A 72,089-nucleotide genomic window follows, 5' to 3' on the forward strand; every position below is an offset into this window, starting at 1 on the left:
AAACGTGAAAGGCAAATAGATAACCTTATACATCGCCTGGTAGCTTGATGATCGTTTTGAAAGTTAAAAAGAACAATATTCTGTATCTTCCGTCACAAATAATTTAGAGAATAAAATCTGGATAATGTATCGCTATAAAGTTAGAAAATGAATTTGATTTTCATTGCAGTTTATTTATTTTAGAATTCATTGGAGAAAAGAAAAATGAAGTACAATAGCACAAATGATATCATTTAAACGAACAGTTTTAACATTTTAAGATGAACGTATAAATCATTTTTTCATATTAATATATTCAGTAAAAAAAAGAGCGAATGACATCATAATTGTCTTTGTTTGAAAGTAACCCATATTTTTAATAAATTTTTGAGTGTCATTTAGGTAGCGATAATCTTAATATTTCATATTATAAAATTTGGTCAGGAAACTGAATTTTCGGAAACCAATAATGAATAGTTTTGACTTTCAAACAAATGCAGTATAAGCACTAGAATGTATATTCACTCCTATTAACAAAAATAATTCTTTTTTTTTTTTGTTAAAAATATAGTTGTTTTTTTTTTAAATAATATTTTGAAAATTGAAAAGAAAATATATTGTTTTTATCTTAACATCATGATGCTTTTACATTGGCATTTTTTTCTGTGATTTAGAATATTTGTTTTTAAAGCCGAATTAAAAAATATTATGATGCTAAAGTGGCTGAGGAGTTAGATTTCATTTTTTTTATATTATTCTACTTTCCGCATTAATTGTTATTATAAATTCTTTAATTTTATATTAAAATATTTTCATTTACAACCACTTTAAACTCAACAATCAATAAAAAGATACATTCGCTATCAGGTAATACTCAATGGTTGCTACTACGGGACGCATAGCTGTTAAAGTCATATTTTAACTTGTACATCTTATAGTTTCAATACGCACCAATGCTCAGCGCGCTTATCTAATGAAAAAGAAGAATTGGATGAATCTCAACGCATCCACGTTTAATATCGGTACATAAATCAAGAGTTTTGTATTTTCTAGTGGTATTATTAAATTTGTACTTTTACATATTATCATTTTAATGGTTGTTAACATCATTCACAATCTTATTCTTAAGTTTAATCAAAATAAGGCTTTGACTTTGTCTTGTTCATGCAAGGACATTGTGAAACTTTTTCACTTTAGAGCGATAATTCCAGGTCAAGAAACTATATTATCCATGACGGGTACTTCCAAAATTCAGAGAGCAAACCGTCATCTATCTCTCTTTATGTACAGGGTGGGCAAAAAGTTCTTAAAAACTTTTAAAATTCATAAAACACGAAAAAATATCCAAAATGAAAAACGATTTGCAAATTTATCATTGTCAGGTCTTGGGATTTTTTCAAGATGAGAAAAAAAAAAAAAAACAGCCAGCAAATGGCGCTGGTACGAACGACTTGAGACAGGCGATTAAAAATACTTAAGCTCCTGATCCAGTTCTCTGTTGCATGACTTGAAATAGAACAAGTATGCTGAGTGGGAAAGATAAAGCTTCGTTGGTGAATCTGTTTTGAATGAACCAGTAATCAGCACTCCGAAAATTTCGACTTCAAAAAAATGTGAAGATTAGAAAAGAGCCTTTAACAGTGGCAGGCCTCAAAAAGCTTGTTCAGTGATTTGAGGAAACTGGATTGCTGGAGGATCGTGTGAGGTATGGGCGACCAAGTCTAAGGTACACATGTTCGGCGCGCGTTGCAATCGAAATGGAAACTTGAGCGTCAAAACACGCCATTCCAGTCAAGGAATTCTGATATAGACGCTCGGCAAAGACAGAATCATTAGCAGACATTGCACGTTTTCATGGCCTCCAGTGTTTCCTGATCTAACAGCAGCAGACATTTGGCTTCCGGGAAATTTCAAATCCCGGGTGTATCGATCCCGTCCATCCAATCTGTCGGAACTGAAAGATGCAATCCGCCGAGAGATGTCTTGTGTACAGTCGGGCATGCTGCACTCTGCCGTTACTGGATTTGTGACACGGCTGCAATGTGTCCTCACCCGTATTGGTGGGCATGTGGAACACATATCGCTGTAATAAGTTATTTGATAACATTATTTTTGTTAATTGCTTGTCTTTTTTTCGTTCATTTATGTATGAAACGCCACCTATCGGCTGTTTATTATTATTATTATTTTATCTTCTTAAAGATCGCCTGACTTATCGATGCTAAACCTGCAAACCGCTTTTTATTTTGCTGCTAAAGTTTTTACGGACTTTTTGACCACCCTGTACTTATAATAAAGCTGAAAGTGTTGTGTTGCATCTCTACGCGCCAGACCATTTTTAAATTTTGGCACGGAAATGTGCAACTCGGAGAGACTTTTTTGCAATTTTAATTAATTAACATTATGCAAAACTGCGAGAAAGTGTCGTTTCTTCGCATTCACTTCCAAATATATAACAGCACAAAATTGATTATGCATCATATTTATGTTAAAAAAACAATAATTTCAACTATACTAACGTTTTAACCAAAAAATTATTGAAAAATAATTTTATCATAATTTTAATCTTATACTTCGCACAAAGTAAAAATGAAATGAAAGCTGTTCAAGCACGTTACGCGTGCATGGGAAAAAATGAATAATTATCAATGCGATGCCATCATATTGACATAAGATCAAATTAAAAAATACGTTAATCGTTACTGCCAATTAAAATAATTACATTTATAAATGAGTAGGTTTGAGTACGTGTCTGTATGAAATGAAAAAAAATATAAAATATGACATTTTCTGAAGAGTAAATGCAAGAAAAATTTGTCTATGTTATTTTAAAATACCTGCATTACTAATTGAATAATTCAGTTTTATTTAAATAGTATACATAATTTGATATATGCTGGATATCTACTCGAATGAGTGCTTAACACATAATTTTTAAAACTTAATTCATTGGCATATATATGTAATAAAAATGATCTAAATCAATTAAATAATTATATTTTACGTAATTTGAATCGATACATGTTCAGATGAAATAAGAATTTTGAATTTTTGTAATATATGCTCTGTCCAGTGTTTTAATAAAATATTCTTGAGACACTAATATTTTGTATTAAAAATAAAGGACCTCTCTTTTGCAATTGAAACTGATTCAGTTATCGAAATTTGAATCTCTTTATTCTATTAAAAAGCGCGGTTTTTTTTTCTTGCCCTCTCATCTACCCTGAAGAAAATACGCCAATCAGCAAAGATGATTTGAAGTTCCAAAATTCATTTTTTTCCATGTTCAGTCCATCGAATCATTGGTTTTTCGAACTAACTTTTCTAATTCTATTCTAGAGTGTTTCTAATTATTATCACATTACTTTGAATTAATAACTATTAGACATCTTTGGCCACCAGCTCATTCTTCTGAAATAATGGCTGCTCAAAAGTTTTTTTCTTGAGGGTTTCCGCGACACATCGTTCTTGTATTTCAAATTGCGATGGCGATGTTCTCTTCCTGTTTTAGAGGCCTTCAAATCATTCACTTTAATGAGATAAGTGTATTCCTAATTTTCTGTCCTCTCACCTGAGGTTTGAGTACTAAGTTGAAACGTACACCGCTCAGTTTTACCTAATATAATAGCGTTTAATTTTTTAATATTTTTTGATAAATCAAAATTTGATCATTAAAAATAAGAGGAAAAGTCTCGTTCAACATACCAAGATGTTTACATGCAAGAACATGTTTTGTTTGTTCATGTTTTATAAATTTCGTTATCTCTCACAGAATTACTCAACAAAAGATACACTGATTTAACAAAAAAACTTCTGTTAACAACAAATAACGATGATTCTGCAGATATATGAAATCGATGATATTTTTTATACACCGAATTATAATGCAGAGGAAAGCAACGGTCATTAAAAAAGATAACATTTAATCATTCATTATTTACCAGCTAAACCTCAACTGAAAGCAAAATAGAGTTCTGAAAGTTTAATAAAAAAAATGCTTTTGGAACATAGAGAACAAAAATTTTTCGGACCGTTTAGTTCAAATTTTTTCTTCTATTCTACTTATAGATGATAAACGTGCAGTACACGTATTAAAATAAATTTTACGCGGTTGATGGCTCACTTTTATTTTGATCTCCGTGACCTTAATCACTGATACAGCAATTAATAATACGCTGCTTAAACCTACGTCCAACACTCATGATTTTGAACACGCAGCCGACGCATGGCGCGCTTACAAGACAATTGGATTTGCATTTGAAAAGCAATGCAGCACATTTATTTTTGCGAGTTCGCAAATTGTACAGACTAACTCTATGGCAAAGGATACCGACGTGCTCTGATTGGTCGATTTCTTTCGCACATGCTGTAGCTGCTGCAACCCTGTTGCATTGTTTTGTTTTCTACGTACTTTTTTGCTTGCCATTTTTCAAAATGGAGAAATGAAATCTTCCAGAGAAATACAATTATAAAATAATTGAGATCGATGAGAATAGAGCTATTTTTCGTATTTCAGATCTTGTAAATAAAGAATCAGCACAGGTAGCAATTCTTCTGTGAAATATTATTAAAATAAGACTTGAAAATTAAGCTTTTATTTTACGGGAAATGATCGGACAATTTTTTTATTAAATTTTCACGTTAAAATCATTACCATAAAATATTTATATGCAAATATAGTATATTTATTAAGATATTTAGTTGACAGATAAGATATTAGTTGAAAAATAAAATAACACAAGGATATATTTATTTATTAATTTCGTATTCAAATTATAACCATAAGATGTCTATCTGCAAATGTGTTATATTTGTTAAGATATTTAGATTCATATAGTTATTAACAATCTAATTATTAATCTTGATATTTGTTATTAACTTAATATTCAGATTTATAAATATATAAACAGTTTATACATTTCTTTTGAATACTTATTTCTTGCATTTCCTTAACACATATTTTAGAAATTTATTCAAGAATATCAAAAAAGATCGAAAACAGTTTGGCACAGTTTTGCAAGATTTGAGCCAAATAAGCGATAACTACACTATTATGAGTGCGAAACATTGCCAAAAAGATGCCAAGGCTTAAACCAGTCAGAGCATGTCGGTATCCTTTGCCATAGAGTTAGTCTGTACAATTTGAGAACTCGCTTTATTTTTCGGTACATAAATAAAAAGTTTTATATTTTCCATAGGTATTTCAAATGCATGTTGATAATTTTTTTTTTCAAATCTTTCAATAACATATCTATGCATTTTACTAATTCACAACTTTGAAAACTGAACCAATTGTTTTTTTTTTTTTTCGCTGTGTACAATCACCGATCGTTTATCCTGGATTTTTTTATAAACTTTCTCGTAAGATTAGCACATATAATTTGAAATTTTAAAAAGAATTCTGTGCCCATGTAATTTTTGATATATTTGAAACGATAGGATGAGCTGGAGTGATGGTTTAGACACTCAGAAAAAAAAATTATTGATAATATTGGAAATCATCACTATTGGAGGAAATAAAAAGAAATTTTAAAATTAAAAAAAAAAGTACTTAACCATTTACTTTACTTTTATTACCATAATTTGGTCTTAGATGTTTCTACCTTTCTGCAAGACATTGCTGGGATCTAATTTATTGGGGCTATGAATATATTATTTTACACTATTTAAATTTCGGCTCTATATTTATATTCAATAATTCTTTACTAAATTAATTTTTCTCTCTTTCTCATTTTAAAAGGATATTTCGATTTTTTAAAGCTTTAATATTATCAAGCAGTCTTTGGTGACCAGTTGCTTCACCCATCACATTGCATTCGAAGCATTTTTGCAAAAAAATTATACAAAATGCATAATCATTCGAAAATGCAATTTTTTTTTTTATAGGATTGAAATTTCTGATTATAATTGTAATTTACAGAAAAAAGAATTACATTTTATTTTGTCTGGTATCGAAATAATGCGTAAAACATTGGAAGAGATACATTATTAACTATTACAAAACAATGTATAAAAAATGCTAAATTTACTGAAATTTTTAGTTGAAAATATTTGAATTTTGTGGTCTTCCCTTTTTTCTCAATCGAGCCCAAATATCATTTTAAAAAGGGGAGAGTCAAAATTTTCAATTTTTTGAACCACAAAGTTTATTTTGTATTAATTTTTTCCAATTACAAAAGCGAAAAAGAATAGAAACGACCATTATGATAATATCTATAATATAATGAAACGAAAGCTGAAATTAGAAAGCAAAGCAAAAAGAAAATATCTATGATCACAATGTTAAAAGATCGATATATAATACACTGACGTAAGAAAATATTTCATTTTGCAAAATTTATCAAATCAAGCATGTCATTTCATAAATGTAGCTTGTACTCGGAATATTATTTAAAAAAAATATTTACAACTTATTTCACTTGAGTATAACAAGTTGACAACTCCGACCTGCCTCGAGCAAGTCGGAATGACCAGGACTACCGGATGTAGGGTAAGGGTCATCACCGGCCTCGATTGGTGGCCCGTCATTGTTGTTGGGTATCTTTTACCACTTTATTTCTGCATTCGTATCTGAAGTGCCCCCCCCCCACCTTTGGCTGACTGATATTATCCAACTTCAGTTAATAAAAACCTGTTTTAATATATTTTTTAAAAATCATTTCTTTTATAATATTGTAGCAAAGAAAAACATTATTTAACACTATTTACAAAATGAAACATCAAAAGAAAATTATTTAAAAAAATCAAATATCATAATAAACGATAAATCATTTGTTGCAACAACAATTATTATAGGAAACGAAATTCCATTCTCTTTTATACTTATATCATATTTTTAGAATTTCCCAAAATGCACTGCGGTCAGCTGTTATGTTATGTTATGTTTTTATTCTAGCTGAATGCTAAAACTGATGATAGTTGTATTGAAGGTATATTTTTGTATTAAAATTTGTAAATCATTTATATATATGCTAAATGTGCAAATGTTCAAAGCACTCCCTCTAGCTACGAAATTTAATATATATTTTGTTTGTTCAATCAAATTTCCACGCCGCTGTTACGACCTAAACGAAATTTCATAAGCTGAAAACATAAATACAAGGTTATTACAATACAGCCACCGTTCATTCCCATATCGCTCATATTCTTGAACACGCAGTCATCGATTGAATAGCGCGCTTACATAAAAAAAAAATCTTCTGCTATTAATTTAAACATCAGAATCGACTTCATCTTCTGCCTATAAATTTGGGTTTTCGTGTTTTCTAGTGGTAGCTGAGACGTTTACTGTGGAAATAACAATTCACCAGTCTGTGAATGACGTGCAAGCCTCGTAAATGTTAACGTCATTCACAGTTTTAATTTTCGGTTACTCAGACTCGTGATTTATTTTGAAAAGTTGAATGAAACCGGGGAACTCTCATCTCTCGACACTATAGTAATATAAGATTAAAGCTCATAATTTGAAGGTTTAACTAATGAGTTTGCGCTTGTTTCGAGGAGAGACTTTCTAAAATAACGCGACGAATTGAAATGGCCATTCAGACACTCAGAAACAAGTCATTATTTTTATCAATAGAACATCAGGACAGAAAAGGATTGGAGATGTAAAGGCTTTTGTTTACTCCTCATACAACACATTCATCTCATTCTTTATTCTCGAACTAATATTTAATTCTCCCAAACGAACCACGCCATATTCGACACACACTTTATTAACACACACAGAACAGAGAGAAAAACATATACGTCTACAATTAAGTCACGTGCTTACATTCCGATCAGGTGGGATGGAGAAAAAGCTCGCAAACAGATGGAAAAATCCAAACGAAGAATCAGTCGTAAATGTGCAAAACATTAAAAAACACTCTCTAATGCTGAAATGACAAAGCAATCTTTTTTCGTTCATTATGGTCACTCTTTTTTATTCCCTCATCCCTTCATTATGTCCCACACAAAATTTCATATCTCTTTGAACAATAATATCGTTTGTAGACAGCTTTAAAATGAGATCGTTTATGCTCTGTTGTCATGCAGCATAATTTTATCTGCTATTTCAAGTATTGAATTTTGAGGGCTGGTAGCAAATGTGTGTATTCATTTAATGAATTTTTTTTTACTATGTGCTCTTATTTACGCAAATACGAAAATGGAATGATCACTCCCAAGAATGTTATCTCTTTTCATTTCTTGGACTTCAGAAACTTAATTTTAATGCAACTAGTTCAAATGAATGAACATATTTTTGTTATTTTAATAACTGATTCTTCAATATCCAATGAAGGATCCTTTAGATTCTTTATTACATTTATTCTTCTGCTCTGAACGTAGACATGCGAATATGAACTGAACAATCCCAGGAGTCATGTCTTTTTGGTGCGACTAGGAGTTTCGAAATATATTTGCAGTACACTCTCTCTCTCTCTACTACAAATAAATAAAGAGTTTATCATTATTTCTGCTAATAATAAAGAATATAGAGTGAGTTGGCGAAATACCGGATTAAGAGGCAATTTGGCATTTTCCCTCATCCATTTACGAAAATATCATTCTTCAAATCTATACTCTCCATCATCTTAAAATACAAAGAAAAAATATTGTTATTGAAACCTATTTAAGTACCATGCAATAATTCGCGAATGGATCGGTTCCTTAAAAATTTGTTAAAGCTTTTTTTAAAATTATATTTTATTATTTTAATGCAGTTGAAACTTTTTTTTTCATTGTTGCCACTAATATTCTATTCTGGGTTACTTTTGCATTTATGCAGATGAAGCTATGAAGATACTGAACGTTTTTCTATATTCATTCGAGGGATTTTTTTTCCTTTCTTTTTTGCTCTTTTCAAGAATGATCCTCAACAATTTTTAAAATCTATAAAACTGACAGTTGAGGTTTAGCCTTGAAGTAAGCAATGTTGAGAAATTATTTAATTGCTCCGACTACTGCTTTTCCTTGCCATGTATTAGTGCTTATAAAAGGAAATACCATTCTTAGATCTGGAGAATTGTCATCAAATTGTTGTTCTCTGAAAATGTTTTCTAAAGGAGGGAGGGGGGGGGGGCTTTTAACATGTTATGTAAAGAATCTGCTATATTTTTTCACATATAATAATCAATTAAATATTAGCTGGTTTGTCAAAGACGCTTAATCTTTATTCGCGGAGAGTATTTTGATCGCTATTGAAAATACTGTTTTATAAAATCGGAAAATTGAGATAGAATTATAAATGATACGATTAGTAGATTTTGATTTTTAAAAAATGCAGTTTGGATTTCCCAAACATCGCAGCATTACAATATTTTTTAAAATCAATTTCTTATGCAAATTTTCAAATCACTAAAACAATTCCACCATAAAAATATTAGCGTATTGAAAAAGAAATCAATACTACTATCTCAATTTTTGAAATAAATTAGAAATGCATAATTTTTTACACATAGCAACGAAATATCTCAGACATTTTTTTAACATCACCACTGAATGTGATTTTCATTCTAAATGAGTTGAAATGTTGAAACCATTCATATCAGATATTTGATTATTGCTATGCTCTCTATTTACAGATTTTTACTTTTATGAGCATTTCGCAAGTGTTATAATTGTGTGTGTCTGTTAGCACGTTTCAGACGTTTTGATTAGGAAGAAAGTGAAAAAAAAAATGTCATTCTGTACAAGGTTTATAAGAAGAAAATTTAAAAGATTATACATTCTATTTTATTAATTTTAACGAATAGTATTTTGGTTAGAGTTAAAATTAAAAAACGTGAGCGAAATTTGAGATTATTTTAGTCCATAGCTCAACAAAACCGACATTATTTAAATATTGCTAAGATTTAATAGTTTTTTTTCCCCTGATACTGATTATATAAGCTAATTCACTTTTGCAAAAATTTCAATTTCCCTTACTTTTAACACTTATTAATTTAATTAGCGATCATTGAATATCTATACTAATGATAAAAATGAAAGTGTGTCTGCCTGCGCACGCGCATGTGAGTGAGAGAGTTTTAATACTTTACAGAGCACACTATTAGCTGTGGATTTGCCGAGATCTGCTTTTACGTATTTTGGAATTAGAAAGATTTCACCATGCAACTATTTAAAAAAAAATTAATTTATGGTGATTTTTATTATTTAAAGATAACATTTTCACAGTTTTAAAACTCAAATATATATATTTTTTTTTTCATGGAATTACCGAACCTATACCTAAATAGCCATTCAAACCTAAACTATCTTTTCCGGTGCTTTATGATTTATTTCGAAATAAATCTTAGCAAAATGTAACTCATTTTGCATAATTCACAATTTTAAAAATATTCATAATTTTAAAATTGAAAAAAAATAACTATACTTTTACAAACGGTTATGCATTTCGTATCGGCAATTTAAATGCTTCGAATGCAATATGAAGGCTGAAGCAACAGGTCGCCAAGAACTGCTCTGAAACAAGCAAGTATAAAAAATATTGAAATTTGCTGGAAAATCAGAAAGAAAGAAAAATTATTTATTCAACAATTATTGAATATAAACATGGAGCCCAGACTGTCGAATTGAATATTAACATGTTCATCACTCCAATGAGTTAGATCTAAGAAGCCGTTTGCAAAAAGTGAAAGCCGTCAAAAACGTGACCGTGCTATTAAAAGTTGAGCATGCTGCAATATTAAGTACTTTTTGAAACTTAATATCGCTATTTATTTTCTTTTGGTGGTAATTTCCACTTTTATAAAAAAAAATGCTGCAGATAAACAGGAAATTTGACATGGAAACATGGAGAGAAAAACGTAATTTCAGAAGTTCAGGTTCATTTTTTCTTCTCCCATTAATTTACGTATTGGAGATTTGTGGCTTCGTATGCCTTTCAATTTGCATTGAGCACTTAATCTAGTGTTCATTTCTCCCTAACTATCTTATAAAGAACACCTTTTAACTGTAACCTTTTACGTTTCCCGTGAGACAAAATGACTTACTTCTGAGTGCCTACACCATCACTCAAGTTCGTCCTATTATTTCAAAAGAATCAAGCAAAACGCATGCACAGACACATTCTTAAAATCTCAATTTCTATGGGCTATTTATACGTGAATGTGTATTAGAAAATCCAGGATAAACGTAAGGTGATTTTACACGCCGAACCAAATCAATAGTTCGAGTTTTCGAAAAATTAAAAATTGTGAACCAGTGAAATTCATACGTTATTCAAAGATTTGTAAAAATTGTATTTTATCAACATGTAATTGAAATACTAATGAAAAACATAAAACTTTTTATTTATGTACCGAAAAATAAGTGGGCCGTACTGCTTTTCAAATGTAAATCCAGTTGTCTTGTAAGCGCGGTATGTGTTGGCTGCGTGTTCTAAATTGAAAGTGTAGATCGTAGGTATATGCAACATGTTATTAACTGCTGTATTAGAGATTAAATTTTCAAAATAAAAGTGAGCAATCAACCGCGTAAAATTTGTTTCAATGTGTGTTCTGCTCGTTTGTTATTTATAAGTTGAATAGAAGAAAAAATATGAACTAAACAAACCGAAAAGTTTTTCTCCTCTGTGTTCCGCTAAAAAATTATCTATGGTATAGTTAGTTACAAATTAATAAACAGTTATATATTTCTTCTAAAAATAAGAAAGATTGTTTTTGGCGCTCTATAGAATGAACTTTTAGGCCTGTATCTACCGAATTTGGTAAACACACACACACTCACACACATCACGAACTGGTAATAAAAGGATACCAGTTCGTATCTCCGTATGTATATATATATATATATATATATATGTAGATTAAAATTAGATTTTCTTAAAATTAAAAAATTTAAGAAAATCTCCTGATTCGGTTAACTGATAATTAAAAAAAAATGGAATTTATACCTTTAATGCATTATCGCTGATTGGTGTATATTCTTCAGGGTAGACTGGATGGTAAAAAAACGCGTGTTTTAACAGAATAGAGACATTCAAATTTCCATAATTCAGTCAACTTTCATTGCAAAAGACTGGAACTTTCTTTTTAATACAAAATATTAGTATCTCAAGAATATTTTATTAAATATGACTCACGTAACAGAGGATCTCGTATAAAAATTCTTAATTCATCAGAACATTTATTGATTAAAACTACATAAAATATAATTATTTGTATCATTTAGACCCTTTTTTAGATATATATACATCATTAAACAGTTTTAGAAATTAGCTGTTAGGCCCTGATTAGAGTAGATAGAATGTATGCATTATATTATTAATACTTTAAATAAAACTGAATTATTGAACTAGTAATATAGGTATTGTAAAATATTATAGAAAAATATTCCTTGCATTTACTCTTTAGAAAATATCACATTTTATATTTATTTCATTTCATGCAGACACCTGCTTACAAAAACTATTGTTTTATATATTTAATTTGTCCAATTTGAAACAACAGTTAACTTATTTTTTTAATTTGATCTTTTGTCAATGTGATGGCAATGCGTTGACAATTTTTAATTTTTTCCCATGCACGCGTAACTTGCTTATAAAGTGTTCATTTCATTTTTTCTTTGTGCGAAATATATGGTTGAAAAATATGATTAAATTATTTTTTAACAATCCATTAAAAAGTAATTTCATTTATATATTAAAACATTTAGCATTATTGAAAAGATTACATTTTTAAGCTGAATATGATGTAATAATCAATTTTGAACTGTTATATTATCGGACGTTATAGCGGGAAAAACGCCAAAATTTGCTTAATGCTTAATGAATTAAAATTATTATTAAAAATTCAATAAAGTCGCTCCAAATTGCACATTCCTGTCCTCCAAGTATTACAAGCGCCGATTTTGGTCCGACGGTCTGGCGTGTAAAGCAGCAACGCACAGACACTTTCAGCTTTATTATAAATATATATAAACACAGATAGACATTTTAGAAGTACCCACCATGGATAGATAGTTTCTTGACTTACAAGTATCGTTCTTAAGTGAAAAACTATTACAAAGTCCATTCAAGAACAAGGCAAAGTGCAAGCCATATTTTGATTAAACTTGCCAAGCTAAGCCCTGAAGTTATATTTTGGGAAGATTAAAAGTTATAAATGATGTTCACAAACATTATAATAATTCGTAATTTGGATATATGTAAAAATATTATATGCTTTGGATAATACCACTAGAAAACATAATATGCTTTGGAAATACCACTAGAAAATATAAAACTCTGGATTTATGTATGTACCGAAATTTAAAGCGAATTTGCTTATAGATCAAATATATTTTTTTCTAACAATTAGGAAAGCGCACCTTGCATGCATGCGTCTTGAAAAGTTAAGATGTTTAAATTGCCGTTTCATTTTAACAACCACAGGTCCCATTGAAGTAACCGTGGGGAATTAGCTGATAGCTGAAGTATCTCTTTTTATTTGTTGAATTTAATGCGATCGTAATTGAAATTATTCTAATATTAAAATAAGGAATTTAGATCATTTATTAATTCAGGAAGTAGGACAATAAAAATATAGAAAAAAAACTGATATCGAATTTCGCAACACCCGCAGTATTTTAATATTTTTTTATTCGGCTTCATAAGCAATTTTTCTAAACCACAGAAAAAATGGCAATGGAAACAACCATTATGTTTTAAAAAGAGCAACATAACCGTCCTCAATTGTCAGAATGCCATTGAAGGAGAAAGAGATTACATTTTTGGGAGACAGAAACGATATATTTCTCACATTTTGAGAGAATAAACGATCTAATGTTTAAACCACCTGGGTTCGAAAGTCAAAACTATTCATTATGCGTCACGAAAAATTCAGTTTTCTAACTCAAAATTTTGAAATATTAAAATGGTTGCTATTTAAGATATTCAAATTTTACTTAAAATAAGAGTTACTTTGAAGTAAAGCAAATTTATGACACGTTTTCCCTTCTTTTTTCCCAATATATCACTGCACGAAAATAATTTTTATACTTATCTTAAAATTTCATATCTGTTTTTTTAAAATATAACAACTGACTATATGTTACTCTATTTGTCATAAATTTTAAAATAAAATAAACATTAAAGGAAAAAAAATTTATGTAGGATCGTGTCCTCAATCGAAAGAAGACTACACGTTTATCTTTTCCATATTTTAATAAACGAACACAGGACTGCACTTACATTAAGCAAAAGAACAAAAGTATAGGGTTGGTTGCAGTTCAGGCGAACATAGTATGGCTGTTATCCTTCAACTTCGAAGCTCACACACTCTCGCACCAAGTGTCTTTCTTCTGCCGTTTGCCTCACTTATACTTCTAGTTGGAACACTACTGCCATCTGCCGGCGAGGTAGAGGGAGTAGCATAGGGGCTCATACTACATTTATTTTAAACTTTATCGCTTTAGCCACGTCGGGACATGTATGTCTCATTGATATTTTTAAATCACCCAAAGGGAGAAGTAAGTGGTGAATTTATTGAAGTGTTTGTCCAAAGGATTTTTTGTGATTACATTCATAATTTTTTCCCGATAGATGGCCCAAGGCGCCAACTAGTTGTTTGATTTTTCGAAAAAGAGCTAGGAAAGTTTAACAGTTAGGGTTCTGAGAGCTATTTTAGGCAAAGTTACATAATTGGAAACACGTGATGCTCTTTCTTTGTGTTGTTTATGTCTATTTTTTCCAAATCAAGTAGTTTATTTAAAGTAAGTGAATTTTCTTTGTAGATTTTGAAAGAAAAATAATATAACGGGACATATATATATATTCCAATGGTCTGTTTTTCTGGGACTTTATTGCCCCAGTGGTTATTGAAAGATATGTATGCCTTACACTTAAAGCTGTTTTTCAATAGTTTTAGGCATCGAAACATCATGAATCGACGGAAAGGATTGACAAATGAAGAAAGGATTAAATTGGGGAATCAACTAGATTTAAGTAATAAATCAGATGATTCTGATTAAGACAGGGAATATGTACCTAGTTTATCTGGAAGTGATTGTTGTGAAGAATTTGGGCAAAATCCAAGACCTTCTACGAAAGGTCTTGAATTGTCGGTGAAGCGAAAGCTATCACATATTGAACATTGTTCAAAATCATCGACTGACTTGGACTCTGACGATTTCTTATCCGGTAACGTGGAGTAGGTATCAAATTATAAATGCAAGGAAACAAATAAATGTCCCAAAAAAGTCATACAAATTATAGTGATAATGTTATTTGGAAAAAGTTTGCAACAAATTTTGAGCCACGACTTCTTGTAACGAAAGACCGTCCAACTGCAATACTGGCTAATATCAACGGATCCTCTCCTGAATTTCAATGTTTCGTACCTTTATTTCTAAGCAGTATTTTTATTTTTATTTCCCAGTGTATCAACCAGCGTCTGGAGATGCTGAGACGTGAAAACAAAATAGATATTCCTGACACAGACCTTTCAGAGATTATGATGGTGTTAGGATTCATGCTTGTAACGTCGCATTATCGTGTACCGGACTTTACAGATTACTGATCAAGCAATTCTTCATTTGAGAATGAAGCTATTAAAAATGCGATTTCCCGTAATAGATGTATGTTACCTTTTTTTCAGAAATGTACTTCAATGAAACAGAAAAATATGCGAATGCTCCAATGGCGTATTTTAGGAATGAGGTGGTTACTTGTTTGAAAAAAAAAATGTGTTTTCTTGCTCGGGAAGAAAGCGATTTCCAGAGTATTGATGAATGCATGGCTAAATCCAAAGTTCGTTCGAAGCTAAAACCGTATTTACCTCCAAAACCAATTAAATGAGGAATAAAAGTCTGAGAAAGATGTGATTTTGTTACGGGTTACACCTATGACTTCAATATATATTCCGCAAAAATATGGATAATACAGATTGTGTAAAGTGTTCTAAAGATAAAGAGTTGTTCTAAAACTTTCCTCAACAATACATAATCCAGATGTTACATTGATTTTTGATAGATATGTCTGGATTCTGACCGATCCAATAAGGGAGCAGCGTAACAAGCAATTCTTTTATTTACAGTCCTATATATGTACAAAAAAAAACAACTTACTCTCCTCTAGGTTAATATTATTTACAAAATTCACACAACAGTTTGATAGTTTAATCATGAAATAGTTCATTGATCAAATCGAAGAATAAACATACACAAAAAAAAAAAGAGTTGTTAGCTCATTCGGCTACTCCAGGGGCAGCTGCAAAAATCCACCGAACTTTCTCGGGTTTATTTTAACACAGAAAACCGAATCCTCATAAAATCAGGAACACCTTCTAACACCCACGGCTCTCAGACTCCTCCTTAAACGGCTCTCACTGCTCTTCTCTCTTCTCAAAACAAAACTCCTGCATTTTATTTCCGTCAAATCTCCGCCTCTGATTTTCTCATCCGTGCACTGGAGTTCCTTAACACCCAACAGCTGCTCAGCAATGCTTCCTCAATGGTCTCCACTCGATCGTGGGAACGTCTGTTAATGATTTATCTTTGCAGCTGATCTTTCCCAAGAACATGTTTATTATAATCAATTCACAGCTAATACCGGCTAAAGTTCATCTGACTTCGACAGTTGATGACAACAATTGCTGGTGATTGATCGTTTCTCGAAGATGTGGAGTCCCTTCATAATGGAAAAAAGTTTAACATCTGGATGTTTTGATATTCTACTTCCTTGAAGATATGATGGATATCTTTGAATCCAGATAAAGGACAACATATCCCATATGTTGTCCTTTATCTGGATACAATAAATGACTACAAAGGTGAAGAGGATGCCTATATGGTGGTCTGGAGTCAGTTAACGATGTGTGGGGGAACATCTAGCTGACGTTACATCTGACCGGAATGCCAATTATCATGTGAAGAAAATGGAGAAACGTTACGATATATTTAGGGTGGAGGTGGGGAGTAGATTTGTCTGACCAAAAGATATGAATATATGATTTTTACAAAACGCCTACAAAGATATTTTACAAGGTATTTTATAAACTTTTGATGGCAGCAGTTATGAATGCACACATATTGTTTCTAGAAACAAAGCAGAAGAAAAGGCCTCTCTTGCAATACATTGTCCCCCTAGCCGAATCTCTGATTGTGCAAGGCAAAGAAAATGCACTTGTGAATAGGAAGAAATCTGATCACCCGTCAAATGCAACAAAACTGATGTTGAAGGTTTAAGTTTATTTCGAAGAACCAGCAAGAAGAAAATGCGCCCGTTGTGCCAATCAAAATAAAGAAACCCAAATGAAAACTCATGCCTAAAGTTGCAATCTGCAAAAACTGTTTAGCAATGCATCATTCACAGAAATTTCATGAATGATGTTGGATATTCTATTGGTAAGAGTTTACTTGCAATAAATTTGTTAAAAAATATTACAAAAAAGAGAGATCTCAACTTTTCATTGTATTTTAGATGGTGACCTTAACCCTAATGGTACACATGTGTCCCATTTAATAAGACAGCTGGATTATATATGTATCACCTCCAAAATTGCACCTATAATTAATTTTTGCTTTTATTTTAGTAGAATAAATCTATTTATACTTTATATCATCCATTTGGGCCCTAATTTATCTTAATTTTGAAAAAGAAAATGCTTTTAGTGTTTCATTTTCTAAACATATCATGATAAATCTTTTATTCGCCCAAAATATTATTTAAACAAAACAAATTTTAGAATAAAATGTAATTTTTCCTAATAAAAAATATAATTTTTTAGAAAATGTTTTCAACACAAGCTTAATGTAAGAAATGGCTTTCGTTTTATTATATAAGTTCGTACATTACATAAGTTTCGTTTCATTTGTACAGTGAAATACTTTCCTACACTAAATAAATATATATGCATTTTATAAAGTAGTAAAAGATATTGCTGGTTGCTTTCTTCCGTAATTGAAAATGTTTAACTCTATTTTTTTAACTTTTTGAATTTTGTAACAATTGGAGTTTCTTTTATTTTGGTGATTTTCATTAAGAAAAAAGATAGAAAGAAAACGCTTTACTCTTTGCAAAATTTACCTTTTGAAATCATCCAAAATTTAACTTTTTTATTTTGCTTCCTACTAAATGATAAATATGCACTTTAAAATAATTATTTATTTCTTATTATTACTTTAACAACTTTTCGCGGAATTGTTAGCACGTTTTCATTTGTCTTGTAAACTAGACAAGCAGAATCTTTCTTTTCAGTTTTCATAAATGGGAAAAAGCTATTCAGTGGTTGATGAAATAAAGAAAATCGTTTGAATTTAATGCAATAACGTAATCTGTAGTTGAAAATCAAGCAAGGTAGTTTTTTTCTCTTTTTAAACTGAGAAGTTCAGCAAAAATTTGCCCACCTATTCAATTGATGTCGTTACAAAAAATTTTTTTAAAATTTGAAACGATGAAAAATTAATATTTGTTTGATAATAGTTTTAGATGTGATCACGGAAAAATACCAAAATTTAGCTAATTTTGAATAAAGTAATATTTTAATTAAAATTAGAATTAAATGGCTAAAAACTGCATTTTACCATTCTCCAAGGTATAAATTTACCGAATTTGGCAGGTGTAGATCAAATGGTCTGGCTTGAAGAGGGCCGACATACACGCTCTTATTATCTTTATTACTAGTACAGCTATATCCTTTTCTTTATACTGATTATTATTTGTATTTTATTTTGTCTGTGTATTGTTTTCCGTATTCTTAGCGGGTGGTGTAAATATTGATATAACAGCCTCGCGTTTCAAACTCGATGTTCTAATATTTCAAGCATGGCATATTTCTCTGAATGTGCCCCACACTTAAAACCTTATTTTGACTCTCACATTAGATGCGTCGTCCTTATGTGAATGCTCACTTGAAAGGGGAAACAGGAAATCAAAGACAGTACGTTCATCGTTTGGTACTTAACGAACTAAAGCGAGAAAAAGAATTACTGAAAATTAAAACTGTGAACGACATGATCAAGCATGGAATTTATAACAGAATAAAATTCTATTTTAGCATTATCTATTTCTTATACCACTTGAAAACGCAAATTTCTTCGTTTATGAAAACAAAATGAAACGAGCCCAAAGGTCGTTATAAATTCTATCACTCTATTAATCATTCAACCGTAGCTTGTTTCGGCTGCGTGTAGCAAAATACTGAAAATTATGCATATGCTTCTGATAGTTTTTTGTTACTGCGAATTCAAAAATTGATTGCAAAAAATAGGAAGGTGAATATATGCATTCAATTAGAAACTGTTCGGTCTTCAGAACTGAAAGTGTAAAATTTGATCCGTTAGAAATGAAGAAATTTATTTACAGCGCGATTAATTACAAATTAGTAAACGTTTCATTTTCATTATTTCTCTTCATAATAAAATATATTGTTTATGTTTTTATTACTACAAGACAACGATCATTGTCAATTTTTCAATTCCTACTATTAGTTCACACTTTCCCTATATTTATTTATATTTCTTGTTCAAATTTTCAATCGTAAATAAAATACTTTTTATTCATCCACTCAAGTTCAAATACCTTTTTTTAAACTTGTAGTGGATGACACTTGACGTTAATACAGTTTTTTTTAAATATCAATTCATTTATTAAATTTAATTAATTAATTATAGTTTTATACGGAGGAGAAAAATAGGCCAATAGATGGCAGCACGATAGTGTCATATTGACTAATAAATCATTTTTGCTGTTAACATCATTTAAAATAAAACTAAAAAGTAAATACTAAAAAAAAAAACCTTGCATCAATGAAGGACATATCAGTGGATATGATCGTTTTATGGACTTCTGGTATAGCTTATTCAGTTCATAAACTTTGTCTTACTTAAGATATTTAGCAGGATATAAATTTAGGAATAAATACCGTCAGTGACGAAGCGTGTAGATCGCTGGAAAAAAATTATATAAAATATGAAAGGGAAATTATTTAATAAAAAGTAAATAAATAAAATTTTTCTATGTTGACTTAAGTAGGAATTGATTAAAAAAATTTTTTATATTGCTTGTTGAAATTAAAATTCTTATTACAATATGGATTATCTAAAAAAATTTGCAAGTTTGTGGCAGTTTCTAGCTTTATCTCCCGAAATTGTTAATTCAAAAAATCATTTTTAACTGTTCTAAATTTTTACAAATTACATTTTAAATTATATAAATTTAAATATTGTACAACATTCTTTTTTTTTATTTTAAAAATGAAAACCAAAATTTTGGAACACATTAGGCACTTAACTGCTATGGTTTAATTACTTAACACTTTTTCAATTTTTTTTTTTTTTTTTTTTTTTTTTTTTTGCGAAAGTTTAAGGATACAACTAGTTTGAAACAATTTTTTTAACTTCATCCTTAGTTCAATTACGCAAATTGACCAATAATTCGAAATGTCTAAAAAATTTAATTTATCCATATCGATTTCACATATCGCGATAAAACAAAAACTTGTTGATTTATAGTCTGACAATGGAGTTGCTGTATTTGGTACATGAAACTTTTGGTGGTATGCAATCATGGCAATGTGCAAGCATTGGCTGCGTGTTGCAAATTAAAAGTTTAGCACGTTTTCTTAACCTGCTCCTATATAAGCATTACGCATTTACTTTTTGACCGCACATTTGTTTTTGTAACTGAATATTAGTGAATGTTTATTATTGCTACGACCGAACGAACTGTTGACACTGAGACTGCGCATTTATATAAAACTAGATGGTTTTGTTGAATTAGGAATGATAGAAAGAATGATATTTATTTTCTTATCGACCATGAATGCATTAATCGAAATTTAATGATAAAAAAGGAGAAGTATAAATACTATTTTTTTTTTTTTTTTTTTTTTTACTTTTGTTATTCAAGTGCTATAGGGTAGACAATATTTTTTTTTGTTTTGTTTTTCCGTCTTCCGCAAAAACAAATGAATTTCTAGGCTGACCGACTCGTAAGCATCCAGCATACAATTGGCCATGTGAAAAACATGGATTTTCTAGGTTCAATCCGCACACTTGAAGTGACTGACCTTGCGGCTTGTTGATGGTCAGCGAGAATGCAAGTCGAATTTCGAGTTGCAGTTGTTTGAAATCAAATGACATGTCGGTGGGAATAATGGGAATGCGTGGAATGAGTACATCTTTTCCAATCGACAGTTGCTTTGATTCTTGCCGCATATTGGTCTTTTGACTCTCATGCGCGTGATCAGGTAGCACATAAACATTGTCTTTCGATTCTTGCCGAGTGTTGATATTGAGATTCTGAAGCCCGTGAATTTGCAATTCTTAAACGACCTGCTTTATTGCTCGTTTGTTTGAAAAGCTCGAATTGGCTTATTTCTACGTGCTGCGCTGTTAGATCTAACGAACATTTGGGGGCATATTTTTTAACGTAGCAATCAACACGTTATACGCTTGTATAACCGAAATATCGTTTGTGGATTCACTAAATAAATAAGTTACTGTTTGCACTGAAAAATTTAAATTATATGTCAATTAACTTGATCGGCATCGATAATAGTGATTCTATCTTGTATTTATTAATTCCGAATGACATGTGCCGTTTGCCGTTTACTGTTTGTCATTTGTCAATTGTTAATTTTAAAATATAACCTTCTCGCAGGTGCAAGCATAAAATTGAACAAGTGCCATCGCAATCGGTTGAACGGTGCGCAGTACATAAAGTATTAACAACCAAAAAAATTATTTTTATATATTAGAAATGAATATGATAACTGTACTATGCCTATAATCTTAAAGACGGTGAAAGCAATAAGTAACGAAGTTTCATCGCAGTCGGTTGATCGGCAAGGTACGAACAAACAAACATTCATTTTTACATATCAGATATGAATATGATAATTGTACCATGCCTACAACATTCAGGTAGGTACATTGCCGCAGGTACAAGCAACAAGCTGGCCAAGTACCATCGCAATCGGTTCAACGGTACAGCAGCGCATATGGTACATAATTCATTTTTATATATTCGATTAAATTTTGCATTCTGCATTTTAGAAATGAAATAGTATGGATGAGATAGTTTCTGTGACGTACATATAGCATTCTTAAGTGAAAATTTATTTCAAAGTCCCGGCAAGTCAAAGTTTTATTTTGACTTCACTTACCGACCTAAGCCTTGAGGTTTCTAAAAATTTTGAATTGCGTTAACAGCCACAAACATCCAACAATACTATTTTTCTAACACGCGTTTGAAATACCACTAGAAAATGCACCACTCTTGATTTATGTGACGAAACTGAAACGTGTTATTTTCAGATTGGTTTTGCTTTTTGGTGCGTGGTTTAATACGCATTGCCAAATTTACTTTAAATTAAAGTATTAAAACATTTCTAATTAATGAAAACTGCCAGCCAAGTAGATAACAAAAATAAATTTTAAATACAAATTAAATTAACAAAAATAGAACATCATACATTGGCCGTAATTCCATCGACCAGCACGAGGCAGCAGCTCTAAGCCAGCTGGCGAAGACAGGAAGTGAGTCACTCGTATTCGTTGGAGAGCAAAGTTCATCTCCGTAGGTATGATTGATGCTTATCGCCAACTGGCGAAACAAACAGTCATTTATCGCCTGTTTGGCCGCTGCACACTCCCTCCGCAGTCTCATTGGAAATGGACATAACGACTTGGGGGTCGAACTTATCGGCCTGAGCGAGTTGTTTGCCTTGCTGGAACGACGATGGATGTCTCAGCTGGAAGTGTTTTGGTACACTTAGTAGTGGAACTTGCTTCTTGCTTGGCCGGTGGTATACTGGAACACTCAAGAGGAATTATAAAAACAGGTTTCATACGGTCTATGGATATGGTATGGGAAGTTCCCTTGCCTCGAATCAAACGTTTTTTGTCGCCTGACAAGAACTTTGTATGGTCCATCATATGGTGCTTGTAGGGGTTTGCGTACACCGTCATGTCTCACAAATACATGTGAACACTCGTTGAGGTGAGGATGCACAAAGATTGTTCTTTGGCCATGACAGGACGTTGGAACTGGTCTCATCGTTGCAAAATGACGTTTCAAGTCCTCCACGAGCTGCTTGGGTGATGCGTCTCCAGGTGTTGGATCGAAAAATTCTCCTGTTAGTCGCAGAGACTTGTCATATACCAGCTCAGCAGTCGTCGCTTGTAGATCCTCTTTGAAGACGGACCGGAATCCTAGTAGCAAGGTGGGCAGTGCTGCAGACCACTGATCGGTGTTGTAGGCTTTCAAAGCTGCCTTTAATGGGCGGTGGAACTCTTCGATCAAGCCATTGGCCTGAGGATGATAAGGAGAAGATCTGATCCTTTTAATTCCTAGTAGCTGAGAGAGAGCACGGAACAAATCCCTCTCAAACTGTCTGCCTTGGTCAGTAGTAATTCTTGCAGGACAACCAAATCTGGCTATCCAGTGCTTAAAAAAATTTTGTGCTACTGTCTGTACTGTCATGTCTGGAATTGGTACGGCTTCTGGAAATCTCGTGAACCTATCTATTATTGTTAAGCAGTAATAGTTTCCTTGAGAAGGAGGTAGAGGGCCAACAAGGTCCAGGTGCACATGGTCTACAAATTTACCTACTCGGGTCTTAGTATGGCGAATTACCTTCGATTTTTGACACGGGATGCAATGTTTAGCCCAATTGTTGCAATCTTTTCGAATGGAAGGCCAAATAAAACGCGATCGAATTAATTTTGAAGTGCTGCGAATGCTAGGATGAGACAAATTATGTAGTGATGCAAAAATTTGTTGACGAAATGATTCAGGAATATAAGGTCGAGCTGTACCTGTTGATACATCACAATAAATGGGAGTTTCGCAATTTGGAAAAGCAATTCTTTTAAATTGTAATGTTGCAGGATTATCGATTAAATTTTGTAATTCAGAATCAATTTGTTGTGCTTGTGCAATTTCGTTATAATCTATGGGATTTGGCATGTTTATTGCGTTTATCCTCGAAAGTGCATCTGCTAATATATTCTCAGAGCCTTTTATGTGGTGAATATCGGTTTTAAACTGAGATATAAAACCTAATTGTCTAGCCTGTCTCGGAGAGCATTTGTCCAAGCGTTGTTGGAAAGCGTAATTTAATGGCTTATGATCCGTAAACAAAGAGAAATTTCTAGCTTCAAGCATATGCCTAAAGTGTTTGATGGCAGCATAAGCTACTAATAACTCTCTATCGTAAGCGCTATAGTTTCTTTCTGCTGGGAAGAGTTTCCGAGAAAAGAATGCGAGTGGTTGCAATTCTTCATCAACTAATTGAGACAATGTCCCTCCGATTGCAAAGTCTGAAGCGTCTACTTGTAAAATTAATGTGGCATCTGGTTTCGGATGTGCCAATAAAACAGCATTTGCAATTAATTGTTTACAATTTTGGAATTCTTCTTCCGCTTTATCTGACCAGTCCAATTTCGTTTTATCATTCTTTTTCGCGCCTTTTAAATATGAAGTTAAATGTACCTGATGTTTTACTATGTTTGGTAAAAATCTACAGAAAAAATTTAAAAAACCTAAGAACCTTTGAAGATCTTTAACTGTTTTTGGTTGTGGATATTTGAGAATCGGTTCAACTTTATGGGGTAAAGGTTTAGTTCCCGAAATAGTAATTAAATGACCTAAGAAAGGAATTTCTGAAACCCCAAATATGCATTTTGAAACATTTATGGTTAGTCCATATGTATTTAATCTCTCTAGTACGATTCGTAAATGAGCTTTATGCTCTTCTTGACTGGAACTAAATATTAAAATACCATCCAAATAGACATAACAAAATTTAATATCCCCTAGGATTTCATTCATAAATCGCTGAAAAGTTTGTGCTGCCCCACATAGTCCAAAATTTAAGAATGGGAATTCAAACAGTCCAAATGGTGTACAAACTGAACTGCGGTTTTTTGTATATGATCCGGATGGACTGGTATGTGAAAATAAGCACGGACTATATCAAGTTTCGAAAAAATATTTTTCCCGTGGAGTGCATTGGAAAAATCCTGGATGTGGGGTATGGGGTAACGGTCCGGTACAGTACAGGCATTCAATCTCCTATAGTCACCCACAGGACGGATGCTGCCTGAGCTTTTGGAAACAACATGGAGGGGAGATGACCAAGGTGATTTTGATGGTCGGCATATGCCTTGGTCCATCATGAACTGAAATTCTTTTTTGACGGCGTCATACATTTCTGGATTTAGCCTTCTAGGTTTACTATGGAAAGGCGGACCGGTTGTTTCGATAAAATGCACCGTATTATGTTTAACAGGTTTTAACCCAAATGTTAATTTTGTTAATTCTGGGAATTCTTCCAAAATTTTATGATATATTGATTCACCAGAAATAAGTTTTAGAGACGCATAATCTTTTGATTTTGAAATTATTCCGGGTTGGGTAAATTTAGTTACATTATCAATAAGTTTGCGTCCTTTGAGATCTATTAATAGGTCAAAGGTTTGTAAAAAATCGGCCCCTATTATAGGAACAGGCACATTAGCAATTAAAAATTTCCATGGGAAATTTCAACTGAGACCTAAGTCCACATTTAATAATTTAGATCCATAAGTATAAATTTTGGAGTTGTTAGCTGCAAAAAGTTGCAGAGAATCAGGCTTTAGATTTTTTTGGTTTTTGTTGAGCGGTATGCACGAAACATCAGAGCCAGAATCGATCAAAAATTTGAAATGGGATCTTTTATCAAAAACATGCAAACGATACGATTGCGCGGCTGATGCCGATGTAGGTTGATAGACAGCCGCTATTGCGAGTTTTCCTGATCCGCTTTAGTTGAGTACGAGCAAGGCGATCGGCACTTCAGTGCCTTTTCTCCGAAACGCAAGTGATAATAACAGAATTTTCTCCCACGATCACCGGAACGCCCACGCGAAAAACTGCGCTGTCTGTTTTTCCGATGGAAAGAGCCTCTGCTTCTGTCGCGGGAAAGCCGTTGTACCTGCTTACTTAAAGCGGCGATTTCGCTTCGGAGTGCAGTAAACTCATCCGGAGTGGAAGCTTTCCGCATGGCAGTACTTCCCGCGCTTCGGCTTACGGCAAAGACTCTACTATCTGTTGAGGAAATACGGACCTCGGCAATTTTGTCAGCCATGTTGGCCAAATTATCCAGGGGTTCAGAACTTATTGATAAAATTGCCTGCATTTCTGACTGTAGTCTTTGCAGCCATAAAGTTTTCAGGAAATCATCTTTTATGCCTGTGCCACCACCGAGTTCGCACATCTTTCGGAGTAACTGCGATGGTTTATCGGCGCCTAAATGTAGTTCAGAAAGCAGTCGACGGATCTGTTCATTTTCTGAAGCGGACAATTCGGCTATAAGTCGAGTCTTTAACACATCATATTTGTTGGTGTCGGGGGGTGCGAGCAAAATATCAGCAACCGCTGATAAAGTTTCCGGATCAATAGTTGCAATCAAATTATTGTATTTTGTAAGATCGCTAGTTATCTTAGCTAGAGCGAAATTACTTTCTACTTGGATGAACCATAATTTTATATTGTTCCTCCACAGTGGCGGTATTTTCACCGAAAGATGGGACACCTGCGACTCTGTCGGAGCGTCAGCATTGACAGTTTCGTTTTCAGTATTAAACATTTTTGGTTACTCGATGTGGGAAACTGATAATTTTACAATATTTACAAATATCAGAAAAAGTTATTATTATTTAAATACACATATTTTTTAAAAAAAATTTAGGAGTTAAGAATCATAATAATAAACATGGTAGCCAAAACGAAAGTAATAAGAAATTAATACTTCGAATACAAAAAATAACACGAAAAATAATACTGAATATAAATAATACGATTTCTTCGCCAAAATAATGGGGAAATAAAATATTGACCAATCACAGAGAAATGAACAGAAAATTCGAGCACATACCTGGTCCTTGATGCATTACTTCTCGGCACAATAATCCAAAATAATCCATTACGAAAAGTAATTGAGAAGCTCAATCACCAAAATCTGATTTGAGCATATTTTAGAAATTTTGAGACTGGACTTCGCAAATTTTAGAAGAGTAAAAACGAAAGTACCGGGTCACCAGTTTGGTGCGTGGTTTAACACGCATTGCCAAATTTACTTTAAATTAAAGTATTAAAACATTTCTAATTAATGAAAACTGCCAGCCATGTAGATAACAAAAATAAATTTTAATTACAAATTAAATTAACAAAAATAGAACATCATACATTGGCCGTAATTCCATCGACCAGCACGAGGCAGAAGTTCTAAGCCAGCTGGCGAAGGCAGGAAGTGAGTCACTCGTATTCGTTGGAGAGCAAAGTTCATCTCCGTAGGTATGATTGATGCTTATCGCCAACTGGCGAAACAAACAGTCATTTATCGCCTGTTTGGCCGCTGCAGCTTTTTATGATTTCGTTAGACAAATACGCCGAGCAATGCTGCGTATTTGAAAATTAAGATAAGAGCTTCAATAAAATCTTTGAACTATTAATTCTGCTTCAGCAACTATCGAGATTTTGCTGACAGCCCAAAGAAACTGTTGTTTATTTCTTGAACGTAAAGTGGTAGTAACTGAAAAATATTCCAATGAAATATTTAGATAAATTACTGATGCTGGAAGAGGGGAAATAAAAAAGAAATGAGAAAAGCTGGTATCGAGTTTCTCAAACACTACAGCGTGATTTTCTTTTATTCGTCTTTAAAAGCAAATCTTCTTAATCTCAGAAAAATTGCTAGTGAAAACGCCATGCTATTATAAAGTGAACAATATCACCTTTCGTCAAACGCCATTAAAGGAAAAAGAAATTAAATTTTTGAGAAACAGAAACGAATTATTTCTGATATCAGAAGTGAATATACGATCTGTTGTTTCTAGTAAATGTGTTTGAAAGTCAAACCTATTCATTATTTTTTGCGAAAAATTCTGTTTTCAAACACAGTTGTTAAATTTGGAATATTAAGATTGTTGCTACCAAAGTGACATCCAAAAAATAATTTAAAATATCAGTTACTTTGTGACAAATAATTTTTATGACGTGTTTGCGCTCTTTTCCCCGAATATATCATTACTTGAAACACAATGTTGATCCCATCTTAAAATTTCAAAATTGTTCTTTTAAATTATATCAATTCAGTAGTTGTACTCTATTTTTATTTTTTTCAATAAATTTTAAAATAAAATAATCTGCAATGAAAATAATATTCATTTTATACATTTATATTGGTGCATCACTCAGATTTTACTGGCCTATAAATATCGTTCTTATGTGATAGTTTATTACAAAGTCCTGGCAAGAACAAGGTAAAGTGAAAGCAACATTTTGATAAAAGCTATAGAACTAAACCTTAAATCTGAGTTCTGAAAAGATTGTGAAGGGCGCTGTCTGTCACAGATTTGTAAAAATAACATTTTAGTAACACTGTTTGAAATACCACTAGATAACACAAAACACTTGATTTTTGAACCGTAATCTAAAGCATCTTGGTTGATATTTCTCAGACCGTCATTATTCATTAGAAAAACGCACCGTTTATTTGCGTGTGTTGAAAATTTTAGACGTAGAAAGTTTGTGATTAAATGTTTACAACCGTTGGTTCAGTTTCAGCAGCGGTGGAGAATTCGCTAAAAGTCAACGCATCTATTCTTTATTTCTGTAAAGTGAAGTGACTGAGAAATGTTCTAATAAAAATTTAGATAAATTATTAACATGTGAAGGTAGAAATGAAATTCTCAAAAATAGCAATAAAATGAAATTTGTTTATTCGTCTTCTTACGCAAATCTTCCAAATCACAGAAAAACTGCCACCATGAAAATATTATCCTATTGAAAACCTATCATCACCTTTCTCCATTTTCAAAATGCCATTAAAGGAAAAAGAAACTTAATTTTTGGCAAACGAGAACGAATTATTTCTGACTTCATGAGAGAATAAACGATCTAATGTTAATACTGCATGTGTGTGGAAGTCAAAACTATTCAATATTGGTTAAATAACCTTATTATTATTATTATTATTATTATATTAAAACTATTCAATTCAACTTTCTAACCCAGTTGTAAAATTTGGAATATTAAGATTGTTGCTAACTTAGTGATAGTAAAAATATTTTTTAAAATATGAATTATTTTGAAAAAATAACAATTTCATGGCGTGTTATCGAGTTGTTTATCGAATATATCATTATGCGAAAGTAATTTTTATATCAATCTTAAAGTTTCAAAACTTTTCTTTTAAATTACGTCATTTTAGTGTTCTTCTCTATTTTTCCTTTTTTATAATACATTTTAGAATTGAATAAACTGTAATAAAAATAAAATTTATTTTATAACTTTATAGTGATACAAAATTGAGATTTTATTCTCTAAATTATTTATGATGCACGAGACCAAATACCGTTCTTCGTAATTTTCATGACGATTATTTTAGAACCAGACGATATAATATGCCAACATCAGCTGGTGATAATTACATTTAAATGTTTGCTTTTGATTTTTCATTTTGTAAGTATCTTTTGATAAAGTTTTTATTTCACAGAAATATTGTTTAAGGAAAATGCATTTTAGTATAAACTGTAAATTTTCCAAATGTAAAAGCATAAATTTTAAACATTTTTTTCACAATGCTAGCTTGGCGTAGAAAATAAGCCTCCTTTCATTATATAAATTTTGCAGAATGAGATATTTTCTTGCACAAGGTAAATATTTACACTTTTTATAATTTAATGAAGGAGATTTGCTTGTTTCTTTGTTTTCTAAATGAAAATTAACTTCACAATTATTATAATTGAATTCCCTTTTGTTTTAGAATTTTTCATTAAGAAAAAAGAAATACCGAAAAAGTTTAATAAATTTTGTCTTTATGTCTTTTTAAGTTATATTTTGGGTAAATTTTAAAATTAAAAACGACCACACAATTTTACATCATTTTCCAACAATCATTCGTCAGATTAGCAATGACTTAAACATTGTTAATGTCTGGCCAATTTATTTCGATAATACCACACGCTATATTTCGAAAACTTAATAATAACTAAAGGCAATTCCTATTTGCTAATATTGTAATTTTCATGAAAATCATATATGTATATATTTTTCTTACCAGACTGTAAATATGCACTTTCAAAATCGTAATAAAAACCGTAAGAATATAGAAATGCATTTTAAATTATTTTTGGAGAACATCCCAGATATGACAAATCTAGGGAAAATGAGTTTTAAAAACAAGAAATGAAAAAGAATAAACAATAATAAAAGAAAAGAAAAAAAAAGGACAAACTGAGAATAAAAAAACTTTAGAAATTGTACACATAGAGGTCCTTATTTATTTTTATTTCGTTGTTTTGCTTTTGTAAATTATTTTAACTTTTATCGTGGCAAGATTACTTTTCTGAAGAAAAGCAAAAAAAATGTATATAGGTAGCTGTACATTTTATAGAGTATATATCATTTTGCATAGCATCTCATTTTGTATGGTATACTATACAAAATGAACATAAGCGTTAAATGAATAAAAAAAACACTTTTTTTTTTTTTACTTTCTTATATACGAAGTATATATACAAAAAAATTGGTGATTGCACAAGAATTTTAATTCGAAATTTTAATAAATCTTCTTGATTTAGATAAAATATTTTTGAAATTATGTCATTTTATTTGAGAACATGAAGATGCTTTAAAAAATGCTTTTGGCTGGACAGATGAAGTTCGACATGTGACCGTTTCATCAAATTTGCAGATTTTCATGTAATTTTAAACGCCTTCTAGTCTAAGGTAGTCCGTCTGTTCATTTGCCCGAGCACAAGGGAACGCAATAACTATAACAGCTACATAGATAGAATTTAATTCGCAGATTAATTTTAATATATATATGCGTGAAAAATTTAGAACTAAATTCTTCATGTAAGTGCTTTCTGAGCGCATGTCAATGCGACATCACAAAATTGCATTCACTTAAGAAATGAAAATTTGTGTATGATCTTGTGACTAGCTTTTATTTTCGGTTTTATTCGAGTGATGAAGACATGAAGATACGTTGTAATTTTCTCTGTTTATTTGTTTTCTTTAATGCTTGCTTTCAGTAACATATTTGAAATCTTCTGCATTTACAGTTGACATTTAGTTTTCAAGTAAGCATTAACGAGTAAATTTTAAGTGCTTCCATTTTAAGGGCTAATGTTTCCTCCTGTAATATGATTATGTGTAAACCATTTTTTATATCTGTAAAACCGTCACCTTATTGTTGCCTTTTGAGGATTTTTTTTTTAGTTTAATAAGGGAAAATTCGCTTAAGATATTACGTGACTTATAAACTATGTACAATTAAAACAAAAATGTTAAGCAATCTTTCTTTACCTCCCGATATATTTAATGGGCATATTTAAATTTAGCAAAAAAAAAAAAAAGATTGTATGTGTAAAATTACTTGAAGTTTAACGCTGCGCTTTTCAATTTGTGTTTATGTTTTAGGTGATATGGCAGAAAATTAGATATATGCTTAATGAAATGAAGTGAATGGCGGAAGGCTCACAAACCATTGTGCGTTGTATGTCCATGGCAAAATTAAAATTTAAAATTGTTGCCCCAAGGAATCCGTTAAGAACAATTTGCATAAAAGATTTAATAGAAAATTTTAACAGTCATTAATCCAGGCGAATTATTTGATGGCTAAATACATCTAGTCTTTATTTGTTTGAGAGTAATATGACCATGAATGAAAATACACTAATATAAAATTAGGACATTTAGAAAGAAAAACAACTGAATCGATTACTAGAAAATGGAAACTAGTGGAATTTGGATTTTTAGTTGCATGATAAAGCTTTAGGTTCAATTTTACATGCAAATTCTCAAATCGTAGAAAAAATGCCGTAATAAAAACATCCTATAAAAATGAGATCAACATCATTATCTCAGCGCCCAAAACGAAATGAGTTGGGCTAAAGTTTTGATAAATAGCAACGAATTATTACAGATTTTTCTTTTACGCTATAATTTACTGTGTGGCCTTATTTCATGACGGATTTTAAAAGTTGCGAAAAATGGAGAGATGTTGAAGCATTGCTAGTATTCTGATAAAGGAGTTGAACGATCAGTGCGTACTCTTTCATGATCGCCTATTGTGGATATATGATTTTTTTAGAACCATAACTTTTTAACCATAGCTTTTATAACAAAATAACAGAGCTATTCATCAATTTGTTTTTAAGGCAGTACTTAAGTTTTACAGACAGTAACATCTATTCGCAAAATTTTATACTATTTTTTCGCTCGCAGAAATCTCTGTCCCATGGTCTAAGCAATAAACATAGATTATGTAAGTAGAAAAGGAACAACAGATCTTCGAAAAACTTATATCTAACTCTTCCCGAATAACTTCTACTCAATTTTGAACGCATAGTATTTGTATATTATGCTTTCTGATACTATTTTACATTCTAAGTAAAAAATCCAAAATTTTTGTAGAATTTTCCTCATCTGTATTAATAATTAAAGCATGTTTCTTTCCAAATTGGTATAGTAATTTTTCAATATGCCTTGTAGTTCTGAACGAAAAAATCAATCTGTGCATTTAAAAATATTCTATAATTGTTTTAAAACTTTACGGGGGTAAAAGAAATTTAAAAAAATCATGTTATATATCAGTCGAACCCCAATATTTAAAGACAGTATGTCAATACGTAAAATTGTAAATAAAGACTTCATATATTTAAATTCAGAAAGTAAGTGTTATATTTCTTAAGCTATCTGCAGATTGTTGAATAAATCATTTGAACTCCTTTCAAAGTAGAAGCTTTCTTAAATCATTTGAGCTCCTTTCAAAGTAGAAGCTTTCTTAAATCATTTGAGCTCCTTTCAAAGTAGAAGCTTTCTTAAATCATTTGAGCTCCTTTCAAAGTAGAAGCTTTCTTAAATCATTTGAGCTCCTTTCAAAGTAGAAGCTTTCTTAAATCATTTGAGCTCCTTTCAAAGTAGAAGCTTTCTTAAATCATTTGAGCTCCTTTCAAAGTAGAAGCTTTCTTAAATCATTTGAACTCCTTTCAAAGTAGAAGCTTTCTTAAATCATTTGAACTCCTTTCAAAGTAGAAGCTTTCTTAAATCATTTGAACTCCTTTCAAAGTAGAAGCTTTCTTAAATCATTTGAACTCCTTTCAAAGTAGAAGCTTTCTTAAATCATTTGAACTCCTTTCAAAGTAGAAGCTTTCTGCCTTATTTCTCCTTTTTACCAAAAAAGAAGTTTTAAGTTTTAGGACACGTTAGTCACTTGGCTGTTATTTTTTGTTTACATAGATGTTTATTTGTTCTTTTATATGAAATAATTCCAGAATATAACGTTTGCAGTGCTTTTCAAAACATTCACCCCTAACACAATTACGTAAACTGACACGTATTTTGGAGACATGTAAAAGATTTTTTTATCAATATTCCTTTTAACTACCACTAGAAAACGAAAATCTGATGATTTATGGTCTGAAAATGGAGTTATTGTGCTGTTGTAACTTTCGGTGGTATACAATCATCCAAACATGCCTGGTACTGTTGGCGTGTTATTAATTAGAAGGTGTTGGAGCGCTTGCATAATCTGTTCCTATTTGAAGATTACGCACTCCTAATTACACATAACACGAATTTTCGTAACTTATTATTAATATGTGTTATTGTTCCAACCGAACGCACTGCTTTCACTGAAACACCGCGTTTATGCAAAATGAAATGGATTGCATTCTTTTCTCAGAATATATTCAAGAGCTGAAAGAAATAATGAGCCTTCAGTGGAGCTAAAGTTGTGTCACTGCATGTTTTGCAATGTTACAATGTGCTGTTCTTTGAAATGTAATTGTTATTTACTTTTTATCAATTTTTTCAAAGTATTTTTAAATTTATTTTACTAAATTGCATTTATTTGTTGTAAAAATTTTCAAATAATTTTCATTGTTGCTACAAATACTCCATCCTGGATTTATATCTTTCTATAATAAAAAAAGTATATATTTTCCAATTTGCGAAAACACATAGGACAACAAACTTTTGTTTTTGTATTGTAATTGTTGTTTTTTTAATCTTTTTTATTCAATAAGCTTTTAATAAAATTCATTAAATTTTATGCTGCTTTACGAGAAGGTATACCTTCTGAAGTAAGAAACGGTGAAACATTTTTAATTGTACACCTATTTTACTCAAATTTATAAAATAGCAGCTTTTCCAATATCTTTTCGTTCGCATGTTCTGTTATAAAAGTGTCTGATTCTGAATGACCATTTAAACTCATCCCATTCTTTTAGAAGTTCCATGCACAGTACAAGCGCAGATTCATTTTTTTCTCTACTTCGAATCATCAAGCTGTTGAGGAATGATCACTCTCCTTCTTCATTAAACTTATCGAAATGAATCGTGTGTCTCATTAACCGAATATTAAAAAGATATGTGACCTGAAAGCCTATGAAACTTGAGACTGGAGAATTGTGTTTACCCCAGTATCCATTTCAGTTACCACTAGAAAAGATAGAATCTTAAATTATGTGCTGAAAAAAAGAATAGCTTTCGATGTCGAATTTTTTGTGAAAGAAGACTGTTCATGCAAACGCAGCATGAAATGGCTGCATGCTCAAAATTATAAATGGTGAGAGTATGTACGGAGGCTGTATTTCTATAACCTTGTTTTAATGTTAACTGCTGATGAAACAATTGCTTATGAAATGATGCGTAGGATGCAATGATGGCATGGAAATTTTTTTGAGCAAATCTAAAAATCTGTTCAAATTTTCGTCGTTAGAGTGAGTATTTTGATGATTTGCATATTCAGCATACATTTACGATAGTTACAAATTTTATAAAGCAAAACACATTCTACACAGCTACTCATACCTTCAGCTACTTGCTAGAATCATAACAAGTTCCACGGTGGATCGCAGTATGTTCTGGGAAATAATGCCACTGACATGACGTGAAATGCTGTCTTCGGATGATCGATTCAAGTTCCTTCGGAATATCACGATCAGAACCTGACTAAGGCAATTGCCCTGGGTCCCCACATGAGAGAGCGGCCTCTAAATCGAATAGAAAGTTTATTTTACGTTTCCTTCTTTAATGAACGTTTTTAAACAAAATATCAGTACAGTGTAAAATCCGCCAGTTTTATGTTAGCTTCTTTATTATTCTATCGTATGAACACAAAAAAAAATCTATATTTCGTAAATCCATAGCTTTCTAGGGCGGATTTCAGCTCAGTGTTCGCAATGACAATGGACACATTTGGCCAATCAAAAGCTTGTACTTTTACAAATAGCAAAATTCGATATGTTTACAAAAATACAGGCTTCTGATTGACTTCATTGAGCCATCGTTTATTAGAATGCATTACATATGATGAAAATGTTTTAAAAATTTAATTTATCATCTTCGTTTTCTAATATTGAGGCAGCATTCCAAATTTTTTTTTTATCATTATTCATTTTAAATTGCACAGGGGAAAGATCTTTTCCATTGCTGAAGAGATAAAATATCCCATAAGATCATGTATTGCTGAAGGAAAATTGTCTCAACTTTCTATATTATGTTTAAATTCTGATATAACAAAAAATGTTGATTATGATGAGGTAATGGATAGTTTTGCAGAAATTAAAATTAGAAAAAAAATACTGAAAAAGAAATAGGAAGAAATCTATTATAATAAAACATATGTATCAATTTATAAATAAATAGTAAGTATTATAAGATCTATTTTTACATATTGTTGATTTATCATGTGAAATTGTCTCATAACAATATTGTATGTCATTGCAAAATTAAAGTTATATTACTGTAGTATTTATAATCTCTCTGTTTCATTGAATTTTTAATTATGTATGTTTTTCTTTATTAATTGTTATTATTTTGAGAGAATAGTAAATCTTGTTTAAAACTGAGTTAGTAATAAACATGTTAAAATTTTGTAGATTTAAAAATAATCATAATTATTCTAGGTCAATATAAATTTTGTTATTCTCAGTTTTTCTTACATAGTAATAATAAACAGTCTAGTATAATATTATGTAATAACTTTCAAAGAAAACATTGTACGTATTTACACAGATGGCACTTTTTAGTCTCATTTTTCATGAAATGCTCTATAACAGTAAATAATACTTTATTTCGATGTATCTATGAAGTAAGATACATAAATTTTTTAGTTGTTTTGAAAAAAATAATTTCTTATTGTACTCTACTGAAGGCTATGATATTAGCATATTTTTTTTTTAAAGTTTTAAAAGAAAATTATTTTTTTTTCCTTATATTTCTTGTTGACCGTTTCATGCATCTTTACTATAATGAGGTGCGAAATCTGAAAACATCCATAAAGTTCGCTTCTTCATTACTAAAGTAGTGAAGCAGAGAGGGGCCCCCAAAGAAATATTTGGCCCTGGCCGCAATTAGACTAAGTTCGGGCCCTGCTCACGATTTCACAGATGTTTCAATCAGTACTGAAGGCCAAAGTCAAGATGGATTTCAGTATTCACATTCAGTCCACACATTACGAAAAACGTTGCTGCAAGGTCATAACAGAAGTGTTTGTGAATTTGTAAACACTTTTACTTAACTCGATATGTTTCATGCTTGTATGGAAGGAATTTAGAAATCTATTTTTCACCCTATATCATGCATTCTTTAAAATTTGAATGTGTGCAAACTTATATACTAATTTGTTATTGCAAATTCTTACACAATTCAATCCATGTGATCCCTTTATCAGTCAATGTTTTTTCTTAACTCACATTTGTAAGTCCCTGTAGCTCCAATCCCATGTTCTTCTACAAATATGACTTACTTCTAAGAATCTGAACTATCATCTGAATTCGCCTCATTATTTTACAAACACAAGCGCAGATTCACTTCTTAAAACCGCAAATCATGTCCGCCATTCTTATTAAGGATGGTTACTATGGTGTCGAGGGATGAGCATTCTACTTCTTCATGAAACGTGTCGATATAAATCAGGAGTCTGAGTTATAGAATATTAAAAATGGGAATGACATGATTGCCTACGAAACTTACCCGTCATTCACAGACTGCAGATACTTTACTCAGTATCCGTTTCAATTACCACTAGAAAGAACGGAAAGTTTTAATTTATGTGCAGAAAAAGAAACTCTTTCTGAACTATGCCAGTAAAGTTTTTTTTTGTTCTTAATACAAACGCACCTAGCTATGGCTGCGTTCTCTAAATTAAGAGTGAGAAGTTCGTGTATGGTCTCTATGTTTTAATAACCTTGTTTTAGTGTTGCATGTAAACGAAACTGGCGCTTTTTAACCTTTTTTTTTGTATGCATAGCTTTTTGAGATTCAGAGATATTGAATTCACTTGTAACCAGCCGGGCAGGCAGATTTACTGTGAATGGTTTGCGTTCAAAAGTGGATAGATATCTACACATTTTGTCGTAATTCCCTGAACTAAATTTAAATCGTGTTGCTGAAAGAGTTTTTGAGTTATCTTTGTCACGGATAAAAATAAAGCAAAGACGTGAAGGAAGTTTGAAACTTGAAAATCTCTCTAAATCTGGAGTTCTAACTTGCTGACGATTGTAGAACTTCTTTTATACTTTGTATACTAGAAAGTGAAAAAGATAAAAAAAATATAATTGAATTAAAATTTCCAAAATATCCTGATAATGTATTGGGTTTTATTTTTCATGCAAAAAGCAGAAAGAATATCACCATAAAAAAGTTATAATATTAAAAAAAAAAAAAAAAAAATACATCTCATATCTGATTTTCAAAATGCTATCAGAAGAAAAAGGAACTAAAATGGTGACAGTAGCATCAATAATTTACTTCCTCTTTTACAAAGAATAGAGAAAGGATTTTAATTGTCAAAAAATCTAATTCGATATTTAAACGAATCTCCATATTTTGGACCTCTCTGAATTCGAAAAACATATTTTTGGCATCGTATCTCTCTGTAAGTCTGTCTGCGTTTGACAAGGATAGATAAAAAAAACTTTAAATTACATTGATGAAATTCGGCATATAGTTTTTAAATCAAATCTGTGGATTTCTGTCCACTTTTGAGCTAAATAGATTCAGAGGGAGTCTCTATATTCGAATTGAATTTAACACAACTAAATTAAGAAGTAAATTAGAAAGATATTATCTGATACACTAGATTAACAAATAAAATATATTTACCTATAAAATTTGGCACAAAATCCTTATAAGGGTTGGTTTTTTGTCCTGTACTTTCAGAAGTATATCAACACCATACTTAAAAGTATCAAATTTTGCATGCAAATTTTGCAATTTTTTATGACTATAATTGAAGTTCTGTGGTAAATGTTATTTTCAATCGGTTCGAAAATATTTTTTAATTGCAAATTTGATTTTAAGATACTATTAACCGTATGTCAGAGATAAATCGCCAAAAACGTCGCCAAACATCACTCGACAAATTCAAGAAAAATATTTATTAGGGCCAAAGATAAGTCAACCTTCTAACTCTCCGTCCCGCCCTAAGGCACACGGATTTAAACCAAAAAACTGAATGACCGGACCGCCGCAACAGCAATTGGCGGGAACTGTGGTTGAGTCCTAAGGGCCGTCACCGGCCACGGTACAACCCTCCCTGAAGGAAGTACGTCCCGTCATCGATGGGAGGAGCCAGATCCCCCCACCTATTAGTGTACCCTCCAGGGTGGCGAGATCCAACCACCATGCCGGAAGCATCTCATCCTCATTTCGAGGTGCCCCCCCGAGGGTCGGCCAAAGATGAATATTTTATAATTATTGTTCGCCAATACCATGCAAGACATTAGCAACTTTAACCAAAATTCAAAATTTTATGAGAAGTGAGGGGTGCAATGCCTTTATTAGAAATACTTGCGCGTCGATCACTTCCACATGAAGAATGAAATGCAGTCTGATAATAACCATATCAGTTAATCTTTAAGAAATACAATAGAACTATGTATTGTCGCCAAGGATTACGAAAGTTCAGTATTGTTATCTTATTCTAAAATTTAGATAATTGCCAGACGGAAAGTTGCTTGACAGAGTTCAGTGATGAAATTCCGTCACTGAATGAGTGAGGAATTCATGAAAAATCTTAAAATATCAATTATTTTAAAACTGGTCAAACTTTTTGCGATTCTCTTTTGTTGTATTTTCTGAAAATATTATGTAAGGGCAATAATCATTTAATTATCTTAAAACTTCAAAAATTATGTTACAGATTATATTAATTTAACTGCTTCACGACTTTGTCGTTATTTTTGCGGAATCTTAAAAAAATATATTCATTCAATAGAAAGACAATTGAATTTTATAATTTTAAAGCGATGCATCTTCTGGATTTTATTACATGGATTATTTTATTGCAATGTAGCTTCCAGATTTTATTTCTTAGATTAAATTTTAAGCGCGAAGTGAAATGCTTTTTTGTATTTTTAGTTGCACCGAACGAAATATTATTTATTCTTTAACTTATGTTATTTATTTATTTTTTGCTTATAAAAGTTTCCCAATAATTAAAGATAATTGCGAAATTTTTATTATTTTTTTCTGAATATGAGATAACGCACACATTATGCATTTTTTACTCTATTGGTTAATATAAAAATAAAATATAAAAAAGTAAGTTTCAACATATTATCTAGAGATCATTTTAGCACCATAAGAAACATTATGTTACATTCACTTACTATATTTGTGTTTAACCTTTTACCCTTGACATTTTTTTTGTAAATTAGTGGTGAAAATGTGTTTGTTTGCTTAAAAGATTATAAAAATAAAAATAATTATTTTTTTTCAAAAAGTAAATTTTGTTTTAACCGTTTCCTGGCTACATCTATAAAGAAGTATATTTTCACATTCTCGATTTTGAAATCATAAACATCTTAATTTTTTCCGTTGAAATATCGTTGAATGAAATTATTTTTATTTCATTTAATAAACCTTGCAAAGAGAAACATTATTTTGCACCACTTGTATTTTGATATTTTTTTACCATGTGATAACGAATTACTTCTTGTTGCTTTTTTACTTTTCAATTACAAGATATTAGTTATAGTTCCTTCATATTTCCGCAAGTATTATAATTCGAGTTTCTTTTGTTTAAAGTTCTTTGAATAAGAAAAATAGAAAAAAAAATTAATTTTCACTATAATTATTTCTGAAAATCCTGACTGTAAAACTTTTTTTTACATAATATTTGCTTACATGGTATTTAAAAACGTGGTTCAATCGCTAAATTTGGATTTTTAAAGCGTTAATATGAGGTATTAAATTAAGTAATTTTTCGAATCTAATGTTTGTTTTTCGAAGTTTTGTACTTTTTTTTCTCAAGTTGATTAGGAACAAGGAGTAAATCAATTTTCCTTTAATTTCTATTTACATTAAACATATATTTCTATCTCATTAAATGACAAAAGTGCAGATTTAAACACTTTTGATTATCATTAACTAGCAGTAACCGCACAGCGTTGCCCGTGGCATAACATCCAAGAGGAAAAATTAACCTTGAACGTAAGTGTAGTCTCCACCCGATATGACATGGGCATGTCACGCAACATCAAACAAACATAAAACTATATTTAGAAATCATCAAAAATAACTACAATACAATTTTTATAGCACACATTTAGAAATATTTAAAGTGTTAAAAAGATAAAAATGTGATATTTTCACAGACAAAACAATTCACCTAAAATATAAAATAGAAAAGCTGTTTTAAAATTTAAAAATATACAAATAAGTCATTACACCCACTGTTCTACACTTGTTTATCAACTCTGTATAATCTGATATGAAAATAAAATTCAGCTTGCTTCATAATATTTATTTGTAAACTATATTGGCTGGGTGATCATTTCTCTCCTTATGAGATTCATTCCGTTTATGTAATTCAATTGCAGTGCGATTTAAAGAGAGAAGATTACATCGCTCAACAGAAGACTCTCCTTTTCTAAGTGTGGACATTTTTTCTCTGATATTCACTGAACATTTAACCTTTACATTTTCATTATTACTCAACAAACGAAGCAATTTGGCAATTAATGTTCTCCGGCAAAGATTGGATTTTCATTTTTTGGGCATATTTTGAATCGCTGTTTAAAATTAGACCTAAACAAAAAAATATATAATTATCGCATATGCATACCACAGTTCTTGCTATTTGCGAATGCGCAATTTGAGGTTTCCGCACATGCGCGGATAAGTGCAAAGAACAAATACTGCTGTTTTACGCAAGTATAAAATTCTATTTTTTATATTGATATGACTTCAATATACTGAAAACCTTCCCCAATAAATGCTCTACAGAATGGTACATATATCTCAAATATCAGTTAAGAATTTCTCTAGTTTTTCTGTTTCAAACATACAGACGCTTGAGGAGACTTCATCTTATACCATATACAGATATAACAGTACTTATGATTACAGTAATAAAATTTTTATGAAAAATGAAAATTTTAATAATCAAGAAAACATTATTCCTTTAAAAAATATTTGTATTGCTTCCTACGACGAAAACAAAATACTCAGAAAACCAGTCTTTAACTTTGAAATCAAAAATAAATCAAAATGTTGTGGAAATGCAGAAAGACAAACACCGTTTAGTACGCAGTCATTAAATGTAAATGATGGCCTTGTGACTTGATTGAAATGACTCGCGTAAATATTTATAAAATTAATACTTTTGTGGTTTGTAAAAAAAGTTAATATAAAAGCATTCCAATGTTAGTGACACGCAGATCATATTGACTCACTGAATGTATTACATGTTGAATTTTAAGATGATGTACTGTTTGAATCTTGCAGATGATTTTTTTATATTTTCTAAGAATACCTCAAAATTATAATAAGAAAAAAATCTATAAAATTGTCAAAGTTTAAAAAAAATCCTCCCATAGAATGTCCACACATTAAGTGGAAAAGACAATTTTGAAAGATTATATACCCGTTTCAAATACCTTTCTATAATATGACTGATTTTGTATTTTTAAGTCGGAATTTTGTCTTAGAATTTTCTTTCATCTCACAAATAATGAATCTTTAAAGTTTTGTACTCTTTATGACTTCTCAAAACCAATGCGTTGTTTTGATATTTTCAAAACGTTATTTAAAATAGAATTGAATCAATAAAATTTTGATTCTTTACTAGAAGTGCCATTTGGTAAAGAAACCAAGCAAAAAAATGGAAAAAAATTATAATAAAAGAATGTTTTTTGTTTAAAAAGTTGATAAAAAAATTGTGATTTATAAAATGGCTTTTAATTAAATTTCTGAGCGTGCCAAATGAGTGCATTCGATTTTGCAGCACGTTTCTAAACCCATGAGAAAAACGGTAAGAGTAGGCACTAATCAATTTTGTGATTAAATTTAGAAATAGTAACTATAAGCAGCTATTTTCATATAAGGGAGCTCATGGGCAAATGGGGAATTACAACAGCGTAAGTAAAAGAAAAAAAAGCATCAGATTAAGTATAAAGCAAAGTGGAACAATGGAAAGAGAGCTTACAATAGTTGAGCAAGAATGTTGCTTAAGATATGTATTTCATTTCGACAGGTAAGACAGAAGCAAGTAATCCACGATATTAACAACGCGTTGTCAAAAGCATTTCATGCTGCATATGCTGTTATATATGTAACGGAATTCCAGCGTTACAATGATTTCTTATGCTATTAAAATTTACATTTCATTTTGGGGTTTTTTGTTCATTTCACCGACATATAGCAGACCCCGATGGATCCCTTTTGTGTTCTCGTTTAAAATCTGCTTTGTGTCCTTGCACTTTATTACCAATTAAGGTTCGCCTCTGATTTTAGAGGTGCCCTAACATGGATATGATCTTTTCCATGAACAGGAACATCGTTCTTACGTGAAAGTTTATTTCGAAGTTATTTAAAGAAAAAAGCAAATGAGAGGCCCCGTTTTGACTAAACTTAAGGAACTAAACATTAACGTTTTTCAGAAGTTTAAAAATAGTTGTTGTTTATAAAAAAGAATTGTTGTAGTAATGTTGTTGATAACTTTTATAATGATTCGTAATTCACAGACTCGTAAAGAGGCTATTTCAATAATTTTCCTTTAAAATATCACAAGAGGACACGAAACTCCTAATTGATATATCGTGATTGAAAACGGTCTGATGAGTTATTGTTCAATTATCCCAATTTTATTAAAAACCTTGCCGAACTGTAGGTGCTTGTTGAAAAGAAAAATTGTGTGCTGCCATAATGTTAATTATTTTTGTCAGAGATTAAAAGTTGTGAACTGGCAGTAAATGTGTGCATTGGATAAAGTATGATTTGATTCACAGGAAATTTTAGCTATTATTGATGTTAAAGAAATGACGGTTAGCTAAAGGCGTCCGTTCTTTATTCTAAGAAGAGACTAAATTGTTGAGACTTTTATCGTTGAGACTAAACTGATCCTAAATAAAAATATTAGTTATATAATTAAGGAAATAATATTTAGATAGATTGGTGATGCTTTAAGTAAGATAATACAGATGGAAAACAGAATTTGATTTCGAATTTTTCTATCATAGTATAATTTTAGTATTTCTTTTAATTCGTTTTTAAATGCAAATCCTCCAAATCAAGTTTTATAGTTTTAATGGAGCAGAAATTCACAGAACCAAATCGAAATGCTGCAGAATACAAAAATTTACAAGACTCGCTGTCTGTAGCAATAGACGCTGCGTGTGTTGTTAATATATAAGTGATTGTGTTCCGTCATTATAGTGAATTTTTAAACCATTTATCTTGTGTTGCACTTTTTATTGAGAGTAATCTTATTCCTTCATTTAATTCACACACAAAGAGTATCCGTTGACGGTAAACTTTTGCCTAGCATTTGTGATTGTGTTTGCGTTCAGAGTTAAAATCTGATCTGCCTCTTTATACTTCATCTACCATTAAGATTTTCCCTCTGTATTTTTAGAGTACCTTAACATGCATAAGAGAGTTTATGTGGCCTACAAGTATCGCTTTTTTTTTTTGGGGGGGGAGAGTTTATTACAAAAGCAAGAGAAAGTCAAAGCCGCATATTGATTCAACTTACCGAATTAAAACATTAAAGTTAAAATCTCGAAGAATTGTGAATGTGTTTAAGAGTCAACCACAGATTTATAAAAATAATATTTGTTCTAAATACCACTAGAAAAGGCAAAACTCTTGATTTAATCGAAACTTGATTGAAGTTGACAGTGCTTTATTGTGTTTCCATCCGCAGTTCCTTAGGTAAATGCACCGTTCTTTGGTGCATGTTGAACATTTGAGAAAAAGTATGAAAGGGTCTAATTTTAGTAGCCATCCAGATTTGGCTGCTAACTAAAGGCATCATTTTTTTTTTTTTTTATAAGAGATGGATTCGGAACATAGAGCTTAATTAAGGAGATATTTAAGAAGAATGTTTCTTTTCTTCTTCGGGATTGGTTTCCTTTAATTTGGCTGGAATTTTGGGTTCTGATTTGGCAAATCTTTAATCAGGTTCTTTATTTCTCTATATGCTTCAATAATTTCTTTTATTTGGGAGGGTGGTTTCAGCTGCTATTTCATGGTCCTTCTCTGGGGGCCTGTTGCAAGTCTGTATCTTGTCGTTGGGGGATATTGCAGGTGATTTTCTGTTCAAACGATTATCCATTGCTTCTCCATATGATCTTCTGGGACCGGTAGTAGGGGATGCAAATGGGCAGGCAGCCCCTCCCCTTTCCAAGAGGCCAGGCGTCCTTCCCATTTGCAGTTAATATATATGGGTTCAGCACTCCTTTCCTTTTCGTGACATTCAGTCGTTGCATGCTTTCCTTTGCATTGAGTGGAACGAGCATTGCAACTGCTATTCCGCGCGCTATTGTGCAATCCTGCGCATCTGTAACACGCCGTTGCTTTAGCTGGGCAGCGTTATCTCGTTTCGACTATAATTCTCATATATGATAGGGGGCTTTGATTATATTTGTTATTGTAATTACCATTTTCTTAAACTTCCACAAAGAATACTGGATAGAAGCACTTCGTTCTGAAATTTTTTATTTGGCAGAAACGTCCAATTTTGTAATTTAGGAATTCCAATTCATTTATTAAAACTCTCTTTGTCGTGGCTTCGAGGAGTCCTTTAATGATGCTTTTGAAGGGCCGGTCAGAAGGGTCTTCAGAAATTATTTTTTTTCTTTCTTTCTTTTTATTAAGAAGCTCGATAATTCACAGGGGGATTTTAATAAAGCCGTTACTGTATTCATTATCTGTGTCGGGGATTTTTTGCAAATACCTTAGAGTATTATGTATGTAGAGTATATACAGTCTTTTAACCGTTTCAGATTTATTGGAGGTGCTTCTTTACTTTGTTGGAGAAGGGTTTCTTTTTTTCAGGAGTCGAACATTGGTGTTCGTGATAATTTCAGTGTTCTCCAGGAAATTTTTCCTTTTGGTAGAGTGCCTTTTATCTGCTTGTTGAAAGAGCTGATTGTGTCCATTTGAATCTCGTCATCTGTGGGCGAGTTCTTGAGACATTCTTCTAATGGGCAAAGACTAAGAAAATTGATTTCCTTTTTTATTTTTATTTTACCTTTCAGTTCCATAACTTTAGTTCCAGTTCTTCTAAATATCGGGTGATGTGTTCCTGCTTATTCTCCGTCATCTGTTGTAAGGTCTTATTAAATGTGGCTGTTATGTCCTCTAGATTTTTTATACGTTCATAGTTGAATTGGAAGTGATTGCAGATACTCTGACTACTGTTGGTGTAGCCGGCATCCTGGTATAGGGGTAGCGCGTCTTCCGCGTGGTCTGGGCGTCCTGGGTTCGAGTCCCGGTTTGGGCATGGTTGTTCTATCTGTGAGATGTGTGAATGTGCCCTCCTGTCAAAAGGGGTTGTGCAAGCGAATGAGTGATGCGTGGGTAGCAAAGTCGCACTCTTGGCCCTAGTTGGCGCTACTATAAAAACAAGAGACACTCCCCCATCGGCTTAAATCGCTGTCTTCGTAACAGCGGCCTTGTCCATGGCAAGTGCCATAATAAACAACAACTGTTGGTGTGATCAGGGTTGTTTCGAATAATGCAAGGGCCGAGTCCTTTTTTGAATGTAGGACTCAAATGCAGTAATGCAGTTCGTAGATTTATTTTCTAACTTTTTATAAAATCCGAGGCGAATTTCTGTTTTTCAAAATTTTATAACTATTACTGTTGATCCAAACAATAAATTACATTAACATTCATTTATGTTATTTGTTTCCAATCTTATTTTTTTGAAGTTTTATTTTCTAAATAACTTTTGGCAGTTTTTATGTTCGTTCGAAAAGTTATAAAGGAAATTTTATAAGAAAATTAAAGTATTTTTTCATTGAAACGTTAGCAAGTGACATTTCTTATCTGGGTGCATCAATATGAAGTAGACCTTTAAATCCTCGAGTTTGATTATTTAAACGTTATAGATTTATTTTTCGCGTATCAGGCAAGATGATGAAATGACTTTTATTTCGTTTGATATGTTTTGCAAACTCAAATGTATTTTTGCACCAACTGTATAAGGATTCGTTTTATAATATGATAAATCAGATTTGATTTCTAATTGCAGATATTTGGTTTTATTGAATTTCTCAATTATTACAATTCTTGTTTCTTTAAAAACTCCCAGAGTCTAAAAAAAATACTTTTGGAATAATGCCTGACTTACTGTGAACATCAGAACTCATACCTGTTAGTACTAAATTATTGAAATCTGATATAGGATCTTTTCACCAAGTTTGTAAATTTCATTAAAATTTTGAACGAAATCCTTTTTTTAAAAAAAAACGTCTCAGCACAAAATCATTAATCTATCCAAAGTGTCTCATTCACATTGTAACGAATCTGTAATGCTGCTTCCCAGCATAGTTGGTTCCACCATCGGAAGTACAGTCATCTGTACTGGACGGAATCCGGTGTCGCGTCGGAGGTTCTAGAGCTTGGCGACAAACTTGGCGACCATTTGGAGACTTGGTGACGCATTTAGTGACTTTGGCGCCAAAATAGATTATACCCAAAACATCCAGAATTTTCCCGATCCGTCCAGTAGGAACCGAGATACGCCTCGAACGTTCCTGATTGGTTGAGAGGCTTCTAGCCCCGCCTCCTGAGACCTATAAAAGGAAGCGGCCGCAGCTGCTAGGGCAAAGTAGTCGGAACCGATGATAAAGAACTGGCCTTCCAGAGATAAGCGGAGCAGCGACGGAATCAAGCTAGTGCTGAACTAAGCTGTGCGCTACTGTCTGCAGTAGATTCTTGTTTTGTACTCTGGTGGTAAATATTGAATTTACAACTAATTTTTTTACATTTTGAATAATTAAAATTTGTTCTTTTTTCTAGATGACACACGAAATTGCCCTTTCACAAAAATGGGATTTCAACACTATTGTAAAATTTAAAGGGATATCTTTCAGTAAAGTTAATTTCATTGCAGTACCATTTTTAACTATTTTTTACTAATTTATAAAAATATTATTAAATTTATCTTACAAAATTTTATCCTCACAATAAATTTCAAATAATTATCTTTTTTTTCTAAAAATACACTATCCTAGATTTTTCTTCCCTTTTTTAATGCTGAAGCTTTGAATGTCAGACGTATTTCCGACAAGTCTCCTTTTTCAATAATCTTTTAATTAAATTCTTATTATTTTATATCCTTTACAGCTAAGACATTGCGTTCGGAAGTCAGGAAAGTTGAAAGGTTTTAAATTGCAAACGTTGTTAAAATTGCTGGTATTATGTATTCGTAAGTGTTGAATAATTTGCAATATTTCAGACTGATTCTGGAAATTCTGAATTCATATTTTTTAAAAAAAGAGTTAGATTTTATCAAAAAAAATTAATTGAAGATTAACCTTTTAATTGTACTTCTCTGTCTGAGAACTGGTCAAATCAGAAACACTTCCAGCTTGAAACTTGTCACGTGGCCTTCATATCAGATTGGCAGATTTCTGTCAAAGGAAATTCATTCAGACGAAATTTTTAAGTTCTTCTGTGCAAATATAGTTCAATAGGATAGTATAAAACGAAGAGGGCTAAATGGAAAAAAGTTTTCACAGAGATTCACACTCAAAGAGCAGATACCTTTCAAAAAATGGATACCATATTCGTCAAAGACTTGCGATATTTCAAAAACACATTAACTTACATAAATAAAATTCCCTATGGGATTTTGTGACAACATTTCTCTGTCTATAAGTTTAGTTTCAATGGGTCGAAAAGAAGTTGTCTAAAATACCCATTCGATATTCTAATTATTGCGGTAAAACCGATCTCAGCGATTAATCACCAAAAATATCGCCAAATATTCCGTGGCATTAGGCGGTTGTCTAACAATTGTTCGTTGATTCCTTAGGATTAATAATACACAAGACCTTTTAATAGAGTATAAGGGAAAGTTTCTAGAAAATCACTTCCACTAGTCATTAGAAGTAGAGATTACGAATATTTACTTTTATTTGCTTTTTTTCTTTAGATACAAACTAACCGCCTTTGGTGACCAGAATGTTCACCCGAATTATTTAGTTCTTTGTTTGTTAAATTATCAATATGGAGTGCATTTTTAAAAACATTCAGATTGTTATTTGATGAGACAGAAAAAGAAGAATGAAATGGGTTTAACCTATTACAAATTAGAGTAGTAACCTAGAAAGTTAGAGTAGAGCAAATTGCGATGCGTAAATATTCAATTTAACCTGTTAACTGGGTATGACGAAATATTTCAGTGTAAAATATTCTGAACTTGTGTTAATTAAACGATTAACAGGTTAAAGGAGGAAGGTGCTTACTTCAGAGTAAATATCCAACTCTCTCTCTCTCTCTCTCTCTCTATATATATATATATATATATATATATATATATATATATATATATATATATATATATATATATATATATATATATATATATATATATATATATATATATATATATATATACAGTTATTTATTTATTTAATCCTAATATAAACACTGCAAAAGTGAATGTATGTTTCGATGAACAAGTTTCCATTTCATTGGAGTTATGTGTATTTAGGAGTAGCAGTGTTTTGCTAATTCTTATATCATTCATTGTTTGTTAAGTACTTTATCAGTTTTACCTTTTTCTTAACTCATATTTTAAAATCGCCTGTAACTTCGATTTCTTTTGCTTCCCTTACCATATTGCACTGCGAAAGAGATTTACTTCTGAATGCTTGAACTGCCTTTTCAGTTGATCCCATTAGTTTAGAAATGCCATTCATAAGCAGGCGCAGATTCATTTTTTAAACCAAAAATTAAATAAGCAGTTCTTATGAGGAAAATATGTCCTAATAGAGTGTCAAGTAATAAGCACTCCCACTTTTGTTTAAACTCATCAAAATAAATCATGTGGTTGAGTTATTGAATATTAAAAACATGAATGATATTATCGGTTATAAAAAAATGTCACTCACAGATTGAAAAGTTGCCATTTCCTCAATACCCTTTCCAGTTACCACTAGAATACACGGAAATCTTAATTTATGTACAGAAAATAAAACCATTCTGCTCTCTGAACCGTTTGCAGCAATCGATTCGTCATTCAAACGCGCCATTCGCTGGCTGCGTGCTTAAAGATAAAAGTGATTTGTACGGGGCTCTAAATTTATTGATGAAGACAACTTCGTGGACGCAGCTGTTATTTATGAAATTTTGTGATGGGCATAACGAAAGCATAAAAATTTGTTCGAGAAGATATAAAATATTGTTCAAAAATTTGCCACCAGAGGAGGTTTATAATTGAATGACACATTTAGCATACATTTTCAATTGTTTACAAACTTTATTACGGTAAAACCCATTCGGCACAACTGCCAGGTTGATCGCAGTGTGTTCTGGGAAATGCAAAAAATGTGATGTGAAAACCTCTCCTTAAAATCGATTGAAGTTCTTGAAACTATCCTGATTTGTCAGACGTTAAATTACAACTAAAGATATAAATCTCACGGATTGCGATCTAAGAATCGGATGCACCATAGATCACGAGAAAGGCGGTTAATGATATCTTTTTTTTTTTTTTGTGAAGTGTCGTTTTGCGGAACTCTTTAACACAAAGAATAGAATTTAGTGGAGTTCCGCTTTGAATAAAAACTATGAGTGAAAGAAACTGGTGTACTTTTAACAAGATTCATTCTTAAACTCATTAAAAGTTTGAGAATTTAAAATGATAGAATAGGACGGAGAATATTTATTTGAACAAATTATTCTAATGCAAGTTGACCTTCACACATTTTGTAGGTGTATTGCCCTACGTACCCAAGTCAAAATGACTCCTTTCCCTTTCAAATGTCCTTTGCATGGCCTGATTTTTTAGAAACACAAAAAATTTCTAATTACAATATAATTATAATAAAAATCTCTAAAATTCTAAATATATCTAATCAGCACTACGAAAAAATATATAATTTTATTAAAATCAGGCTTTAGCACGGGTGTTTAGACGTTAACAAGCATCTGTCCTCAAAGTTTTTTTATAGACATCAATCAACAGTGACTGTGGCAGAGGATTCTACCTCTGACGAAATGGTAAGGTCTCTCCGCAACCATTTTATGACCTTGTTTTAGCAAGGGAAGGAAGCATGTGGCATTTCGGCCGTTCTGCCGATGCCTGAATGACAAATCGTCTCGGCAGGAGTTAAAGTTTGAGCGTGACCTCTGGATAAAAAAGTGGAGAAATTTAACAACGAATCAGTCGAAACTAAATAAATAATTAAAAACCATTCTCTGGTGGTGAAATTCTGAAATGATTTTTTTTTCTTCGTTATTCTCAATATTTTTTTTTATTCGCTCCTCCCTTCATTACGTCTGATACAAAATTTCGTATCTTTTTGAACAAAGGTTTCGCTCGTAGACAGCCTTAAAATCAAATCATATGATTATTTATTCCCAGCGTTAATACGATATTTTGAAACCTACTGTTTCAGGAATTACATTTTTAGAACAGGTAGTAAATGTGCGCATTCAGTTAAGAAAAATTTATTTTATAGTGCGCTCCATTCAACCCTAAGAAATGCGAATTTGAACAGATCACTCCCCAATAATATTTCATTTCTAGGACTTTAGAAACTTTGTTTCAGTTTATCCAGTTAAAATTAATTTTAGCTGGTTATACCGAATAATTAGTTACATAATTATTATTTTAATACCTTCTAGAGTTAAATTTTGCGAATAAAGCGCTTTTAAAATAAAAAAAAAGTCTTAAAATGATGTAAATGACCATTTTAGTGATATTTTCCAATGTTATCTGAGGAGTTATCAAAATTATTGTGATTTATACAGAAAAATGGCAGTTAATTTCAGAATGTAATATTCTAAAGGTAATTTCATTAGCTTTTATGAATTTGAAAACGATTTTACTGAACTCAATTAGTTCCACGTTTGTACTGATGGAATTTTGAAATCTGCTTAGCAACCAATACCATACTTTGATTTTGAAATTTTGCATACTTTTAGAACAAGGGTTTCATTGCAAATTTTCTTGACATTCAAATTTTGTTGTTCAATTTTATCAATCGGTGTCTTTTTATTTAACTCACATTTATAAAAACCCTGTAGCTCCAATCCCTTTTCATTCGCATATGCAAATGAATAAAAATGACATTTTTTTTCTGAGTGCTTGAATTGCCCTATAACTCTTCCCATTATTATAGAAACACCCTACAAACACAAGCGCAGATTCATTTCTTAAAACACCAAATAATGTCTGCCATTTTTATTAAGGATGATTTCTACGGTATCTAGGGATGAGCATTAAACTTGTCAATATAAATCAGGTGTCTGAGTTACAGAATATTAAAAATCTGAATGACATGATTGCCTACGAAACTTACATGTAATTCGCAGATTGGGGAATTGCTATTTCTCAGTATCCGTTTCAGTTACCACTAGAAAAAACGGAAATCCTAATTTATGAGCAGAAAAGGAAGCTATTAATGTTATCTTGTAGCCACTGAGCGTTATTGTTAATGCAAACGCAGCACCGTATGTCTGCATATACTAAATTGAAAGTTAGAATTGTATGTATGGCGTCTATACATTAATAACCTTATTTTAATGTTGCATGTAAACGAAACTGTTGCTTTTGAAATTTTGTTCAGAATGTAATGAAAACTTTGAACTTTCTTTGAGCAAACAAAAAGAGTGATCTTGTCTTTTGTTTCAGAAAATGAAAATCGTGATACATCGAATTTTTTGCTCCACCTTAGATTTTCATTAGAAAAAGTTCCTGTGCATCGAAAAATAGTTTCTATATATCTATCAAAATTTTTAACATAAAAAAATCCTATATAACAATTACGATTAGAAAGCAACCATGCCTTTTGTTCAATAAGCCTATTAAAAATTAAATATTAAAAAACTATTTCATTGATTCTTATGCAGTAGAAATAACAGAAGTTGTTGTCTTAATATAAATCAGAGACATTGAGGCGTTAGTAGGCTCTGCATCTCCTTCGAATCATTTGAATTCAATCTTTGTATACTTATTATTTAAAATAAAAGTGATCATTCTGCAACTTTTCTAAATGCAGAAATTAAGTAAATACTCAAAGAATAGAATTCAAACGGTATTCGTATTCTTTATTAGTTGCATTTTCAACGCGATACATTCTTAACAAACTATCCTCTCAAAAAATATTTTTATAACCTATTAAAATTCAAATTTATGTTTTTTCAACGATGCGAATTTCATTTTACGAAAATGATGTTGGCATCATTGAAAAGGTATAATTGAAATGTGTAATTTCTATCTTTAATTTTCTCCTGAATATATTTCTTCTGATTTTTCCCTTTTATTTTCCTTTAATTTTGTCTTCAAATATTATTAATTCTTAAAACTTATTTAATAATTGAATAGATGCAGACGATTTTGAAATAAGGAAATGCTTAGATATTGCAAGAATGCATTCGAAAATTATTGCTAGAAAATTAAAAGAAAAATTTAAAAATAGATGATTTACAATTTGTATGTAAAAAAATACAATTATTGATTGGATTTTTCATTAAAAATTAGTTATTTAAAAATTAATTATTTTTTAACTGTCTCAAAATATTCTTTAAAACCTTTCTTTGACTAAGTATCTGTGTGCAAAAAAGGGAGCATTTCTATTAATAATTTATGCAAAACCTTAATTATACATGAGTTTTAAAAATTGTTTAGTTCACCCAAAATTCTCGTTTCAATTAAAAAATTTAGACAATAAAAAGTATTAGTGTAATACGATATTTTTGAAAATGTAGTTTTTACGCTAAAAACTTTAGCCATGATTCATTCTGAAACCTGGTCAATGGCAGGAATATCAATTTACAATTTAAAAACACTTTGCTTTTGAGTTTTGTTTTACATAACTTTAGTTTTTTTGAAGGGAATATGAACTCAAAACGGAAATCCATATATCAAAGTGAAATTTAGGTTAATAAAAAAGTAGCAATGGAGTGAAAAATATACCCAAAATAAATAAAAATTCCATTCTAACATATGCATTTCATTGCATTGATGCAAATAGACATGTTACATAGACATTTATTCACTTATTTAAATAATTTTTTTCTATACAAATAACAGTTAATCATCTTCTAGTACGTTGAAAGCATTGCTTGTGTATGCTTTCATTTGAAATTCATATACAAAAATTTCTATTCATTATTTAGTCATCAAAAATTCTTTAAGCAGCCATTTCCACTAATATTAAAACCGTGCTATTTTACGGTATATGACTTTATTCGAAATTTATTCATTTTAAAAAAACGCTGTAAAATTCTATAGCTTTTGAATTTTTGCATGATAGATTGAAAAAAAATTATTCAGTTAAATATCAGGGGGAAAAAAATATTATATTTGGGAAAAAAAATTATGTTTTTTTTTTCCCCGTCCAAAAAGAGGTATAAAGCAAACACTAAGAAAGAATGCACTAAGAAGAACACTAAGAAAGTTAAGAAATATATCCTCCTGGTTTCCGAATTTAAAAAAAAAAATTCTTTTACCCCTTGTTTAAATATTGGGAAAAAATATAATATTCAGTTTTTTCAATTTTCAATTCTACGAAGCTTTAAAAAGGTACATTTATAAATGAATTACATATTCTCTGTATTTCTTCTGCTGAACTTGCTAATAAATAATTATACCAAATTAAAAGAAAAAATGCCTTTGTCTTAGTTCTTAATTTGCGATATCTTTTGAAAAATTTTTTTACTAAAATTACAATTTGAGGAAATCCAATTTAAAAATGTAAAACAAAATTAAAGTGATATGAGGAAGACTATTCAGAAATAAAAAATCTTGAATCAAAAAATATTTGATATTTTTGCAAAAAAACGACTTTTCAATGCAGTCACCTACTTAAATAGTTTTACACATACTCTGTTCATTGTATATATAGCGCATTTTTAACGCATTGAAATTTCACAGCAACATATTACTATTAAGCATCTATTATTTGATTACAGTAACTTCTTTATATATTCAATACCAATCGCCTTGACGATCAGTTGGTTTGCATGAGATATTGATTACATTTCATTTCAGCTATATCGTTTTAGATATAACTTAAAGATTCCGCCCCACTGTCAGATATTAAACCGTGTTATTTAAATTGTCTCAGTTATATTATGCGTATGAATGGAGATGTCATGGTCACTTTCTAATGGTAACTAATATCATGACATCACAGCATTATTATAAACAGAATAGCTCGGTTCATCTATCTTTTATCGTTTGCAGTATTCTTTTTATTTTTTTGCATGAATAATATAGAAAAAATGTTGCAATTGTCAAAAAATTCGAACTCGAGATTTTGACAACGCATGTTTTAGATCACATTAAATAATAATAAAAAAAATGTTTTGGGAAAACGTATGTCTGTTTTTGAAAAACTCAAAAACGCTTTGAACTAGACTCATGAGCGGTCTTTACATCAAATCTGTAGATTTCTATCAAATTTTGAACGAAATCTGTTCAAAGAAAGTCTATCTGCCCGACTGTTTGAATATGTGTTAACACGATAAACGAAGCGAGTTTGATAGATAAGATTAGGTGCGCAGATTTAACATCTATAGTATAGACACATGTCAAATTTTGACACATATCTAACAACGGGTTGACTGTATGTCGGTCTGTACTTTCAGAAAGATGTAAGCGCGATCATTCAAAAACGCAATAACTTAAACTTATGAAATTTCGGATGAGATTTTGTAACTATAAGGGCAGTTTTGTATCAAATCTTTGTTTCAATAGGTTAGTTAAGTTTAACTTTAGTTTTAGTTTCTTATTAACGTCCAACACTATAGCTATTTTGGCACGAACCTCGTCATTTTGAACCGCGGTCAGATGACGAGGACAACACCTGAGCTGGCACTCCCTCTCCACACCACACCAGCGGGAGGACGTTTGGCCCTGACGAATTTAACGTGCAACAGACCCCCTTACACGACGATTCTTCGGTGGAATCGGGTCTCGAACCTGAAACTCTACTGCAATAGGTTAGTAAAAACGCATCTAAAACGCAAATTCTATTTTCGGATACTATTAAATTGATGGCAGAGCCAAAAGTCTCGCCAGGAGTGAAACAATAGATTCAGTCAAAAGTTTCGTAATTATTACACACCAATGCCATATATGGAGTTCTCTGTCGCGACAAATTTATTTGAGAGTATGCGCCAAAGGTTTTTGAAGACCACTCATAAGTGTTCATAAAATGTCTTTTTTATTTTCCACTTTTTTCCACTCAAGAGATCACAATGGTTTAAAAATCAATTTTGTCACATTGTATTTTCATAAATTATTGTGCAAAATGTCAGATATTGCTTAATATTTAATTAATTAAAAATTCTAACTAAAATTATAAAACTGCAATGGGCCAAGTTCAGTAGCGTTAGGACAAATGTTTTAATCTGTAAGTCTCTTTTAAAAACACACATACAGACACACATTCCTCTTTATTATAAGTAGATATTTAAATATTTTTAAACGCTCATGAAACAGAAAATTTAGCTTTTCATAAGAAGATCAGTTAAGTCTCTATCTAAAATAGAAATATTTGATGATATACCAAATTTTCTGCATTTATCATTTCAGAAAATATTCTACTGAGTTAAGTTAATATTTATATACAGCATAATGTATAAAACAATTAAAACAATTTATTTTACATTACTTCCTACAAGTTTTAATGGAAGATCAACTTTATTAATCTTTGTTTACACTGATATTTCGTTCTTAAGAGTATTACCCAAAGATAAAACTTCGAACTTTATATCCTATGGGATTCAGAAATTCATAACAAGTCATGCTTCAAAAAAATCTAGTTAACCATGTTTAAGAACAAAATTAGGAAGTCGGATTTCCAAGGAAAAAAAATGTTCCACGCATCAAGAAATGTCAGAAAATTGCTGCAGTCGATCATAAGTATTCTTGGAAGATACAGAAAAGTTAAACAAAAGAGTTAGATGAAAGTGGTTAGGAGAACAGAACGATTGTTTGATTTGAGGATTGTTGATTAATTTTGGATACAATAAATTTTAGTGGCTTCTATATCTGGGAATGATTTCATTTTGCTTTTGTATCGAACGGTATTGCTACTTTTCAAAAGCTCTTGTCAAAAGTGACCCTAGCTATGATATCTAAAGCTAACTACTATAGTATAGATTTATGCTTCTATAAATGAACCAAAAACGGCATAGTTTATTGAGCCAAACTGAGCTAATTAGATGGTCAAGATGTTTAAAATAGTAATGTTTTATAAAAGTGTACACAATCTTCAAATTATGTGATTTGAGATACATACATATTGCATAAATAGTTCAGGACATTCTATAGGGCAAACTAAGCATGTAATTACTTCTTGGGAATAACATTATAATTTACTAATAAAATTGAATCGAAATGTTATAGTTTTTTTAACTTTTTCGTATATATAAAGATAAATTATATTAATTGTTAAAAAATCGAGATTTGACGACTTTTTGCGTTTTAGACTTGAGGACGAAAAATACATTTTTGGAATCATGTCTGTCTTTCTGAGAAAGGATAACTCTAAAACGCTTTGATCTGTACTGATGACATTTTTTACCTGGATTTTACAGCCATTTTGAAGATTTCTAGGTGTTCAATAATATTCGTTTTTCATATGCCGGATGTGACGTCATATTTTTTTGATTATTATTTTCCCCATAATTAGGCATTGCAGATTGAATTCACTGGTCAGATTTTATGCTCTCAGAGGGATAATTTATTTATTTATTTTAAAAAAACAACGATCCAGTCTACCCAAATAACGATATAGGGCCTAATAAGGAACACGGCAAGGAGCAATTGTAGTCATTGTTCCAAAATGGAAAATACAAATTATAATAAACAACATTTAAAATAGAATTAGGCCAAATTATTGCATCTTCTCCACCCAAAGCAGCAGAGAGTAAAGGTGGTGATTCCACCTAACATTGGGAGTGTTACCTAATATATGTATAACTAGCCTCCTTTAGCGACTAGCCGATTTGCCAGTACTAATATCCGCTAAAATGTTTAACTGATATTTTATGTAACTTGGTCTCATAATAGATTAAGCAGCCAAATAGTTTTAAACTTTAAATTTTTTTTAGTCATATAATTCACTTGTACAGTTATGTAAGCCTTAAGCCTTCTGTTCCTTGTACTCTATATTTCTCGCTGATTTTTTATCAGCGCGCACAAAATTAAATTAAAGTGGAAATGATGAAACTACAATTAATATTTAGATATCTTTTACTGAAACCAAGCATGGCTTTAAAAAAATATTCGAAACGAAAGCATAGGCTTTTGATATTGAAGTCTTATGTGCACTACAGAATCATTTTCATAATTTATCATATCTAAAAGAATTATTCAACAAAAGTTTTACGGTTTCATCGTAAATTCCATTTTTAGTTGTGATTTCGAATGGCCTTTAAAAAGGGCCAACATGTCTATTAAGTTTTAATTCAATAAAATTGTAATTAAAAATTCGAAAAAATAGCTCCTAGGTGCACATTCTCGACCTCCAAGGTATACATGTGCCACATTTGGTAACTGTGGGTCGAACCGTTTGATCTGTAGAGCGCCAACACACACACATATATACATTGAGTTTTGTTATAAGTATATAGATATAGATAAGATATGTTTAAAAAATATAGAACAGCGATATAATGTTTTAAAATTTTATATAAATCCCTTATAAAATAAAAAAAATCACGAAATAATATTAAATTATATAAAAATAATCAGTCTCCTAAAAGAGGTGATAAAATAATACAAATGCGTTAAAACCCTTTTCAGATTCGATATTCAGTCGGTACATTGCAAATCTCTTTACAGATTTTAAACACTTCCATCATTGTGTTCATTATTAGAGCAAGGATGCACAATTTGCTCGTAAGTATACGAACAGCCTGCAAAAAAATCCTTCCGGATTAATGCGAGAGTCGGCGTCACTAACCAATCAGCCAGTCATTTTAATAAGATACTGCTTTCATAGGGAAGATTGTTTACTCATTTCTTGATCATCATACAACAAGAGTGATCTAAAAATGAGGACTGATTGCAGGTTCCAGAGCTACATTTCACATGGAGCTATTTTACAAATAACAAGTACTCAATAAGACATGTGTTTTAAAAAATTTAATTCGATAATTCATTAAGGTATCCGAAAACGTTAAAAAGGTCGATTTTAACCAAAAAAAATCACATTTTTTTATTGGATAGATTAGTCTTTGAGCTATCCAAAACAGGTTTACTTTTATCTCTACGTTAATTAGAAGTCAAGATATTCGTATTTTCGCAATGATCAGCAAACCGGAAGTGGACATTTAAATAACCGGCAGTACCAATTTAAAAGACCAAAAACATGTTAAACATTTGTATAAACACAAATTTAGTTTTAAATACGAAAAAAGTTTTACACGGCAAAATGCAAAATGCCAATGACACGCCAAAATGCCAATCAATGGTGTTTTGTGGAAATTTGTACCTAAAGATCTCTTTGTTGAGCTCCGAACCCTCAGATTAGGGGCATTTATGACTGTAATGCTTTTTAATGAAGGTTTTGTAGGATTACTGAATATCTTAAGGTTATTGAAGTGTATCCTAGTGCAAATGAAGTTAGAAGTTTTGCAGAGCTTGACAAAGTCAGAATAAATGTATCTAGGCGGCATTCACTGCCAAATGCAAAAATTGTCAGAAAAAAAAATCCTTAAAAAAGGTAAATTATTAAACTCTGGAGAAGAGGAAGGTATAACCTATAAATGTAGAGAATTTTAAGGATGTACGCACATAATTTATTATTAAAACATGTTACTGTATACTTTAAATGCCTTTTTCTCGAAATTGATTTTTACTTATTTTTTGCTCACTTCAAATCAAAGAACTCAAAATATAATTATCACATTATTATGAATTTTGATGGAATTTGTCTTTATACTATTTTCTAGGGAATGAACTAAAAGAATTTAGATTGAGTGAATAGTTTTTAATTTGAAACCTATTGTTGAAATTATAACGTCATAAATTTACTAAAAATTTCATGATAAATCTTCGACTGGTTCTAAAATTTTTATTTATTATTATAACCATACGCTTGTAGTTCATCCCCTAGTGAAAACTATGCAATTTATCTTGGTATAAGTCTTGTTCGGATGAGAGTAATAGTTTTTGGTGCAGCCAATTTGAAGTTTCTTAAGAATTTGCTTAAATGTATGCTATTAAATGTCAATCTTCAAAAATTATTAATGTTTATTTCAAATATTAACATCCTATTACTAATTTTGAATAGTCTTAAACCCAGAAATATGGTTAAAGTATGTCTACACCATGTGTTTCTAAAAAAGTGCTCCGAACGTCTTCGGATACCTTAATTAAAATTACGTTGCCTCAATTAAAATACCTTAATTTTATCGCACTTTACAAGCCCGCTCACAGTTATCAATCAGCGATTTAAGCCGAGTGAGCTTCTCTGTTTTTTCAGTAGCGCCAACTAAGGCCAAGAGTACAGCTTAGCTAATTAGGTGTCACAACCCTTTTTAAGGGGCGGACTTCATCCATGCAAATCTTTCACTCATCCACAGACCGGGATTTAGACCTGAATCAGAGATCGAGCACCTCTGAACCACAACCCCCAGTGGTATTACTTTCGACATGGGCGACTTTGTGACCACGGCAGATTTATACGTGAGCCAGCCACCACACACACGGAGTTTCTTCGAACTCACAACCTAAAAGATGCGAGTCCAATACCCTACCAACCAGGCTATGCCGGACAATAATAAGAAGTACTAAACTAAATCCGTTTTTTTTAAAAATATATAAGATTTTGAAAGCTTAGAGGAGAAAAGGGCCCGAGATTTGTATTGACTACAGGTCCTGATAAAGTTTATCCCGGCTATGTTGTCACCTTAATTGTAGATGTGTATCCATTTCACCCCAGTGCGTCTCTATGTCCGTTGATGATGTTCATTCAAAAATTGAAAACGCTAGATATATGAAATGTGATGTAAGGTTTTATCATCCAGAACATTACATTTTGTGCTCAATCCATTAAAGAGTAACACGCCCATTTGAGTTTGGCAACTTCAAAACCTATGCATTTATATGTGGACTTGAGTGGAAATAGAATCGCAAATAAATCCGATAATCTTCTTTCTTGAAACAATATAAGAAAAAAAATACAGCTCAGAATTTTGATTCCAATTAATAAGATTCGCTGCTGTCTATTAGAGTGGATAGACAGTAAGCGAAACTCAAGATCTCTGCCATAGCGTAAACGTAGATGAATGTTTTGTGGTTCCTATGGCGCAAAGCGCTGTCTCTCATAGTTGATTGGAGCTTAGAGGAAAACAAAGTAGCTTGGACTTGCCTTATAAATCGGCAAATATGCGTAATTATTGTACTAGAAAAGTATGTCAGACAATCAATATGCAAATATACACGAACAGAGCTAGATAAATGAAATTCAGTATATGGTCTCTATCCAAAAGTTGTAAATCTGTATCAAAATTTTCGATATAATCATTTAACGGGAACATGCTCATAATTAATCTTTTCACACATTTTCAAAACCTAACACAAAATGCTTCATATCTTGAAACGATACGAGGAAATTTAGTTCAGAAATTTCTTTGAAATTAAGATTATAACATAGTATTTGACAAAGAATGAAAGTGCGTTTATCTATATTAATAATGAAGATGAATATGTGTATGTTTTGGCACGATTAATGTGCGCACATGTGTTGGTAGAATCAATGTGTATGTATGGTCTACAGATCAACCATGTGACCTACAGCTATCAAATTCGGCATATACGCACCTTCTTCTTGCGTACAGCCGACCACCCCACCACCACTGAACATAGTAGTATCAACAGGATTTGTTGTGGCCGACTGCGGCACATACGCACCATGGAGGGTGGAAAAGTGCTCCAAGCAGCGAATTTTTAAAAATTTTAATTAGCATTTTAAATAATTATGGAATAAGCTAATTTTGGCGTTTCCTCGTGATGATTTCCAAAAATATTACTGCACGAATATGAACTTTACATTGTTTTAAAATAATATTTTTAATTATATCAATTCAATAACAGTGGGAACTTTGGCAATTTTTAAAAAAATATATTTATTGGTCTAGTTAAAAATAAATAGAACTTGCAATTTTGTTTTTCCATTGTTGAATGATAAAGCAGAAGGGTATTGTTTACCACCTGTGCAGTTTACAAGACGCATAAAAAAAAATTTTTTTTTTAAATTAACGGTGCAAAGAACCGGATGTTTAAGATTTTAGCAGTGCTATAATGTTATGGAAGTGTCTGCATTACGACTTTTCGTGTACATAATACACATAGTAAGTATGACAATCAAAATAATGTAGCTTTAATTCCAAACTGTTTGGTGGAATCATGGACCTGAAGTTATATCTAAGCGATTTCTCTGAAAATGAATTTAACCAACATTCCTTGAGAACCAGACGGTCATTTGAGACGACTAGGCAAAGAATAAAATGATAAAGAGTGCCCCAAAATGAACACAAGAATTGAATTTACCACCATTTATGTAGTAAAGTATTGGCAACCCTACTTAAAAGAAGCATTTGATAACTGATAGTTTAGAGTTGGTAAGAATGGAGCATTACACGATAGAGCAACGTGTTTTCAATGTTAAACAATATTTTAAAAGTAATGAAAGTCTGGTGGACACAGTTCTAAAATTTGAAAATTGGCCCCCTAGATCGTGTGATTTAACACCATTGGATTTCTTTTCATGATGTTATTTGAAGTCAAAGGTGTATGCCAACACGCCCGCTAGCACGTGCATATTGAAGGAGGAAATTCAGACACTTTTATACAAAATGGTTATGGAAAATTTCGGAAAAAGAATGCGTATGTGCCAGCAAAGCGGTGGAGGCCATTTTCCTTATGTGTTATTCCATACATAACCCTATTCTGTGTACTTTACGATTCAATAAAAATATAACAATTTAAAGAAAAAAACTGTGTTTTTTTTATTTGATTCCCATTTTGCATTAACACTTTGTTCTATTGTGTAACGATCCATTTTTACTAAATATCAGCTGTCAATTGGCTTTTTGTAGGGTTGCCAGTAAATTATAACACGAATGGTGGCAAATTCAATTCCTGCGTTAATTTTGAGACACCCTTTATAAAAATAAGATTTTTTTTAGATTCATCCGTAATCTTTTACCGAAAAGAAAATTGTTTCGTTTAGGAAATAATTAGCTTCAAAATAATAAGAATTTCTATTATTAGTTCCAGTAAAACATATTTTACAAAGCAAAATAACGAAATAATTTTAAAATAATAATTTTAATAATAATAATAATTTTAATAGTTCTATATCTTACTTTTTTTATTTTGATGCATTTGTTTAAGTAAGTGATAGCGAATGATTTAAAAAAATTATTATTTATTGGAAGAAATGAAAAGTTCTTGTTAAGTCTTAAAAACTGAAACATATTTCCAAATTCTTCTTTTCTTTGAAAATTGAATGTTCTAAAAAGAAATCCTTTTAAAATTGTAGATGATCATTCTAAAAAATTGTTACCATCGTTAATGCACAAATGGAAGGGCTAAAATTTAGAGCAAACCAACTCGTCAACTAATTTTTAAGGAATTGATAAGTCTATGATTTGCAATACTTCGCTATAGATCTCAAATAATCCAACGTTATTGATAACAATACTTTCCAAAATTTCTTTAAATAGAAACATAATGTTTTCACAGACATGATTAGTAACATGATTCAAAACACATACATGATTCATAAAATGTCAATGTTTGAAATAACACTAAAACGACTTGGCTCAAAGCAAAGATTCGAAAACACTCAAAGCTGAAGTCATAAACACATGAGAATAACAGATCATTTTTAAGATTTTTATTTTATTTATATTCACTTCAAAATATACTGACCCATAAACAATTTTTCACTCAAAATACTCCGATAACGAACATTTATGATGTCATTTCAAAACGGACAATGGAATTCTTTCGATTTCGAGGTAAATAGCTTTAAGAAATATGACGGGAACTGTTGCTTCATGAAAGAGTTGTATTGCGATATTCATTTATAATAGGATTTCAGTATAGCAAACTGAATTTAGTAATATTCTTATGCTTTTGTGTATTTTATGTCTATAAATGTAACTGATGAAACTCGATTAAAATTTCAAAAGCTATTTCGTTTTCACCGATAATATATTACATAAAATTTTGAAGGTACTATTTCTCTAAAATCGAGGCGAGGGTTTGTATTTGTTAACTTTATTATGCCTGAATATAAAATACGAAATTTTTTGTTAGTAAATCTTCCGTTCACGTATACACAAAAAATTACGATTACGATTACAAAGCAAGAATTACAATTAAGATTAAGAAAATACAAACTGAATAAAATCCACTTGCTATTTTCTGAAATTAATTTAAGAATCATACTTTAATGAAAAATATTTTTTTTCAGACCAGATGAATAAATCTAAAATAATATTTATTACCTTGCAAGGGCAGCTTTTTAACTACACTGTCTGTAGCCACTAAACTAAAAGCAGGGTACAAACGGATCAAATATAAAAAATACACTTTCTTATTTTTCTACTTAAAATAAGCTTGTAAGTAACATAAACTTTATGAATTGATTTTTTTTTGAAGATTTTAATTTATTTTTTTAAAATTAAGCGAAATTTTGAAGTTTTTCCACCATAATTTTCGATGGCATTGCAAACTTATTTCCTTCTGTCTTTAATTTCTAATTAATGAATAATTAATTCTGTCTTCTAATTAATGATTCTAATTTCCTAACAGGTCAAATTTTTCCTGAATTATTACAATTTCTTTAAAAACTTTTTTCCTAAATTTACAATCATAAATTGGATTGTTATTCTAAAATGTATGCCGTTCTTAATAATTTTGAATCGAGCTATTTTCTACCATTGTTGAAATCTCTTTTTGTTAAAACAAATAAAAAGTGAAATTATAACATTGCGAAATTTATAAGATATATGGATGTAAAGCAAATGCGCGCCAAGAAAGTGAATAAAATAAAATTAATTAACCAAAATAAAACATTATCCTTTTAAATATTCAAACTAATTTGGCCAGTTTATGAAAAAGAGGAGCCTTATAACATGCATAGTCTGGTTCCACAAAATAAATCAATATGGCCTTACTACTCAATGCTTGATGGAGCCTTGTTAAAAACTTCACTTTCAAAATTTATTAAACACGATGCCTAGCTCAATTTATAGAAAGTTGTAGGAGGGTTTGGTTTGGCTGTCAAACGCATTCACTATAATATATTGGATAACGAAATTTTGGTATTTGAATTCGCTTGCTAATCTACCTATAAGTTTAAAGTAGTCATTTGTGGGAAAATATCTCATTCCTGAAACACTATTCCAGAACAATATGGTTTTGCGGCAAAGCTTTTTACTTCACTAAATCATTTGATTAAGTAAAACTATCATTTCACACCTTGGTGTTCCATTCATTCATTTTCAACCATTAGATCAGTCATTCAGATCACTTCACAGAGTGCCATTCCATTCACTGTACCAGTCATTCCTTTTAATTTCACATACCCTCGAATTCACACTCTTTCATTCCATTCTTTCGTCTCAATCTATTAGATCAGTCAATCACAACCACATCACACTCTCGTACTCCATTTATTCTCCTCTACGTGTTAGATCGGTCATTTAAAACCACTTCACACCTCTGTAGAACATTTATTCGTTTACCATCTATTTGATCGATCATTCAGATAACTGCACACACACCGGCATTTATTCGCCTTTATCCATTAGATCGGTCATTTTCGATCACATCATAACCAGGTATTCTATTAGTTACCTCTACTCAATAAATCAATCATTCACAATAACTACACTCCCAGTCTTTCATTTATTTACTTCCAGCCATTAGATCGAACATTCACGATACATCACATCCTGGTATTTCATTCATTCAGTTTTATCCATTCGATCGGCCATTCAGTATTGCACCCTATTTATTTATTTTATTCCATTCATCCATTTAGAACGATCATTCACTCTACAAGAAGTCGTACCACTTTTTACAAAGCTTCTCTTTTATTAAAACAAGCATTTATGATCGCTACACAGCATGCTATTTTCTTTTTTACGTCCATCTTTTATTGACGATCACTCCGCACAAGATCATTCTTTTTTTTTCGAATTACGAACATTCCAAACTGTAGCAATCTATTTTTTTTCCAACCATCTTTCCTATTTTGGGAAGTAATGGACGTTTATTATACGCCACGCGATTCCATTTTTTCACTCATCCTTTCGATTTCGACTGGGATTCGGGATCCCTCGCACTACACCATTTATTTTTTCATTCATTCACGATCATTCCATAACATGATATTCCATTTTTTTCCAGACCTCCCTCCATTCAGCTGCCAATCCATATCTTTTTACACCACACTATTCTCCTTTTTTTCACTCTTTCTCTCCATTTAGGCCTTACTACATCATTGAATGTTTTTAATTGTCTGCTCTCCAGTGAGCGGCCATTTATGATCACTCCGCACCACATTATTGTATTCCCCCTTCCTACGTCACAATATTCACTTTTTCACGCCCTCCATCAAAAAGATCATTTCTATTCATATCGCACGAGTAATTCCAAATCTCTAGATGAACTCTTTTTTAGTTCCACTTCAAATCCATTTTCTCTTCGCCCGCTTTCAACACAATCTAAACAATTCAATAAGAATGGATAGACGGCATTCTAATAATCTATCAGATGTATAGTCTCCTGGTCCTCGCCGTGCCAAAACTAACTGATTTTCCTCATTGAGATTGGCTTTGGAGTGGCAACACTTTATTGGAGGAATGGAAAGTTATTCTAAAGTCTTGACTTGATGAACAACAGGAACCCTTCACTGCGCATCTGTCATTCTTACACCCAGATCTTTCGTATTCTACTTTTCGAAAACCATATTTTCCAAACAAATACATAACTGCCAATTGCTAAGTAAAGGTTTGAAATCAGAGCATTTATATTGGCTTATTCTGTGCGTTATATCACTTTCATTGTTGTTGCTGTGTTGTGACTTATGGCAATTTACATGCCCGCTGACAGTTACCTATCAGCGATTTAAGCCGAGTGAGCGTTGCTTGTTTTTTTAGTAGCGCCCAGGTCCAAGTGTACGACTTAACTACTTCATGCATCACATTCGCTTGCATAATTCCTTTTTACAGAGGGGCACATTCACACCCCTCACAGATCTAACACCGAAGAAGAACAACCATACCTGAACCGGGACTCGAAACTGGGACGCCCAGATTACGGAGAAGAAGAGCAACCCCTATGCCAGGACGCCGGCTTTCATTGTTTAAGTGCCTGACAATTTAATACTATCTTCAATGCTGTGCTATAGAGAAAGGGTGGGTAAACCTTTCCAAGGTGCTCGCCACTTCTAATTCTTTCAATGTTTTGCTATCCACCCAGTGGTGTTGGTGTGGTGAGATAGAAAAAAAGTCTGCAATATTTATTATAATTTAATAATAAACACGGAATATGTACTTACCTACATCCTCATAATAATAACAGCAAAATACAAACATAATAATAATAGCTACAAATATAATAATATCAAACAATTCAAAATACATTAAAAAATAAATCATTTTCATCCAAAGTTAGTTCTTGTAGTTATAGTTAGCAGATGACTAAGTCTGCACACTGTCCACCAATCTTGAATATCTCGGCATATGATTACTAACTGCTCATCTTGCACTGGATTCTAAGTGCTTCATCTGTAAGACGGGAACGATATTCATTGTTGGAAATGCAGACTCACACAGGTAGGTACAGCCAAAGAACGATGTTAAATGATATGCAGCTTTTTTGTACACGTGCCTCCTATATATTCATCGAATCATTTGTTTTAGTTAACACTAGTCACATCTATTATGAAAAGCCGATTCTCCAACCCAGCTGTCGCCGGCGTTGCATAAATATGTTTCTTTTAGTATGGGAGTTTAGTTTTAGTTTAGTTATATTAATGTCCTGTTATAAAGCAACACTAGCTGCTATTGTGGGACGGACCTCGTCATTTCGAACCGCGGTCAGATGACAAGGACGACACCTGAGCTGGCACCCCCCTCTCCACATCACCGGGAGGAAGTTCGGCCCTGACGGATTTAACTTGCAACAGACCCCCTTTCACGACGGTTCTTCGGTGGAATCGCGTCTCTAACTTAAAACCCTACGGCTCACGAGCCGAGACTTTACAACCAGACCACCGTGGCCCTTCTTTTAGTATGGGAGTCTTAGGTCTTAGTAAAGGTGGTCACCCTAAAATATTTTGATGGTCCACCGGCCGATCGCGATCGACTTAATGCCCACTCCTGCTATAGATATTCAAAGGTGAAGTGAAAAAAAGGCCATTAAATTCATAAAACGAGAGTTTCAATAAAAATATTGGTGAATTTTATAAACTATTTGCTTCATGAAAGCTAGACATCGTTTTGTTTTTCATGAGCTGCGTCATAAAATATTAAATATTTTGTATTGTAACTTCGCAACATATCTAGAATAAAACATAGTATTAAAAAAAAACATAAAAAAATAATGCTGTTTCTTTAGCTTCCAATTATGGAAGAGATTTACGTGATTAAAAATTTGATGAAACAATGAATGCGATTTGAATATTAAGGCAAAAATCTAATCAGGTGTTGGAAATGAGACATAAAAATTTAAAAAATTGCCAACATTGAAAAGAAATCGAGGGACCGCGATAGCCTAATTGGTAGTGGTTGGACTCGCATGCCTTAGGTTGTGAGCTCGACCCCGGCGGCCGAAGACTTTCTATGTATGTGGTGGCTGGCGCAAGCATATATATATCGTAGGCATAAATTCCTTCATGTTAAGAACCGTTCCCTGATTCATGCTTAAATTACGATCTGTGAATGCAATGCATGAATGAAGTCATTTCTATGAAAAGGATTGTGATGCGTGAGTAGCCAAGTCGAACTCGAACGTACTAGTTGCGCTACTGAAAAAACAAGAGGCGCTCACTCGGCTTAAATAGCTCACAGATAACTGTCAGGGAGCTTGTAAAGCACCATCAGTCACAACACAACAACAGCGAGTTGAATATCAAGTAACAGTCTAATCTGTTGCTGGAAATTAGACAAAATAAATTTTAAAAAATTGACAACGTTAAAAAATATATTAAAATTATATAATTGGTATCATTCAAAAGACAATTTTTTTTTCTTGATTTCAAAATAGTGTAACATTTATTTTGGTGAATAATATTTTTGGAAGTTTTAGCGGAAAAGTGAAAAAACATTCATTTCAATTTTTAATAAATTAAAATTCTAATTAAAATTTCAAAAAAATCGCCCAAGTTAATTATTTTCTCATCCTCAGGTATACACGCGCCAAAATTGGTAGCAGTTGATCAAATGGGCTGGCCCGTACAGCTCCAACACACGCACATGCATTCGCATTTATTATTAATACAAATTGTTTTATTAATAGAAAAATAATTATCCGTGGCTAATTTGAATTGTGATGGAAAAATATGTATGAAGTTACTTTAAGGATGAAATGGATAAACTGAAATATATTCTGCTAATCGAAATACTAGAAAAAGGGCATTAAACGAAGTTAATTCGATTCATTATGCTATCCTTAATTTTGAAAAAAAAACCCATCAAATCAGGCGAATAATGAAGAATTGTTTTATATATCCTCCCACCTATATGCACATAAAGAGCATAACGATTTTAAAAAAAGGTATAATTTACACTCAAAATTGACAATGTGATATTTTCCTCATATTAAAAGTTATATTACTACCACATAGCAATTTAGCGGCACTATCTCTTCAAAATTTTAAAATTATTTCTTTTTATTAAATTTAGATTAGAAAAAAAGCAATTAGTAAATTTTAATTAGTAAAACATCGTAAAAATCAAAGGTACGTATTAAAATTTTAATTGCTTATCTTCTCAATTATACATCGTTTCATGGCAATTCCCTGAATTACTTATAAATGGTGCCTTCGTGTATTAGTATTATTTTTAGTAATTGTAGGGAAAAAAGTATTTCTATTCATTTCCCAGATTTAATATCAGTTATTTTATTAAAATCACATAATTATCCCCTCAAAAATTAGTATTTCATATTTAAAAATAAATAACTACATTTAAAATTTATTCATGTATTTTTAATAACTACTCTATGTTCCATTTAAATCGATTATTTCAAATTGTACATTGAACTTTTTTTCATTCCTAAATAAAATTACATACCACATTAGAGATTCGATTAATTATCTATCCGATAAATTAATTTTAAATTATTCTTGTTTAAAATTCGAGAATCCTGAAAACTAATTAGATTTCTTTTATTTCAATGCATTTCATTTGTAAAAATAATTTGTTTGAAGATACTCAATTTACTGATGCTATTGTTATGCCGTTTATACAAAGAGTATTTACTTGCAGCTGACTATTTTTAGAATGAAATATCTAATTGACTGAAATAGAGAAAGGCAGCATACAGAATAGAACAATATTGTTGTTTCAGGATCCCTAAATGAGCCCTTTCGAATGAATTGAACTCCACAAAGGTGTGACACGCAGTTAAATGTATGCGATTGTAGAATAATTTATTAGACCATGACCTAGACATCCATCTCGTTAGACGCGTTTTGTTGTTGTTGTTGTTATTTTTTCCATCTCTTTTTAATTTTGATGAAATAAATACTTCTTGGCACATGCGCAAAATTACCGGAAGGGGAGGGGGGAGGGGTCCATAGCTGAGAATCAATAGTATAGAATTACTGACACAGATATTTAACGAGATCAAAAAAAAAAATTCTCAAAATCTTTATATAAGTAGCGCATTTCTAAATGTTGCAAATTTTATTTCACTTATTTCACTTAATTGTTCAATTTGTTTTATTATTATTGTCTGTTACTATTCAATTGTCGTTCAATTTCTTCTATAACTATTGATCATTACTATTCAGTTATATTGCTTATTTCAGTTATTGTCCAATTGGTGTTTTGTTATCAACCGATAATATTCAGTTATATTACTTATTGCAGTTATTGTTCAACTTGGTGTACTGTTATTGATTGTTACTATACAGTTTTACTTATTACAGTTATTATTTAGTTTGTTCTATTGCTATTGACTTCTACTATTCAGTTACTTTGCTTATTTCAATTATTTTTCAATTGCTCAATTGTTATTGATTGCTACTGTTCAGATTGAAGGAAGACTGATTTGATTTCAAAGACTGTTTTTAATCTCATCAAAAAATAAATTATCTTTTGTTTTTATAGGATTTTTGTAACAATATTTGTATTATAGGATTTCTATAATAAAATTCTATCAAATCTTAAAAAAATGATTTATAATTGTTTTTAATTATTGAATTTACTTTTAATAAATTTAAGAAGAAAATGAATTAAAAAATAACAGCAATCGGTTTATAATCTGACAAAGAGAAATGATGAAAAAGGACTATCTTGAAGTCATAACTTTACAGCAAATGTAACTAACTGCACAACAGCTTACATGTCCTATGAACTACATCTACTATTTACTGTGACGTCCCGTTTCTTCTTTCTTAATCTCAGAGAGAAAAAGGGATTCGAAAATTAAATCAACTCTGAGAATTTTGTATAACTCGAAGTATTACTTACTTAATGATATATCATGTCACAAAAAATGGTTTAAAGTATTATCAGTTCTAAATTTGATTTAATTCCTTTGAAACATAAGTTTTCTTTCTTCATATTTTATTTATTTATACTGAAATGTTTAATCAGATTGTACATTTATTTGAATTTTCAAAAAAATTTATTGAACCCTGTTTAATATTTACGTAAATAGTATTTTATTATTGCTTTTTTTTAAATTTAAAGAATTGAAATTTAGTATACTTGTGTATTCTCGATGACAATGCTCTATTTCAGTGCTTTAGGAATTTAACCATCAGTTATACCATGAATTTAATTTTTATTCCTTTACAGTGGTGCCACCTGGTATTTAGTTTGAGTAATAATAGATATAAGGATTACAAAATGGAAAATGAAAAAAAAAATGTTATTTAGAATACTTAAAAAATATATTTACAAAGGCTTCTTTTATATTCCAGTTATAATATTTATTAAGGAAAAGTCACAAATGTAAATTTTATTTTCGAACTTGTAAAAAATTTTTTTAATTTTATTTAGAAAATAGTATGGGAATTCCAACTGTCACAGAAAGTTGAAATCTCCAAAAGTTATAAAGCGAGGAGCATATTCTATATCTGGCTAAATATGAGTAAGTTCGCAGAAAAATAGCACAGTCGAGAGAGATTCACGGTTTGATTCATGTAACTATCCCAGAGGATTTCCAACAATTGTATAAATGTAGATAGATGTTATATAGATATGATGCTTTGAATTTTTCCAAATTCCTAAAAAAAAATCCGGCAGGAATAATCTTTCCCAGGCTTCCTAAAAAATTATTATCTCTTGAAACACTGAATCTGGAAACGTGTTTCTTAAAACAGTGTGAATCTTCTTCAAACAGTGTGTTTCTTTTCCTGAGCTTGGTAAAAATGAAGCAAACCCTGGAAGATTTTGATGAAGTCCGCAAGCGTGAATGTCGTCTTTATTCCCTCCGGATTCCCACAGATAGAGAGATAAT

General features: G+C 31.3%; 1 protein-coding gene across 1 annotated transcript; it reads right to left on the reverse strand.

Moving 5' to 3' along the window:
* Positions 1 to 25,667: 25,667 nt before the first annotated feature.
* LOC129956773 (uncharacterized) lies at positions 25,668 to 26,516 on the reverse strand. Its single transcript, XM_056068716.1, has one exon. It carries the CDS (start codon positions 26,514 to 26,516, stop codon positions 25,668 to 25,670), a length of 849 nt encoding a protein of 282 aa, XP_055924691.1.
* Positions 26,517 to 72,089: the final 45,573 nt, after the last annotated feature.

This window comes from Argiope bruennichi, chromosome 11, assembly GCF_947563725.1.
Source record: "Argiope bruennichi chromosome 11, qqArgBrue1.1, whole genome shotgun sequence".
NCBI lineage: Eukaryota > Metazoa > Arthropoda > Arachnida > Araneae > Araneidae > Argiope > Argiope bruennichi.

Excerpts from the sequence above, each read along its gene's own strand:
- LOC129956773 (XM_056068716.1), bottom strand. The coding sequence starts at position 26,516 with ATGTTTAATACTGAAAACGAAACTGTCAATGCTGACGCTCCGACAGAG.